At 43.1% G+C, this 72,089-nt stretch overlaps 1 protein-coding gene across 1 annotated transcript; it reads right to left on the reverse strand.

Annotated features, from left to right (window-relative positions):
- Window positions 1-42,244: 42,244 nt before the first annotated feature.
- On the reverse strand, window positions 42,245-58,699 carry PERP (p53 apoptosis effector related to PMP22). Its single transcript, XM_058735421.1, has 3 exons — window positions 58,335-58,699; window positions 47,884-48,024; window positions 42,245-43,731 (listed from the first exon to the last, which is right to left on the reverse strand). The coding sequence occupies exons 1-3, from the start codon at window positions 58,546-58,548 to the stop codon at window positions 43,505-43,507; spliced, it is 582 nt and encodes a 193-aa protein (XP_058591404.1). The 5' UTR covers window positions 58,549-58,699; the 3' UTR covers window positions 42,245-43,504.
- Between the last annotated feature and the right edge of the window lie 13,390 nt (window positions 58,700-72,089).

Raw genomic sequence — 72,089 nt, forward strand, 5'->3', positions numbered from 1 at the left:
TATTTTTTCTAAAATTGGCATTGCAAATATATTCACTCGTCGGAACTTCCATGAGTTCCATGTTGCTGCCGTAACAAATTACTTCAAATTTAGCAACAGAGAACAGCACAACTATATTATCGTGCAGTTCTGTAGGTCAAATGTCTGATATGCGTCTCACTGGGCTAAAATTAAGGTGTTGGCAGGACTGCATTCCTATCTGGAGGACCTAGGAGGGGATCCATTTCCTTGCCTCTTCCAGCTGCCAGAGGCTGTATACCAGCTGTGTGTTGGCTGGTGGGTCCTTCCTCCATTTTCAACTCCAGCGATGGTGAGTTGAGTTTCTTCATACTGAAGTTTCTTCAGGCATCACTCTGAGTTCTTCTTTTTGCCTCCCTTTTTCACTTTAAAGGGCCCTTGTGATTACATTAGACCCACGCAGAGAATCCAGGATAATCTCCCTATTTAAGGTCAGCTGATTAGCAACCTAATTCCAACTACAACCTTCATTCTCGTTTGCCACGTAATGGAATATATTCACAGGTTCTGGGGTTTAGGACATGGACCTCTGTGGAGGCCATTATTACTATATTATATATTTTGACTTCAGAGCCATTTCATACTTCTAGACTCATCATGATACAAATTCAATTTATGACTTCCAAGTCTGTTCTAGTATTTTATATAATATACATACAATTTTGTTCCTTTGTTCAGAGTCCTTACTCTATAGTACTCAGAGTATGGTATATCACAAGCCAGATAAGAGTGGGGGTATCGAGGGGCGCCTGGGTGGCTTGGTCGGTTGAGCGTCCGACTTCGGCTCAGGTCACGATCTCACGGTCCGTGGGTTCGAGCCCCGCGTCAGGCTCTGTGCTGACAGCTCAGAGCCTGGAGCCTGTTTCAGATTCTGTGGCTCCCTCTCTCTGTGACCTCCCCCGTTCGTGCTCTGTCTCTCTCTGTCTCAAAAATAAATAAACGTTAAAAAAAAAATTTTTTTTTTTTAAAAATAAAAGAGTGGGGGTATCGATAGCTCATAGTTCAACATAGAGGAATAATATTTACTTAAGGATGTGAGTATATTGGGGCGCTTGGGTGGCTCAGTCAGTTGAGCATCTGACTTCAACTCAGGTCATGATCTCCCAGTTCGTGAGTTCGAGCCCCGCGTCGGGCTCTGTGCTGACAGCTCGGAGCCTGGAGCCTGTTTCAGATTCTGTGTCTCCCTCTCTCTCTGCCCCTCCCCTGTTTGTGCTCTCTCTCTTTTTCTCTCTCTCAAAAGTAAATAAACGTTAAGGAATTATGTTTAAAACACAAGTATCAGCAAATTGCAAAAAGTCCTTTCCATTGTTATAAAAGTCCAGAAGTTTCTTAATCGCACCACTTTACTTCTATTTTGCTCTATTTATGAGACTGGTATTTGTTTGCTAGGATTGCAGTAACAAAGTGGTATAGACAGAGTGCCTTAAACAACAGAATTTTATTTTCTCACAGTTCCAGAGGCTGGAGGTCTGAGACCAAGGTGTCTGTGGAGTTTGTGTCTTCTGAGGCCATCAGGGAAGGCTCTATGCTAGGCCTCACTCCTTGGCTGAATAGATGCCTCTCTTATCTCTGTGTCTTCCCATCACCTTCCCTCTGTACATGTTTGTGTCCAAATTTACTCTGATGAGGACACCAGTCATGTTGGATTAGGGCGCACCCTACTGGCCTCGTTTTAATTTAACTGCCCCTTTAAAGACTCTATCTCCAAACACAGTTATATTCTGAGGTACACAGGATCAGGACTGCAACATATGACTTTTTGAGGGAGACACAATTCAGCCCATAATGTAATAGGGTAATTATGTTATCCTATAATAGGATAAACCTACTGCCAAATGAATCTCATGTGCCACTTGTGATGGTGGGTGGCTGCCTCGGGGCATCTTTTGGGAAGGATTCCGAGGGCATACCTGGGCTTGCCTGGAAAGAAAAATGGGATCAACTAGCAAACTAGCCATGACTGCCGTGGACACTGGCTGGCAGAGTGGCAAGCAGCATGTCGTGGATGTGCAAACCTTGTCATTGATTCCATTACCATGGAGAGGATGGGAGATTCCTTTGCTAAGTACAGAGTCGACCACCATCCAGGAAGAATAATGTTGGATGCCAAATGTACTGACCCATCAGTTGCATTATAGCTTGGAATTTATTGTCCCGCCTCCGCCAGAAGTTTGGAATATCATCATGTGTACCCTATGGTCCCAGACCGACCGGTGTCTAAGTACGTAAGTGACAATTAGCAAAACTGCCTGAAGAATCCGTGTCATTGACAAGCTGTTAATGTGAATTACCCATTTGTGAAGTATGCCTTTTTATGGGAAAATGAGTCATTAGAGAAGGTAGCCATTGCAGATTTTGACTCCACTGTGTATGCATGAATCCATTTAACAATAATACATCGTGTCGATGTTGTTGACAAAAAAAGATGTTGTTGACAAAAAGAGTTGACAAAAAAAGAGTTAGAAAACTCTGTCTGGGACCTGATTTGTTTTCACTGAAAATGACAGGACATCATTATTCAAGGATTAATACGACTTTTATAAAATTAGCCCCAGCGAAAAAATTGGTTGGGCTCTGTTCCCCAGAATGTTTCGACGTGCTTCTAGATTGTCAAAACTCTGTCATAAAAACCAAGGTCTGAAGCAGTCGATGACAAGGCGCGCTGCCTGGTCCTGCCATGTCTTGGAATGAGCCCACAGCCTCACTCAAGTTTAAGAAAATTTGCATTAGAGCCTTACCCAAATCATCCCAGGCACGTGTCTTTATTCTCATGCAACCAGTCAGCCTGAAAAGGTGGTGCAGGTAGATAGAACTGTTCCAAAAGAGACGGCCGCAGGCGGGTAGCTGAGGCTGGGCATTATTCGACAACAGGAGTCGCTTCTGGTGGGATTACTGGTGTTTCAAAATTTGCATCAACAGGATCCCAGAGATTTTACAAGATAAGCTAGGATGTATGGCGGATGTGCTCTGTACCTTGTTTATTGTTACCACAACCGTGAGCCTTCGCTGCGGAGTAGGGAGTGACACCAAGCTGGCTTGCTGCCCCTCGACTTAAGATCGCAGGCACAGTGTCACGCGAGGCTGGAGCACAAGAGAACCAGTGTGACACTGCCAGGTTGACGAACATCAAAGCCTCCCTCCCTCCCAAAGTGACCTGACAAGAGCAGACCAGCACTTACTGGAGTTACCGGGAAACAACACAAGTCCTCACTCCTCCCTGTGCCTGAACAATGAGACAAGGTCACCTGGCAGCGCTCATGACCATTTTAAACGCACAGGTGTTATATGCACATGAATAGTTATAAAAAACACGTAAATCGTTTTTTTTCAAATGTCAGTGCACAAACCATAAACAATACGCAAGTATAAAAAAAATCCTCCTTTCAATTGTCATGGTGTGTGATAATAATTTAATCCTTGTTTACGTTGCTTGCCGTGTAGACAGCTCCCAATTCTCTGATACTGAAAGTGCCGCTGTAGATAGACTTCCCTTCCTATGTCTTAATTCCGACAACTAGGCGTTTTCTCTGTGACAGATTCGAGAAAGCAAAGGTTGCAGAGAGTATATGTGATTTCGATTTTGATGAATACGGACACCTTGTCCCTCCCAAGTCACGTTTCTATTAAATTATCGGTAGCAGTAGCGGAGAGCCTTTTCCCCGAGTGCTTTCCTAACATTTCATAACTGCCAGTCGGTTTAATGTTTTTCACGCATGGCCCCCCAAATGGTATGGCGCTGCTGTTTTCATTTGTATGTCTTTCCTCTAGTGTTTACGCACCTGCTACTATAGAACAGAAATGGAGAGGGGATCAAAGGAGGGAGGAAGGCATGTGAGGTTTAGAGGCCAGGTGTGAAAGTGCTACCTCATATTCGTTCATCTACATTTCTTGGCCAGAAGTCAGTTGCAAAGCCCCATTATCTATATGGGGGCTGGGAAAGATAGTCATTCCATGTGTCCCGAAACACAAATGGCGGTGAGCACAAGATCACTGTCAGGACACGAAAAACTCTTCAGCTTTTCCTGGAATGCTTACCAGTGCTAAATCCACGGAGAAAAAAAATGCACAGAAGCTCAGTTAAGTTTACTACCACCACCCTACAATTTTAGATATGAAAGGAAGAGGGAGAGAGACAGAGAGGAAGGAAGGAAGGAAGGAAGGAAGGATGGGGGGAGGGAGGAAAGGAGGGAAGAAGGAGTGGGAGAAAGAAATGCAGGGATATTGAGATAAAAAGTTGGTTAGTGATCGAGTTGCAACAGTGACCCAAATCTCTTGATTCTTAGTTCAGAGTTCTTTCCATCATACCATATGTCTTCATCAAAGTTACAGTACTGACATGTGGTACAGAGATTAATTTAACATGGTGTAACTGAGAAGGCAAAGTGAGAATGAAGCCAAAGAGAAATGGGTTATGCTCAATCAATAATATATAGTCAGTCCAGGAGGGAATGGACTGCCTAGTGAAATAATGAATTTACCATCAATGGAATATTAAGTAGAAGCTTCATGGCTAGTTCTTGGAATGTTGTTGAGGAAAACAGTTCTTTTCAATTGTAAAAACTATAACGAAAATATCTATTTTCGATTTTTTTGTGGTCAGAAATGTAAATATTTTATGGTTGTCTCTGTAGGAAAAATGTTCAACCTAACTAATAAAACATATGACACTTCAAAACACAAAAACATCTTGAGATATCTGAATTCAGTAAAAGAATGTCAAGTAAGGAGGGAGAGGTATCTCAACTTTTTGAAGCATATTTCATCAATGAAAAGGGGGAAACAATATTGTCTTCCTCCCAGGGTTGTAAGAGATGAAAGGCTGTAAGAAAGTTTGCAAGAAATGAAAAAGTATTTATGCAAGTGTTTTATAAAATAATATTACTTACCTATTATATTATAACTTTGGCCTTATTGCAGTTTTATGCATTTTTTACTGAGAACAGGATGAGACAAAAGCAATTTTTACTTCACTAGACAAGTATAATCTGCTATTGTCTTTCTATTTATTAATATACAAACAAATAGCAAAGCTAGCTATGATATGATAGCTTGATCTTTGAGAGTGATTAGAAGAATTTTTTTTTAAATTTCATTTATTTTGAGAGAGAGAAAGCATGCACCTACAAGGGAGGAGCAGAGAGAAAGGGGGAGAGAGAGGATCCCTAGCAGGCTCCAAGCTGTCAGCACAGAGCCCAACAAAGGGCCTGAACCCACCAACTGCGAGATCGTGACCTGAGCTGAAACCGAGAGTCAGACTTTTAACCAACTGAGCCACGCAGGCACCCCCTAGAAGAAATTTTTATTAGAAAACATGATTGAGCTTTTTGCCTGGAAATTATAAAAGAGAGAAAAGCTTTTTATCCAGCAACTACGCACGTCAGTTATGGAAACCTGTGAAACTGCTTTCTGGAAAGTGACCCTTTAGAGTTAGTGGACTAAGAAGCATAGCAGTGTATGAGCATCTGCCTTGTGTCATTCAGTGTACTTGGCGTTAGGGGCATAAAGATGGGAGAAGCAGTCTTGAAACGAGAAAGACACACAATCCTAAAATAATATGCTTTGTCTGCAGATTCCAGGTATACCCCTACCGTTCTTGCTCTTTCTGGGCTCTCTCTCTATCCCAGGATCTGGAGGCCTGAAAACTACATTTGCACTCTCTCTTGTTGGCAAGGTTCCAGTCTGGCTTCTGCCATTGAGAGACACTGCATAACATCTTGGAGGCAGGAGAGAAAAGAGGCCATTATCACTCTAGAAGCAGTGTGAGGCATGTCTCTTTGACAAATGGCAGACGAGAAGTTTTGCAGCTTCTCCAAGTGTCTTCCTGCAAATCACTTTGGTGCTGCAGGCACCTGAGATGATCCGTGGTGATTGCCCACAATTCCTGGAATGTTTGGTTTCCTAAAAGCTATCTGTGGCTGCCCCCCCCTCCCCCGCCTCCGCCCAACCCTTCACAATGTTTTCTTGGAATTGAGGTTCCTGTATTATATCCCCTTGTACTTGAAATAGCCTTGAGTGGCTTTTGTTTCCTTGACTGATGCATGTTGTAAATGGCAACACAGAAATATAGAGAGAGGTGCTATGGGATTATAGCTTTTGGTTGTCAAAAGTGGCTGAAAGTAAGTATACTTAAACTCGTGGATACGGGGGAAATTGCTTGACTTCGAAGGTGTCAGGTGCTCAGCTGAGCTGGGAGAGAGAGCTGAGCTACAAGGTGTGGGAGTAACCAACTAAAGCAACAAACCACAAAGGATAAAGAGAGGTATGAAAGATTTAAGCCCTTAATCACTTACTATGATAGTAAAGGAAAAGTCTAAAACTGGAAAAAGTGCCAATTCCCCCATCTCATTCCATCCCCCCCCCCATTGATTTGGTGGGCTTGTTGAGGTTTAGGTGGATCAGCACAGATGTGGGGGTCTGCTCTCTGTTGAGGGAGACCTGCTAGGAAAAGCCTTTGTAACTACCTATGGTCAGGCCTGAAAAGATTAGCAGTTCAGCAAAAGGGTATATATAGAGATGGACATAGGTGAGTGGGCACAGTCCACAGGGATCTTTGCATTTCACATTAATACCCAAAGGGTATAGCGACTGAAGAGTGGCACATAACCATCAAGCAGAGAAGATCACTTGTGCTATGGAGGTCAGCCTCCTCTCTCCATCATGGTGGCAAAATGGGCCCATGAATAGAGACTCTGCATTGACCCATACTCGGGTCACAGAGCTTGATCTAACCACTGCTATGGATGAACGCCTAACCTTGCAGCAGTCATAGACACTGAGCCCTCGGTATGGACCCATTCCTTAGGGAAGCCAGAAAGCCACTTGGTGGCAACCTGATTACATTTGTCCTTCTCTCTTGGAGGAAGCAGGGATTTGTCCTCGTTAGGACAGACGATGTGCCATAGGCCCTGAGCATTTCTGCACATTTTTTCTGGGTGTGCCAAGAATCCAAGGCCCTCGTAGCTCTTCCCCAGGTCATTTCTCAGGGTTGTGTTTACAGCAATCAACCTTGAGGGATGAGATCACATCTCCTTCCAGGACAAACAGAGGCTAGTTTATTGCTTGCTTTAAAACAACAGGTTCCCAAACTGAGTATTCCTCAGTTGTAATGCAAATCTACTGCATCTATCTGGTCCTTCCATCACACCTCTGAGAGCCTTGGAGTTTGGAGGAAATGGCCTACATCATGCTACTTGTGCCGGGAGTAAAAAGTCTGTGTCTCTGATCTCAGAGTCTTCTGTCTTCTGCCAGCATCCATAAAATAGTAACAGGTTGACTTATTCGCTTAAAAGTAGGCTAAAATCAATTCCCAAACCTGACAGTTTTTATCAGAATTGATAGCAATTTCAGGTAGGTATTTGCCTTCTCTACTTTTAGTACCCCTATCAGCATCATAAACCAAGAGCTTAGAGAATATCTCAATTGTCAACTTAAAACCCTGTATGACATTGCCTGAGATCAAAGAATCCTTAATAGTAAGGGAAGTACAAAAATATAGGCACACAAACACAGTACGCCCTGTTTTTATCATGTGCCCCATCCGTCATTCAGAGGCATTTGGCTTAACAAAATGGTAATCTGCTGAAGATTCAGATAAGGGACCACCTTAGGGTCAAAGCTGCATGGTTTTAGATACTTGTCTCTAGAGGGCACCTGGGTGTCTCAGTCAGTTAAGCATCTGACTTTGGCTCAGGTCATGATCTCACGGTTCATGAGTCTGAGTCCTACATAGGGTGAGCTGGAGCCCCACTTCAGATGAACACGAGCCCTGCTTCAGGTGAGCCCTTCTTCCCTCTCTTCTCTCTCTCTCTCTCTCTCTCTCTCTCTCTCTCTGTCAGCACAGTGTCCAACATAGGGCTTGAACCCACAAACTGTGAGACCATGACCTGAGCTCGTTCTGTCTCTCTTTGTACTGTCCCTCATGAGATTCTCTCTCTCTCTTCCTCTCTCTCTGCCCCTCCCTCACTTCTTCCCCCTCTCTCTTTCTCAAAAGAAAAAAAAAAAAAAAGATACTTGTCTCTAGAATGTCACAAACACACTCAACCAAAGATTGATATAGACTGCTATATCCCCAGGAGCCAAAATACATGAGTCCTGAAACCCAGTAGTACAAGTAGAACTGTACCTTCTCACCATCTCTCCCAGTATCCCATGTATAGAATCTATGATTTTCTTCCTACAGCCTTTGGCTCTGCTAGGTTAGAAGCCTTAGTTCTTTGAGAGAAACCATCAGCCAGAGGACACGATACAACCTGGAGCTGTAACTACCACCAGATCACCCAGCAGTGAACCACTAGCCATATAAAGGAGTTATACTGCCATGGAAACAACCAGCCATGATTGAGATGAAGTTCTAGGGTTTCTTCTACACGATGGATCAGGGAAGAGTATGTTTAGAATCCAAGAGATATGTGCAGCATCTCTTGGTGATTCCATGCCCAGTGAGAATGACAAATGGACAATTGCAGGCATCGTAACCCAAATAAAAGCAAGGTAAGCTAAGGGCTCATGTCTCGTGAGGAAAAGATCTGGGTCAACCACCAGGCAAATCATCCAGGTCAGTTCAGTAATGGTTGAGTAAAGAGGCACTCTAGAATGGATGGTGATGGTGAAGCGAGAAGATGATGAAAATCAATTCGGGCCACAGGAGCAGCTACTGCTTTAGGGACGATAGTCTATTTCCCTAAGCCTCTTGCTTTTGATCTTCTCAGAGCCATAACTGGCTTCCACCTTGAAACAGATTCTATGACTGATTGAACTTAGACTTCCTCTTTTGTGGAATAAGTGAGAAAATTTTGTTCTCGCAAAAATGTAGTCTCCAAACCTTAGCTATGGGTGTTGGACGTATAGAGAGCACAACCGAGCCTAGGGAGTACAAGGCATGGGGTATATCAGACACTTCTTAGGCACCATGTCAGATCCTTCTGTCCTCACGCATGTCTGAGGTCTTTGGCCACATTTTCCACATCTTTGTGCCCCAAACAACTTCAGGCAGCCACTACCCAATAAGATTTGTCTAACGCACTAAGTTTTGCCCCCTGCCCTGGCTTTCCCATTGATACAGAGGCATGAAGCACCAAGAGAACATCTCAGGGGCTCATGCAGGCACAACTGAAAACTTCAGGAGAGTTAATGTACCTTGGGAACAATACATTACTGATAAGAAAGGGAACTCAATGAATGAATTCGTCTCCATCTATCTCCCATTTCCGCCACCCCCACAATTGATACTGATAATGCCACTCATCTGAGGAGAAATCCTGGATCACCTCCCTGCCACCACCGTCACCACCCTACAACGGCCTCAGTGGTTTGTCTCTGTCTTTGAGCCCCAGATAATTGCAGCAATTACAGCAGAACACAATCGTACTTGACATCCACCCAACAAAGCCCCTTAGGCAAGGCAGCATCAGGCAAAAGGATTTACTCTCCCAAATCCTTTACGGTGTCAGAGAGTGTCTAACAGACTCTCCCTGCAGACGGCCATCTAAATCTTCCCTGAATCCCCTACAGTATGGGAAGCATTCTCTTTCTTCCAGCTTGGGCTTTGCTTGCTTGGTCTTATTTCAGGTTTTCTCATGGTAGACTTGGTGCTGATAGATATAGAGCTTTAGCGAGTGCCCCGGGCTCCCCGAGCCATCAGACAGGTAAATCCTGTAGCCCAGCTATGGGCGCTTCCCAGCATTGGGGCAGGTGACCCAATCCCAACCAGTGGGTCCCACCCATCAAATGACGCTGCCCAGGTCCCACTCACTAGGGGCCACTCCTTGTTTCATCTGGAATGAGTGCCAGGCACTTTTACTCCTCCTTATTTATTTCACGTGGGCAACGTGAGTGCAATTCCGGACTCCACGCTGCTGAAATGGTTACTTGGTCTCCACATTTTTCATCAGCTTAACTGCCTATGTGAGCCCTAGGGGAACCCATGCCCCCTCCCCCCCACTTCTTTGTTTCCCAGAATGAGAAACACTGCAAAGTGCAGTTCAGTGAAAATGTTGGTTTTAGGGAAGGTGAGATTGAAATAACTTTTTTTTTTTTTTTTTTTTTTTTTTTTTAAACAAACACAGCAGGCATCACAATGGTTTGCCAATGTTGTCAGTTACCGGCTGGGCTCAGGGTCCAATAGAATGGTCAACTTTAAGATTTCCTCCTCAAAAGTCTGGTTGGCAACCATGTCTATGGTAGTGATTTCCGTGCTAGTGAATGTTCAAAGCCAAAACAAAACTTGAGGAATTAACAGGGTGCTATTTTATCAAGTATCATACTTATAAACAAATAAACAGAGGACCCTGTCATTTATTCTCATCGTTGTTTCTTAAAAGACATTTTAACATCTAAAGATGAGGAAAGCAGAATTGGAATAAAGGAGAGCCTTGAAATTAATTAAGTGAATCCCAAGAAAAAGAAATCACTACTTTATCCTTTTCCTCATTTTACTCCAGATAAATGTCAATTGTTCAATCAGATCTGCAGGAGTCCACGGGTAAGCCTTGGGAACCACTCCTCTATGGCGTGACTCAACAGAGAATTTGCAGAGAGCTTCTCATGCAGTTAGAAACCACCATGGTGGGTACCAGGATATTCTTTACTAGCTTCTCCAAGGCCTCTACTAGAGAGCTGCTCCAGCCCTCTGATGAGCAGCAACAAAAAATCATCTCTCGCTCAGGACAGAGACTACAGATACGTAGAACCTAAACACAGTCATGCTGTGTAATTGACGCCATCAGCTTGGGATCGAGAGAAATTCCTATTGCTAGTCTAAGTAAAGGGGCTCCTTTTTTATTCTCCCTTAAGCAATCCACATTTTAATTACATTGTTTAAAATCTATCAGACAATGTGGCAAGAAGAAAGACAAATATGACAGAAGTAGTATTACCTTATCGTAATGCGGTTTTAATAACATAAGCCATGGAATTACTAAGAAAGTTTAGCATCAAGGGAGACTATCAGAATTGGAAGCATCCAATTCTCAAAGTCATCATGCCCAACTCTCTAGTCGGATCTGGGGTCCCTTCCACACCCAGCAGCCATCACTCTGGGCCACATGGCTTACCTGGACCCCAAGCTCTCTGAGTCTGGCTATTACCCCTTGCTAGAATCTGAAACTTCACACGAGAAAAGCACTACCAGTTTTGCTCCAACTCAGAATTGGAGAAAAAGCAAACCTCCAACAAAACCTCATCTCCCCAAATCTTCTTCCTCCACCCTGAGTTAAAAATGCAACCTCACATGTATATCTCATCGACAGTAGATATGGGGGAGAAGGTGAGGGAGCAGAAAGGGAAGAAGGTTCCTAGCTCAGCCACCAAAACTCCCCGTCGCATATGGGATTCTATATATTATATTTCTGTAGGGGATCTCCAGGAGCTACCTCCGTGAGAAAATTAATTTCAGACTATGAAAGAAAAGGGAAAAAAAAAGAAGAGCAAAGTTAGGGTTCTGAGTGCAAAGGGTGTGGACATTGCAAATGGAAATTTATCGATGACTGACAAGTCTTCCCCTCATGCAGAGTTATTTGGAAACATGGCGCCATTCCAGAATTTCTGCCATCATTAGCCAGTAGTATACTTATTCTAGAGGACAAGTCTGAGACCACTTGTCTATTCTTTCCATAATGTCACGAAGCAGTGTTTTTCTTAGAACCGATCATTTCCTCCAGAATTCATTAGCTCCTTTACATACCTGGTTGTCCTGCAATATATTCACTCACCAACGTGCAACCCAGAAGTCTGAGAAAATGGGTTTTTAAAATAGCCCTTCCTGTGGATTTCTTGTTGAGGGAGGAAAATCAAGCTGGAAAGTACCTCCTAAAACCCCACTCTGTATGTGGTCTGATATTTGTGAAACTATTAGAATGTAAGCTTTGCTCACAGCGCACTAATTTTGAATACCTGAGTGATGCAGACAGATACTGTGGAGCAAGACCGGGCAGGTTCATACATACCATTTACCAGTAGGAGCAGAAAGTTCCCAGGAGAAGGAAGACACTATTGAGAAAGAACAGCTAGAGCAGTGCTCTTTTAAGAAGGGAGAGGAAAAAAGTCTCTGAACAGCTATCTAAATTTTTGCAGTCTCTATGCTGTTTAGGCTTTGGGCTGTACTAGCTAACACTGGGGTACACATTAGCTAAACCAGAACATGCTATAAGAAAGGGAAACAAAAGTCTTCTTGATTCTCTGCCAAGTTTACCAAGGGCTGCAGAAAGGACTTTGCACAGCTACAAGAGGACCTGAGACCACATTCAGGTGACCTGAAGAAGGACAATTTCCAGGATAGAAACTTTGCATGTATTTTGAGACACTGATTTGAGTAACCTTGAGCAAACCACATCCTCAGGGTTTCTTCACATTTCTACTGAGCTACATGACGTGGAGTGAACTGAGAAGTGACTGAATGAAGCTTTCAAGAGAAGATGTGTTTCAGTATAAAATTGTTCCTCTAAGCCATCTGTGGCTCTGAGTAAGTCCAGTGAAAAGGGCCACCACAATGCAATAGGCCACACACTGGCTTCCCAGCATGCCCTAGTTCTCAGACCCACACCATTTCCCAAACTCTCCACTGTCTCTCGTCTTCGCTGTATCTTTTCAATGTGGCTTCTTCTTTTGCTTCACATAAGAGGTTTTGTTGGAGATTGCTTTATGCCCACTTGGTGCCAACCCCTCAATGGCAGTTGTGCCTCAACGTCATCAGGCAGAACTGGAGACTGCTCAAGCGACTCAGCTTTACTCAAGACATTAAGCTTAATGTCCAAATAGCCCCGACCTACATCCCAGTTCCTCTAAGTCAATAACCTTCTTGGCTTCTGCCAGTCTCTTCTTTCCCTCCCAGGGTGAGAGCTTTACTCTTAAAACCCCATTTTTGGGTTATATTCTGTTAGCTTCTGCAAGATCTTCTGCTTGACCAAATCTCAAACAAGTTTTCTTCACTCGGCACCTAGATGCCCACATGCTGCTCCCCTGCCAGTACTCTAGCCTGCCTGGCTAGACCTCCCTGATGCTGTCCCTTGCCTGGACTGCCACCTGGCAGTCTTCCCATCCTTTTCACACTCATGCCTCACCTTCCCAGACCTCCCACTGCTTCCAGTTGTGTTTTCCCAGAGCATCTGCCCTGTCCCACTGCGATGGGTGTGCCCAGTCTCCAGATTTGCTCTTCCGGTCTCTCTGGGGCAACTACCTCTTGAGAGTTGAGAGTTCAGCTATGACACTGCTTAAAACGAAAACTTGACGAAAGCTTGAGGTCAGCAAAACTGCCTGTCTGCTGCCCACCCTACATAGGGCTGTGTCACTGCCTCATAGCTGTGAAGGTTTTCCTGAGTCCCCTAGTACCTTGGTTAGATCTCTACAAGGAGAGCTATCATAATGACATTTATTTTTAATATATATAACGATAAGAGTAGATGAATATTCTCTTTCTTAGTAGCAGGCATGAGATTTCTCTTAGGACAAGAACCACTTTCGTTGGGAAATACTTTCTTAAAAACATTTTTTTAATTTTTTTTTTTTAATTTTTGAGAGAGAGAGAGAGAGAGCACGAGTGGGGGAGGGACACAGATAGAGGGAGACACAGAATCCAAAGCAGGCTCCAGGCTCCGAACTGTCAGCACAGAGCCTGATGTGGGGCTCAAACCCACGAACCATGAGATCATGACCTGAGCCGAAGCCTGATGCTCAACCGACTGAGCCACCCAGGCACCCTGGGAAATATTATCTTAACATTGTTTAGATTTAGTGAGTCTCTGGCCAGAAATATCTGGTGTTAAGGCCTCAGAGAAGAGGTCAAGATTACGTCAGACAAGGAGAGGACTTCACTCGATCCTCAGAGCAGGTGGGGAGAATAAAGGAAGAAGAAACATGGACATGGAGAGAAAGAGTATAGCTAACAAGATACAAAAGGCCACACGCTTTACAATGAGACCCTTCGCCCTGGAAAAGCCGAACAACTGTATAATAAGTAGATTGTTGTTCGGAGCAACGAGTTTGGGTTTGTCATTTTGGTGTCTCTGAAAGGAATCAGAAGTAACATGTATAGACATGGACCCAGAGACAGAGGAATCACGAGATTGCAAGGAAACTTTTGAAATTAGTTGGATATATAGATATATCTTCTTATATCTATATGTCAACAGACAGATGATAGATAGATAGATAGATAGATAGATAGATAGATAGATAGATAGATAGACAGATAATCTTGGGGAGATCTAAGGCTCCCCAACCATGAGTTGAAGGTCAAGGCACTCCTACCAAATGTCAGAAATGTGTGGGAAGTAGGCAGTTGACATCTGAGTAACGCGTGCCTCCTCTATGAGGCATAGAACCCTTTGACAGCAAAGACCACATCTTATCCATCTTTGTTCAGCCTTTATTTAACACAGTGCTGGTCTCACACGCGGAAGGAGCTCAGCAAATAGTTGTGAATTGGTAAATCACTGCATCTATTCTGAAAGCACGTCTGCCTTGCAAAGTTTATGCAAGATGTCCTTGTATTTTTTTTCCTACCCCTGAGAGACGGCAAACTACCACCTGAATAATACCCATCGCAGCTTGGGAGAAATCACAAGAGAGTTACCAAGCCAGTGAGTTATGTTTTGCTGCCTTGCTTGTTTGGGCAGAGGACACAGAGCCCTGGGCAGAGGGGCCGCCATCCTCCCAAGCCTCCAGAGAGGGCTGAGGCCGGCTTTCCTGAGTCACCTCAAGGGTGTGGCCCATGTGGAGGGCCCCAGGTGAAGGGCCGGAATACTCTCAAAAGCTGGGTGGGGAAGGGCGAGGTAGGGTGGGGAGGGGCCGTTGCAGCTTCCGTAAGTGCCTGTGGACTTGGTTCTCACAAGCAGTGTCCTAGACCAGAGGCGGGAGTGGGAGCTATGTACTACGTGAGAAGCTTCAGAGGGGGCACAGAGCTAGAGTGCTTCAGGACTACCAGACCAACCTAAAAACTTACTCTTAGTCCCCTCTCGTGCATCCCGTCCCTTTACCTGGCATTTGAGGCCCTCCTCAATCTGGCCCAATCTACTCAGCCAACTGATTTCCCAATTTCAAAGAGAGGCCTTCAGAAGTTGACCTCACTTGCTAATTTGGAGGCTATGTAGGTTGATCACAAGTAATAAAATCCCCACAGAAGTCCTGAGAGCAGGGACTCTGAGAGACAAAATCTTGGTCTTAGAATTGAATGAGCCACCCCTTTGTTGCAGGGGTTGTCAGTCATTCTGTGTTCTAACCAAAGGACGAGGTAGCTTCTATTTAAAGAGCCAGTTCATCTGATTTCTCATCAGCTGATTTCTGCGTGCAGTTCACACAAGTGAGTATTCATGTACTTTCGAGATTGTGTCACCGTCGTGTAAGAAACTCAAGCAATAGTTATACATCTTAGATACTAGAACACATTATTTTCCTGGAAACAATTATAATAAATGCTACTTACTCGCTCTAATGAAAACATTCCAGCCTATGTATCACTCAAGAGGGATGACGAGGAGGTCTTAAAAATGCCCTGAGGGAGGCTCTGTGACTCCGGCCACACTGCCTCTTCATAATCAACTGAGTTTCAAGAAAGAGTAAACGGTCACTCACTTTGGGTTTTCCTTTAGCCAGAGGCTGATGTCATGGCTCTTGAGGCTGCAGAGGGTAACATTCAAGTAATAATAACTGGAGTCATAAAAGGAACATTTATACTCTATAGCCTGAGGAAAACACCTATGTTAAGGAAGTACGTAGGTTTCTCCCAGTCCTACTGTAGGTCTCTCAAGACTGGACACTGCCTTGTCAACCCAACCCCCACTACCACCACCAGTTAGTAATCACTTGGATCCTTGAGCACTTTTCATAGGCGCTGCCTCTGGGGCCCCCAGGTATTGACTCACTTAATCCTCACAGCCTAATGACACAGGCACACTTAACCACCCTCTCTTGACAAACCAACCTGAGACTTGTACAGATGAAGTAATTTGTCTAAGAGCATAGTGGATGTGTTGTAGAACCCGGATTTGAACTTGGGAAGCCTGACTCCAAGACCTGTGGGCCTAAATGATCTGCTTCTCCAAAACTGGAGAACAAGGAAATGGAAGGAGAAGGATGGTATATAAATGGAGCATAGAACCAACATAAGCAAAACCATCTGAACTGGAAAAACAGAACCCAAAAAAAACAGAGAAGAAACATTTGCCTTTCATTAACTCTGTAGTTTCATCCATTTCAGTTGGACTGCACAGCCATGGAGACATGGAGGCCAAGTTAAAATACAAGGGAAAATCAAAGTTGGCTTCTCGGTTTCCCTGTTTGGATAATGTGAAGAATTTTCAAGGATAATTTGATTATCCAGTATTTTTCCTTGCACGTTGAGCTTAGGCCCCAACTCCCTAAAAATATCTGACTCCATTTTGTTGACGTGACTGATTTTGAGCCAATCTTGAAACATTTCTTTTATCACTGAATCATAGTCAAGAGGCATCATAAGAAATACCAACTGTGCTGGGTTGGCATTCAGAGCCCTGCCTTCTTTCTATCATACTAGCAAGGACCCTCCTCCAACACAAGTCACTGGGCCCAGTAGGTCCTGATATAGAGCTCACGAAATTATTGAGCTCTATATCGATATAGATACCGATATATCTATCGATATATAGTGCTCTATCACGATATAGAGCTAACTAAAAACAACACAGATCTATAGTCATACATTGGTCAAACTCCATTAAGCATTTCTCCATCGTACGCAAATCACCCAGTTACCAGAACTGCTTCATTCGGAGCCTATCATTATTTTCATTCAACTATACAACAAAACATCTGCCCATAAATACCCAATAGTAATTTTTCTTCCACATTGAAAGTTATTTTTACTGGGCAAGGTCCCGAGTGTCATTCAGTGAAGACATTTTGCCAAAACATGTTGGGTCCTGTTTCTGAGGATAGTATTAGTCATTATCTTTGCCTCTGGTTTTAGAAGCTTCTCATAAATAGTATCATTCAAACTATCTTTGCCCTAGATAGCTCATTTGACATCAGTCTTCAGGTAGAGAGCACCAGAAAGGAAGCTGAAACTAAGAACACTGTGTTTTGAAGCTAAAGGAGGGTCTGTCTTTTGGGTTACACCAGTAGTTAATCACTACACTTCAAAATTACCAGAAGAGCTAAAAAATAAGGGCACCTGGGTCCAACACATGATCTCAGCTCAGGTCTTGATCTTGAGGTCATGAATTCAAACCCCACCTTGGTCTCTGTACTGGGCATGAAGTCTACTTTAAAAAGCGGGGGTAGGGGCACCTGCGTGGCTCAGTCGGTTGAGCGTCCGACTTCCACTCAGGTCATGATCTCATGGTTTGTGACTTCAAGCCCCACACGGGTCTCGCTGCTGTCAGTGCAGAGGCTGATTCAGATCCTCTGTCACCCTGTAGGGGCACGTAGGTGGTGTAGTCAGTTAAGCGTCCGACTTTAGCTCAGGTCATAATCTCACGGTTTGTGAGTTGGAGCCCTGCGTAGGGCTCTGTGCTGACAGCTCGGAGCCTAGAGCCTGCTTTGGATTCTGTGTCTCCCTCTCTCTCTGCCCCTCCCCAGCTCATGCTCTGTCTCTCTCTGTCTCTCAAAAATAAATAAATGTTAAAAAATGTTAAAAAAAAAAAAAAAAGCAAAAAAAAGATTCTCTGTCACCCTGTCTCTGACCCTTCCCCACTTGTGTTCTCTCAAAGCAAATAAATAAATAAACATTAAAAAAAAAAAACTTAAAACAAAATAAAATAATTCCTGAGCCCCACCCGTAAAGTTCTGATTCTCTCAATCAGGAATGTAGATACCTGGGAACTTTTCAAAAGTCTTGAATGATCAGCAGAGACCAAAGCTTGATTGTAAAAGTAATACGTTCTAGAAAGCACTCTGTACTGTAGTTCAGGCTCTTGCTCTCACACCAAAAAAAAAAAAAAAAAAAAAAAAAAAAAGAATTGTATCACTTAGTGTTTCTCATCAGTGGTTTTCAGTCCTCAGGAGATTATAGCACATTTTAAGAAATCTTTTGTTTTTAATTATAGAGAAATCCATACATATACCGTTCAGTAGTGTTGAGTAGATTCACATTGTTGTGCAAGAGATCTCCAGAACTTTATCATCCTGTGAAAGTATAACTGTACCCATTAAATAACTCCCTATTTCCCCATCCCTTCATCCCCTGGAAACCACCATTCTATCTTCTGTTTCTACAAATTTGCCTACATTAGATACCTCATATAAGTGGAATTATACAGTGCTTGTGTTTATCCGCCTGGCTATTTCACTTAGCATAAAAGGTTCACTCATGTTGTAGCATGTGACAGGATTTTCCTCCTTTTTAAGGAATAGTATTCCGTTTTAAGTATATAGTGCCACACTTTTGTTTCTCCAGTCATCCCCCAGTGGACACGAGGGTTGCTTCTGCCTCTGGACTGCTGTGGATAACGCAGCTGTGAACATAAGGGTGCAAACACCTCTCCAGGATCCTGCTTCCAATTCTTTGAGGTATATACGCAGAAGCGGAACCACTGGATCATACAGGGATTTTATTTTGAGTTTTTTGAGGAACTACCACACCGTTTTCCATAGTGGCTGTCCCCACCTTACACTCCTTCTAACAGTGTATGAATGTTCCAGTTTCTCCACATTCTTGCCTACACTTTTTATTTACTGGGTGTTTTTTTTGTTTGTTTGTTTTTGTTTTTTGTTTTTTTTGTAGTAACTATCGTAATGGTCATTGTGGTTACCAGTTGCATTTTCTTGATGCTTAGTGAGGCTTGAATACCTTTCCACATGCTTGTTGGTCCCTTGTATATCATCTTAGGAGAAACGTCTGTCATGTTCTTTGTCCACGTTTTGATTGGTTTATTTGTTGTGGTTCTTTCTGTTGTTACTGACCTGTAGGAGTTCTTTACGTATTCGGGATATTAACTCCTTATCAGATATGTGAATTGCAAATATTTTCTACCATTCTGTAGGCTGCCTTTTCACTCCGTTGACTGTGTCCTTTGACCCATACAAGTTTTTAAGTTTGATGTAGCCCCATTTATCTAGTTTTACTTTGGTTTCCCATGCTTTTGGTGTCATATCCGGGAATCATTGACCATTTCAACATCATGAAACTTTCCCCCTATGTTTTCTTCTAAAAATTTTATAGTTTTAAGTCTTACGTTTAGGTTTTGAATCCATTTTGAGTTAATTGTTGCATGTGGCATAAGGTCAGTGTCAAATTTCATTCTTTTGCCTGTGGATATCCAGTTTTTTTTCAACATCATATGTTGAAGAGAGTCTCGTTTCCCCGATGAATGGTCTTGGCACCCTTGTTGACAGTTCCCACAGGGCACCTGGATGGTTCAGTCTGTTGAGCATCTGACTCCTGATTTCAGCTCAGGTCATGAGTCCAGGATCGTGGGATCGAGCCCCATGTTGGGCTCTGTGCTGAGCATGGAGCCTCCTTGGGATCCTCTCTCTCTCTCTCTCTCTCTCTCTCTCTCTCTCTCTCTCTCCCCCCCCCCCCACTCATGTTGTCTCCCTCTCTCTCTCTCAAAATATAATTAAAAAAATAGTCAAATTTCTTTTCCCTGTAGATAACAGATTACAATTAACTTTAAAAAAAAAGAAAGCGCTCACTGCTCTCAGCTAGATTGCCTTAAAAACATGATTAAAGCTCATGCATGTTTTAGTAACAGTGAGATATTTCTCTAACATTTGACTGGTGTATTTCACTTAGCATAATGTCTTTAAGGTTCATTCATGTTGGAGCGTGTCATAGGATTTGCTTTCCTTTTAAGGCTGGGTCATATTCCAGAGTCTGCTGTTCCTTTACCTCTTGGATATACATTTCGATGCCATTCATTACAGCAAAAACAATGCCAACTTGTGCACCAACCAAAATTTGGTTGGAAGCCAATGACAGGACTGTGATGCACCAGGGTGCCTGCATATGTCAGGTGCACACCACGGTGCTACAGTGTAGTGTTTCATGGAGAGTATTGGAACCCTAAGAATATTTGGACTATCCTTAGTAAGCTGAATAATTATATGAATTTAACTTCTGACCTCTGTGGAAGGTGTCACCATTTTAAAGCAAAGTACGTGAATAAAACCAAAATGGCTGCCATTTGATTCATCAACGAGTAGGAAGAATGTTTCTCAGAGACATCTTAATAGATTTAGCTGGAGTCTGAGCCACTTCATCTTGGGTCCTTCTGTGCTAAAGAGAATTGATTGAGTCACGAGTAATTGGGAATTAAGAAGCTTGATGGGGAGCCTGGGTGGCTCAGTCAGCTAAGCGTCCGACTCTTGGTTTCGGCTCAGGTCATGACATCACAGTTCGTGGGTTCGAGCCCCTCATCGGACTCTGTGCTGACAGCATGGAGCCTGCTTGGGATCCTCTCTCTCTGTCTCTCTCTCTCTGACCCTCCCCCTCCACCACTTGAGTGCTCGCTCTCTCTCTCTCTCTCTCAAAATACATACATACATACATACATACATACATACATACATACATAATTTTTAAAAAAAGAATCTTGGTGTCATGATGTATGATCTTATGGTCCAGGATGCATTATAGATAAGAAGAGAATCAATAGCACTATCTCCAAAATGGACAGGGCCTTATAAATAGAGGTGAAGTGTGTGTCCTCTGTACACGGCGCTGCTTTTGTGACTGTCCAAAGGCAACCCAAAGGAAAATAGCAACTCTCCATTTATATACCAATCATTGGCTCATCCACATAGCCTCAAGGTATCTTTACTTTTATAGAGGAGTACATTTTAGGTCCAAGAGATGAAATGCTTGGCCAGAGGACGTAGAATAAATGATAAAGCATGGCATTCAAATTCAGATTACTCGACTAGTAACTGGCTTTCATGACTTTGTTGTTTCCTTGATTTAGAAAAAAATGTTCCCTAAAAATTCCACATTAGAATTTGCTACACAGCCTTTAAACATACTAAATACAAACATTATTTAGGTATGTTTTTCACATCTGACTTCAATTTAAAAAAATTGGCTCTCATGACACTGCTCGCCTAGTTTTCCTCCTTCCTCACTAGTTGCCCCTTCTCAACCTCCTCTATACCTCTAGATGTTGATCGACTCCAAAGTCTTGTCCTTGTCTTTTTTTTTTTCTTCCTATAGAATCTAATTCAGACCCATGGCTTTAAATAAAATCTTTATGCTGATGAGACCTGTCCTCACTTCTGAACTTCAGGAAGATCTCCTCAATTGTTCACTCTTTACTTGGATGTCTAGCGGGCTGTTCAAATGGAATATATCTGAAGAGAATTTTTAGTTTCCTCCCCCAGATCTGCTTCTTAGACTTTCAATCTCACCAGTGTCCAGTTGCTTAAGCCAAAAATGGAGGCATCATCCTTTATTATCCAGTTTCCCTCATTACTCACCTCATCCCACCAGCCATAACTACATCCAAGCAAGTATAGTCAGCTCTACCTCTGAAATATCTCTGGATTCCAATCACTCCTCTTCCCCACCACCACCACTGCCTTAGTCCACGCCTCCATCCTCTCTGTCCTGGACTACTGAAGCACTCTCTTCACTGGTCCCTCTGCCTCCAATTTATCCCAAGCACACTTCTCAGGTCCTGGTCTATTCTCCAGTTAGCAGACAGATGATAAGCTAAAAGTATAAATTAGATAACATCATTCCCCAGCACCCTCCATTGCTTCCCACTGCAAGGAGAATGAAATCTAAAATCGATATGATTTGGCTTTCGACTATCTTGCTAAACTCATATCCTACCCCTTTCTCCTTATTCATTATATCCTAGCTACACTGGCATTCTGTCTGTTCCTCATACATGCCAAGTTCATTTCCATCTTGCTGTTTCCTCTGCCAGGAACACCTTTCCCTGAAATTTTTTCTGGGCTTTTCTACTCCTCAACATTCTTTTCTCACCTTCTCAGAGAAGCCTTCTCTGAGCTACAAGAAGTCACCACAGTCCCAACATCCTCTCCCTCATTGCTCAAATTGTTTGGTTTTCGTTGTTGTTGTCAAAGTTTATTTATTTTGAGAGAGAGGGAGAGAAAGAAAGAATGTTGGAAGGGGAGGGGCAGAGAGGGAGGGAGGGAGGGAGGGAGAGAGATAGAGAGAGAGAGAATTCCAAGCAGGCTCTGTGCTGTTGGCACGAAATCTGACTTGGGGCTTGAACTCATGGACCATGAGATGGTGATCTGAGCCAAAACCAAGAGTCAGCTGCTCAGCTGACTGAGTCACCCAGGTGCTCCTCAAAATTGTTTTTTAATATCACTTGTCCCTATCTAAAATCAACATATTTGATTTGTTTGCTGTCCCCACACATCAGAATGCCAGTGTTTTTTGTTTGTTTCTTTGTTTTTAGGTAGAAGACACAGCTTTTTAATGAAAGCAAGTCAGTGCACACGCTCTTAGGAGCCAGAATGCCAGTCCTACAAGGGTAGGAGCTTGGCTTATCTTGTTTCCCTCTGGATCTCCAGTGCCTGGAGATCTGTCACAAAGTACGTATGTAACAAATATATGTGCCGAGGAAACGAATGGCAAAATGAACAGATCATCAAAAAATATTTTTAACCTTATTATCCAGAAGTAGTTCCTCTTTATATATTTTCAGGCTTGTTCTTCTAACCTCTCTATTGTCTCTCTCTCTCTCCCTTGCCTCTCTCATTCCCTGGTTGTATGTGAGTATCTACATAATAAAATATGTATCTCGTACATACTATTCTATAGCCTGCTTTTATCACCTGGAAAGAACTATTAAATCTATACCATAACAATAGTAATTGTTATGAAGTTTGAATGTGCCTGTTTAAAAGATTTAAAAGGAAATCATGAAAGTCATACCCCACTCAACCCAGAATTAATGGAATTAACAGCTGTTAAGATTGGTATGCATTATTCCATGGTTCTTTCTTTGTCTATTAAACATACACACCAACACACACACACATATATGTTATATAAGATATCATATGTATGTATATATGCGTGTCCATATATGTGTATGTATATTAATATAAAGAGAAATAAGGTCACAGAAATCAAACTTGCCTTTTTTTTTTAAGTTTATTTTTGAGAGAGAGAGAGGGAGAGAGAGAACCCAGGCAGGCTCAGTACCCTCAGCACAGAGCCTAACTGAGGGTTCGATGTCACAAACCATGAGATCATGACCTGAGCTGAAATCAAGAGTTGGAAGCTTAAGCAACTGAGCCTCCCAGGTGCCCCAAAGTTGCCTTTTGTATTTCATGATATATTAAGATCTTCCCATGTCAGCACATGCTGAAATTTTTAAGGGCTTTTTAATCTTTAAAATGGCTGCAGGGTGGGGAGAGAGGTAAGCCAACAAGAGACAAGCTGATTCCTGCTTCAGAGAGGTTCAGGAATTAAAGACAAATGCTATCTGTGAAGGAGTCGGGGTGAAGGTGAACATAGGAGGATCGATTCAAAGTTTTTACAGGAAGCGTATTGCAGCCCAGTTTCCCTTCCCCACCACATAGTTGACACTCTCAGCCTTGGCAGAAGACTAGAAATGTGCCCAGAGAGGATTGAGGACAAATCTTAGCTGAGGGCGAAATAAGGCAAATGTCGAACACAGGTGGGTTAAAGTCTATATACTCAATGGTGAATGTTCCAGCTCATTCTCCCACTGGCTCCTAGAATAACAACAACCAGCCTGCCTTCTGGGCCAGTAGGAAAATTCTGCTCCAAGAAAACTGATCTGCCCAAGAAACAAGAGTTACATATACTGGATGTTTGGAGTCCTTCAGACCAGATTCACCCCCTTAACCAATGGTGTATCCCACTAGTTGAGCTCAATCAACACACACAGAGCTTCCAAACTAAACATTTTTTTGTGTGTCCTACTCTGAGGTATATATGAATAACCAAGGATCGTCAGACATCCAAGCAAAGCCTCAAAATTGAAAAACAGACACCGAATCATAAATACAGGCAATTGAAAATGGAGCTAAAAAGAGACAGGGATGGGACCAGAAATAAACTTCAAAAACTTATAAATATGGGAAAGGAGAGACTTTGCTTCTACAAGATAAGTCAGGATAATTATTTTTAGAAAAGGAATAATTAGGGAATAAGAAGAAGCTCTTGGAAGTTAAATATATGATCAAAGAAAACTTTTCAGTATCCAGGAAGACTGAAAGATTAATATTGAGAAAATCCCTACAAAGGAAGCACAAAAAGACAAAGAGATGGAAAATAGAAGAGAAAGTAAAACAAAAAGAAAAGAGATGGGGGCGCCTGGGTGGCTTAGTCAGTTAAACATCTGACTTCAGCTCAGGTCATGATCTCATGGTTCGTGAGTTCGAGCCCCGTGTTGGGCTCTGTGCTGACAGCTCAGAGCCTGGAGCCTGCTTCGGATTCTGTGTCCCCCTCCCCCACTCAAGCTTTGTCTCTCTCTGTCTCAGATATAAAAATAAAACGTAAAAAAAAAAAAAAAGAGAGAGAGAGAGATGGAACAATGAAAAAGATAGAAAATTAGAAGATGGAACATATACAGGTCCAAGAGAGGACTGCTAGGAGTTACAGAAAGTGAGAACAGAGACGTGAAACACTACAAGTGGATGAAAACCAACCCTAAGGCACAGCATACATTACAGAACATGGAAGGAAAGAGAAAATACTAAACTCCGGCAGAGATGAAAACGTGAGTTACAAGCAAAGGAAATCAGAAAGGCATTTGCCTTCTCAAGAACAAGATGGAATCTAGAAGAAATGCCTTCAAATCCTGAGAGAAATTTCCAACCTAAAATTCTCAGCAAGTGAAAAAATGAGCCAAGAATTCATTCCAATAAAAGCGAAAATTTGGATGAGGACATGAAATCATTCACTATGAGACTCAGCTGAGAACTATGCTTACAGAACCATGATGATAAAATATGAACATGATGTAACCAAAACTAGTGACATAACATCACTGGGAACTTGGGAAGAGAAGTGTCTGTACATCTGCATGCGTGTGTGTGTGCGTGTGTGTGTGTGTGTGTGTGTGTGTGTGTGCATATGTGCACATATACCTGCATGTGTAGGAGTGAGTGGGATGGATATAAAATATGGATGGACATATCTTTCTCTTCCATGGTAAGAGGTCAGTATAAAATAAAAAACTCAAGGGAATAAAGGACATTATTTGAAGGATGGAGGTAGGTATCAGAAGAGACTAGTAAGACAGTTTTCCATGGTTATTAATAGCTTTTAGAAGCCTGGACACAAAAAGCAAGCAGAAACTGGGTAGGGCCCATGTTTTCATTCATAAGGTTTTTGAATTGTATGACTTTCTTTTTGTTAATGTTTATTTATTTTAGAGAGAGAGAAAGAGAGCAAGCAGCGGAGGGGCAGAGAGAGAGGGAGACACAGAATCCAAAGCAGGCTCCAGGCTCCGAGCTGTCAGCACAGAGCCCAACATGGGGCTCGAACTCACAGATAGTAAGATCATGACCTGAGCCAAAGTTGGACACTTAACCAACTAAGTGACCCAGGTGCCCCTGAATTGTATGACTTTTAAATTCAGCTATGTATCATTTTGACTTGTTTTTTTGAAGGACACAAGAACTTGTGAAAATATTTGCAGGGTTTCTAAATAGGATAAGTGTTGCTTTTTCCCCTTCCTTCCTTCCTTCCTTTCATTGAAGATTTTATCTTTAAGTAATGTCTATACCTAACATGGGGCTTGAATTTACAAACCCTAAGATCAAGAGTGCCATGCTCTACCAACTGAGACAGCCAGGTTCCTCTATAAGTGTTTGTTTGTTTGTTTCTTTTTCTTTCTTTCTTTCTTTCTTTCTTTCTTTCTTTCTTTCTTTCTTTCTTTCTTTCTTTCTTTCTTTCTTTCTTCCTTCCTTCCTTCCTTCCTTCCTTCCTTCCTTCCTTCCTTCCTTCCTTCCTTCCTTCCTTTCTTTCTTTCTTTCTTTCTTTCTTTCTTTCTTTCTTTCTTTAATTTTTAAGTTTATTTTACTTATTTGGAGAAAGAGAGAAAGAAAGAGAGAGAGTGAGAGAGAGAATGAGCATGGGAGGAGGAGAGAGAATCCCAAGCAGGTTCTGCACTGTCAGCACAGAGCCCTATGTGGGGCTCGAACTTACGAACCATGAGATCATGACCTGAGCCAAAATCAAGAATCAGTCCCTTAGCCAACTGAGCCACCCAGCGCCCCTATAAGTGTCTCTTAATAGGCATTGTTTCACAGATAAACGATACTAATGTGTGTGCATTTACAGAGCTGTCATGGAAAGACTTTGACAATTTTTGAGGGGTGAGAGTGATTGTAAACTATAAAAAATTTCAGTTTTGTCTATTATAGAAACTCATTTTTTATTTGGAAACATTTTAACTAAAGAAATATAAAGAATGCAATACATATATTTCTGTTTTCCAGCCACAGGTAAGAAAAAAAAAAACAATCTAACATTTTGTCATTTTTGCTTCAGGATTTTTTGTAAATAAGACAATGTTACAGATAAATCTGAAACCTCTTTTATTCTTGTCCTCAGTCTCGCTCCCTTTTACCTTTCCTAGATATAATCATACCATAAATTTGATGCATATTTTTATGCATCAGCCCATGTTTTATATACAATATTATATACAATAATATCCATATACAATGAAGAATATACATATGCTTGATGGGTTTTTAATCTTGTGTAAATATTTTCTTACTGTGTGAATTAATCTGTGACAGCGTTTTCTACATAAAACTCCTTAAGTTTATGTATGTTGATACAGATTTAGTTCATTAGTTTCAACTGTTATATAGTATTCCTTTGCTTAAGATTGATTTATCTAAAATGTATTTATCTATTCCCCTATTGATGGACATTTAGGTTGTTTCCAATTTTTTTAATAAAAAAATTTTTTTAAATGTTTATTCATTATTTTTGAGAGAGAGAGAGACAGAGACAGAGAGACAGAGTGTGAGCAGGGGAGGGGTAGAGAGAGAGGAAGACACAGAATTTAGAGCAGGCTCCAGGCTCTGAGCTGTCAACACAGAACCCGATGCGGGGCTTGAATTCATGGACTGTGAGATCATGACCTGCCTGAGCCGAAGTCGGACACTTAACCGACCGAACCATCCAGGAGCCCCTCCAATATTTCAATATCACAAAAACTGTATCAATGGAAGTATCTGGATGTGTCTCCTGATAGGCATAGCTGAGAGTTTTTCTGCGGTTTAAACCCAGAAGTGGAAATTCTGGTTACAGAATATGCACGTCTTCAACTTTTGCAGTATTACAAAAATTGTCAGTGTTACAAAATTGTTCTTCCAAGGCACTGAGGCAATTTGCACTCACAGCAGCAGTTTATGAGTGGTCTAAGTAAGCCTGTGGAGTTACTTAAGTATTGTCAAGGTTTCTGATCTTACCAGTCTAGTGGTAAGTGAAATAGTATATCATTGTTTTAATTGCCATTTATCTGAAAATTAGTGAAGTTAACCATCTTATGTTTCTTGGCCGTTCAGGTTCTCGATTTCTGAATTACCTATTAATACTCTTTGCCTATTTTTCTCTGGGGTTACTTTCTTTTTCTAATTCGTTTGTAGAAATCTTTAAAAATATATTCTGCATAATACTAATAATATTTATGTACATTTATGTAATCTTTTGGTTTTTTAATGACTGCATGACAAAGAAATGTTAATAATTCCTAGAACAGGTGGCACCATAAGGCCTTGGAAAGCAATATAGCCATATATCTCAGAAACTGTAAGTATTTACTGAGTCTTTATTACATGGCAGGTGCTGGAATATCTCATTTAATCGTTTTAGTAGATCTATGAGGTTGGAATATCTTTCATTTTGCATATAAACAAACTAAAGGTCAGTAAGTCAAACCAATTGCTTGGGCCATGCCAATAACTAGTGAAAAGGGTAGGATTCTATCTGATAACAAAGTCTATACTTTTTCACAGCCCTGCCAGGGGTGCCTGGGTGGCTCAGTTGGTTAAGCGTCTGACTTCAGCTCAGGTCATGATGTCACAATCCGTGGGTTCAAGCCCCGCGATGGGCTCTGTGCTGACAACTCAGAGCCTGGAGCCTGCTTCAAATTCTGTGTCTCCCTCTCTCTCTGTCCCTCCCCCACTCGTGCTCATGCTCTCTCTCTCTCTCTCTCTCTCTCTCAAGAAAAACATTAAAAAAAAGATACAATCCACTCCTAACAGTCTATTCCCAAAGGAATAAATCTAGTAGATAAATACTAGAAACAAAAACACGTATTGCAACATTTATTGATAATGGCAAAAACACGTATTGCAACATTTATTGATAATGGCAAAAACATTATAAAAACCTAGGCTCCAGTATAAGGGAATAATTTACAAAGACACCCCTCATGGTGCAGGCAACTGGGAGAAACTAACAATCAGTGCCCTCTCAAGTTGATTCCCTGCTAGAGCTGTTGCTGCGTAACAAACTAGTTCTTTAGTGAATGAAAACAATCCACGGTGATGGTAGTTGACTAACGCAACAAGAAGTTGATTAAAGTAACTTTCTGTGGGCCCAAGAGGCACATGCTGTAAGGGATTCATTCGTTCATTCATTTATTCATTCACTCACTCATTTGTTCGGGAGGCTCTAATGAGCACCTTTATGCACCCTGTCTTATGTTCTGTGCCAGCAATAAAAAGAAGCGTGCTCTCTGCCTTTAGGGAGAATGCAGGTTAGCATGATGAAATTGAAGTCTAGGCGCAGAAAGGAGGAGATATGCTGGGGGGCCCTACAAAACAAAACGTAGCTCTTCTGTTTTCCACAACTGATCCCAGTTTGCTCCTTGCTGATGGCGGGGGATGGGAGCGGGTAGCCGTGCACTCGAAGTTGCCAGTGAAAGGAAACTTAGCTTGTTCTGAGTTCAAGTCTGGTTTTGGTGACCTTAATTCCTTTAGAGTAAATGCTTAGCTGTCCAAAGTTCACACTCTTGTCTCAGCCATTCCCCAAACATCTTCCATCCATTCCATCCATCTCCTCCTCCGGAGGAAGACAACAGGGAGTGTTTACCTCTTTGTGGGAACGCATGAACTTCATAATGCATTAATCCTAATCTTCTCCCATTGAGTCGGACTGGCCTCTGTCTCCACTGGCAGAGGCTCATCCCTGGAGTGATGAATGGTCTGTTTCCTTTGCTCTAGCAAGGCACAGAGGCCATTTCTCAGGGACCTTGGCTAGCAACTGCTGCTGACATGACCCCTCCTTGGCCTCAGAGGGTGCTGAGGACACTGTAGCCCTTAAGTGGTGATGTGACAGAGAAGCTACAAGTATAGGATGTCTTGCCAGATGGCCTGAGGTTCAGTCCCAGTCCAACTAATTACTAGCTTTGTGATGTTAGTCAAACTTCTTAAGTTCACTATGCCTTGGTTTCTTCATCTGTAAAAATGGGGCTAGGAGAAAAAAAACAACATTATCTATCTTGTTGGGTGATCAGAAAGAAGAAATAAATCCTATAGAGGCACAAAGAACAGGATCTGGGGCTCTGGGACTGTTCCAGCCCTGCTTTCTTTTGTCAGGCTCATGCGTCAGCTCTCATCAGCAATGAGGGGCTGGAAACTCTGGATCGGGGCCAGAATATTTCGGAGCAGAGTGAAATAGTGGTGCTCTCTGAGGCTTTCAAACAAAATGATGGCCCCTTAAAGACATTCTGGTTGGAGACAGATGACTCTAGTGTGGAAATCCAGAAGTTCTTAAAGCGTATGAAAGACGGAAATCCAAACTTGACAGTTGACCATCATGATCCCGAACAACCAGATCCTCGTGTCGTCTCTTCCTTTCCTCGACATGCTGAGCTCATTCTCTGGTAATTACGTGTCTCAAAAGGGGCGATCTGATATCTCTAAGACACCTCACTAATGAAGACCAGATGGCCAAACGTTAATCATCGGGTCAAAAGGTAGAAGTTAGACCTGGCTCTCACTCCCTGGTTTCAGGTAAATTCTGTACAAGTCACACACCCACTTGATGTCAAAATGTCTGTTGTCTCTCACAGAGATACAAGGATAAAGAAAGGCAAGCACTTTGGGAAAAAAACCCCAAACTCAACAAATGTGAGCCATTTTTCTAGCCTCTGACCTCCTCAGATAATCACATAGCTCCTTCATCCACTCTTGGCACTGACTGGCGCATAGTGGGGTGTGGGGTGGGGAGGATTTGGATCACTCCCATACCTGGCAGGCGGAGAGAGATGGCTTCTTTCTAAAGTTTTCAGTGGGAAGCTGGGCACACGACACCACACACGTGCCTGCACGTGCTAGCTTTCCTCTCTACTTCTCTGTGACTTCTACCCCTCTTTGACTCCTCGTTTTAACCCAGAGTTTTATCCTAAGATGAGAAGTAGGATGTTTAAGCCACCCTCTGCTTGCACCCACAATTCCTCTTTTGTGGCAGGAGGTTTTCTTGTTCCCCCTGTTTAGTGGGAACTTAACATAAATCACATCCTGAGTTCTATCTAAGGTTGAGAATGAAACTTTGCAATCAGACCTCCCCACTTTGCTCTTCCTACGTAAGGGAAGGTTTAGAATATAGAAATTCCTTTTCTCTTTCAGTTAGGCTGATTTCACAACTGAGGAGACTCAAGAAGTTCAGCCTGGAGATTTCAAGCTGGCGAACTTGCTTCCTTACTTTAGTGTTTCCTATCCTCTCTCTAAAGGAGTGAATGGCACACCCACCCCTGAACGTTATTAGCTTCACTGTTTTTCTTTGATTATTACCCCTCCTTGATTCCTATTCTCACCCCAAGGAGAGCCCCAGCAAAACAAGGTTGATGGGGAGCAAGCAATGTTAGAAAGCATTCCAAAAACTCATCTCCATATACACACAAATAACATCAGCTCCAATGTCTTAAATACTCAGTGTGTCAAGCATGGTGCTGGGCACTTTTCATATAGTCTTTCAATTAATTCTCACAGCAACTATAATTATCCCCTTTTAATAGATTAGTAAACAGAATCTTAAAGATATTAAATATTTGTTGAATGTCACATAGCTAGTAATGAGCAAAGATGTCATTAGTAGACACCAGAGTCTACTCACAATCCCTGTATTATTTTGCTTTGTAAATATGCAGTGGTATGACATAGGAATGTTTTGGCGAGCCTGGATGGGCCAGACCTTGGCGGCTATAGCTAGCACCAGGACTTGAGAGAAAGGGAGACACAACTCTAGATAAAATAAAATAAAATAAAATAAAATAAAATAAAATAAAGAACTTAGATCTTTGGGGAGAATCCAAAAGTGAGAGGGTAGGGAAGGATAAAGACAGTGGTTGAAAGAGGAATTTCTTTCAAGATATCTACCTTTCAAGATGAAAAAGCAGACAGAGCCAGATCATGGAGGGTGTTGAAGGCCATGCTGTTGAGTTGCAATGTAATCCTACGGGATATGAGAAGCAATGGAAGTGTGTGGGGTAAATAATCCAGAGGGTGTTTCTCCCAGCCAGACTTCTGCTGAATGACGATAGGGCTGCGTGGCTGGTGCTATTGACGTCCACTCTGAAAGCTGCTCAGTGCCCCCCACAGCTGTGGCGGATGGTCCCCACCCACATCCCAAGCAGCCGTGGTGTCTCTCTGCCTCTTTGCCCGAGGGATTTGACCAGTTTGCTCAGCCCCAGCACGGGACTCCTCTGAAGTACCGAAGAGTTAATCCTCAACCATTAAGGGACGGAGGTCAGTTGATAAAGACTCCAGGTTCTGCCTCTCCCCATGGTACAGTTCTGCGTGGTTGCTCAGAGGGTCTAGAGCAGGATCCAGTCCCCGTTCCCTCCGGTAGTAACCAGGAGTAGTAACATTAACATCCGCTTTACTGGTTTTTCTCCCTTCTCTATATTACTTTCCTCCCTTCCCCACTTGAGATTCCTGGGATCACCTCCCTAAATACGAATCCTTGTGTCACATTCTAGTTTTGTGAAAAACCGATCTACGACAAGTGGTTCTGGGAGGGGCCTCAGGACAGAGCCGGCCATTGGCTCACTCCAGTCAGAGGATGGCAGCCAGGATGGCACTGTTGGTGGCATGGGCAGCTGTAGGAACAACTCCTGACAGCCTGGAGCTTCCCGATTACTGAAATGCTCTCTGTGATAGTTAGGTAGAAGAGGAAGCACTGACTTGTGTGCTCTCTGTTGCCCTTGAAAGACATGGGGGCTGATAGTGATGATAAGAGTGGTGGGATTCTTAACCGGAGAGCGGGAGCAAAACTCTTGGGTCCACCAAGCATCAACTCGCTGTGGCACAGCGTGAAAGCCAGAGGTCCCCCGCGGAAGCATGTTAAAGAGGTCCTTGCCTCCTGTATCTAGAAGGCAAGCTGTGTTGACAGTCCAACCTAGGATCTGATACAAGGATGATAAACATACGAAGGAGACTGAAAACAGTTCTAGGAGGTCTTCCATGTTAAAAATCAGGCGCTGATAGGGAATGAGCTGGACTCTAAGACCTGGGGTGGGGGCATGGGGTGGAAAGCGCCATACTGTCTGAATGGTTCCCTACCCCTTAGCAGAGAAAAGCTACCTCCCATTGCCTGGAACCACATAAAGTTCCTTGCTTGAAGCAGGTGCCTCACAAAGTGATAGTGTCCTTATCATGGCTCCTTCCCTCAGTGCTTCTAGACCAATCACTAGGGTGAGGGCTTAGGATATCCTGACTGGGCCAGTGAAGTTCATGCCATGGGAAGAAATGGTCTGTCCACCAAAATAACTGCAGAGCCTGGTTGGTCTATCCAGTGGGCACTGAGGGAACACACGTGGGAATGGATCTTGAGGATGTCAGATTGAGAGACAGTTGTTGGAATGAACCACCCCTCAAAAACTTAAAGCACTTAGAAACATCAGACCCTTCCATCCCGGAAGGGGTAGTAATTCATCCTACCAGGGCTGATGTTTATTTCTGGTTCCCTTCCCTGCCTACAATGCCCCTTCGAGCCCCATTATCCAAGGGCTTATGGAGCTGTTGAGTTATTGACATGAGATCCTGTATAATATTTCCTTAAACTAAGGGAGCCAAGGTGTGACAATGGGCACATGACCATGAGGTCTTTCCATATACTATACTCTCTCAGAAGCTGCCAGACTGATAAAATATTAAAACAGCCTTTTACAGTCCCAGCTAAGATACCAGCTCACAGATGTTTCAGGGCTGGGATCAGCCCCTGGAACCTTTACTCCCAGTATCTTAACTGTGGGAAATTGCCCCGCCTCTACTAGAAAATTTTGGCTCTGCAGAACTAGAGGTCTAGGTCTCCAAAAGGTGGGAGGAGTTTCAACCAGGGGATATAATAAGGGTTCCGCCGAGCCTAAAGTTACGGACACTGGTCATTTTGGGTCCCTCGTGCAGGTAGACCAGTAGGCCAATAATCAGAGTTAATATACTGGTGTTCATTGATTGACCTTGATCACCACATGGGGATATAGTTGATGTTATGAAATATCTGAAAACCTTGGCCGCAGCTGCAGTTATGAGGACTGTAATGTATTTTATTAATCCTCCCATTTTTTTAAGTTTATCTATTTTGAGAGAGGGTGTGAATGGGGAAGGGGCAGAGAGAGGAAGGAGAGATTATCCCAAGCAGCCTCCATGCTGTCTGTGTGGAGCCCTACAAACTACAAGATCATGACCTGAGCCAAAATCAAGAGTGGGACGCTTAACCTACTGAGCCACCCAGGTGTCCCACTCATCCCCCCATTTTTAGATTCTGCTTAGAGACTATGGCCCATAACTACCTTGAAGCATGAATTCCAGAGTCTACCCAAAGCAGAGCAGGATGATCGAAGCAAAGCCAGGAGTGAGGGACTATGGCAGACAATGTAGATGTCCACCCATGTCTCCCGAACTCCTCCCCGATTTAACCTGCAGCCACGGCGGACAGTTGCCTTACACACTGACTGCTTCCCACCCAAATATCTCTCCTTCTTCCTGTTGGCCTGAGCACTTTACCTGGCAAGTCTGGAGCACGCTCAGCCTGCAGACAGGTCAGCCCAGACATGCCAGGAGCAAATCTCAACAATGAAAGACAAAGTCCTTAGATAAATAGCCCAGCCTCCTTGTCCTTCAGTAGGACTACTTTGAGGTATATTCTCCATGGCTCTTCGGCAATATTGAGCCTCGGCGGCAGTGATCTGACCACACGCACACACTGACCTGTCTTTTTTCCTCAGCTGTTTCACTCTCCTCATCCCTTCATTTGTACTTCCTGGGATCACCTCCCAAATAAACTCCATATCCCCAAGTCCTTGTCTCAGGAATCCAAATGTGGCAGTGTGCCATGAAAAAAAAAGGAAGTGTTCTGATTTCAAAACCTCTTGATGACTTAGAATTCATTTTAGCACATTAACGGTCCTGAAATCTGTATAATAATAATTTTAAAAAGCAGACAACAAAACAAAATTCTTTAAACTGTATTTACCTCTGTATTTCCCAAACATATTTGTGTATGGTTAAGAGAAGGAGCTTTGGAATCAAATGCACCTGGCTTGAATGATGGTTCCATTATTCCCTCCCTAAACCTCAGTGTCCCAAACTCTGACATGGACGTGATAATGTATCTCCCAAACGGGAGTGTCACTATGGTCATCAAATAAAAGCCTGGCACACAGTAAGAAGGTGACACAAGGTGGATATTATTGCTATTACCTGACTGTAGAATCCTATTTAGTAACAGCTGCTAATATCGGGAACACGAAGTTTTTGGAACTTTCTGTATGCATTTCTCTTGTGAAAATCTGACCTCTCATCTTGTGCAGAGAATATTAGGTCAATTCTACATGATGACTTCTCTTTTACAAAAATCTTAAATACGTTTGTAAAACTCAAAAGAAAAAAAGCATTCCCAGCGGTGAATCCCTACAAATGAGAAACTATGTTAACATATCAGCTTGGCACAGAATATAAACCTTATGATGCCTCTCTGAGGATTTCATTTTGCCTGGTTTTTTTTTCCTCCAAACTTCCTTTTTCACTGGAAAAGGTGTTTCAAGAGAAAGTTGTGCTTTAGTATGTAGAAGTTGTCTCCTCTTTTCTGCCAGTCCTAACTCATGCTGTGATGACTCATTCACCCCCAGGTGGAAGGACAGATTGGGCTGCTCTGTCACCAAAACAAACATACGTCCCCAAACTGCTTTCCTCATTGCAGACCTGCTAAGAGAAAGACCACAGAAACAGGCTGCCTGTGTTTAATATTCCGTCACTCTTCATTTATTTCCCAAGGCAGCCCCAGGATTGCACAGCCATCGATTCTCACCTCTTTTCTCACCTCTTCTTAGAACAAAAAACCGTCGTGTAAAAGAATGTGAACAACAACTAGCCATGTTTTATCCAGAAGCCGCTCAGTACCAGGCCAGCTAAACTGAGGGGACTCAGGTGGCAGGTCAGAAGCTGGCTCTGCCATTTGAAATGGCTTTTCCTTCAACCGTTCGGCTTTCCCGTGGTTCCAGGTCAGCGCCCCTGTGCATGTGTGAGACAGTTCATCCAGTGATCCCCAGAGAGCCCGCTAGGACAATTAGGCTAAAATTCAGCCAATGGTAGGAGGTTCAGTCAGTCAAGCATCTGACTCTTGATTTCAGCTCAGGTCATGATCTCAGGGTCGTGGGATCGAGCCCGCTTGAGATCTCTCTCTCTCCCTCTGCCCCTCTCCCCCACTCTTGCTGTCTCTCTCAATCAATCAATCAATCAATCAATCAATCAGTATTCAGCCAGTTGTCCCTGGGAGCTTCTGGTTAGTCTGCTCAGTCAGGAAGCACACAAGTGGCCTTCTGAGCTGAGGAACTTCAATGAGGTATTTCTTACTTTTTGATATGTAGTTTCCCATAAGGCCTGTGTATTTGCAGCATGTGTGAACAGAAAATGACAAGCATCACCTGACTCAGCTTCCACTTTAATCAGTGATGTGTCCGAAGGTTGAATTTACCTTTTAAAGACATAAATGGAGAACGGGGAGTGTGCTCACATTGGCCCTAAGTCCTGGATGTTGATGGTGAAAGCTGCCTCTGTTTCAGAGCCACATAGAAGAGAATCTCGGCGGGGAGGGGGGGGGGGCATGTAGGGGTGAGGTGTGCAGGGAGGCATGGAAGAAGTCTTGGCTAACTTCTCAAAACCATCCTGGTGGCAATTTTCATCCCTCCTGGGGCTCCACCTTGGAGTGATGTCCGGATGCCCAGATCCCAGGGCTGCTCAGTGGGGCCGTGCAGCTGCACCCTGCACAAGGGCACCCAGCCTACGTGCTCCTGGCGGAAGGCTGCATCAGCCCTTCTCCTGAGGTACAGCGCCCTCCCCACAGAGAACCCCCCACAGAGGGCGGGCATTTCTATTTCTTTGCCATCTGCCAAGAACTCATCTTTTCATGATGCCGTCTCTAGTCTTGATGAATCCACCTTCTGACCACCTAGACGTGCTCCGAAGAGGCAACTAATTATTCCACTGGTAAACTCTATCAATGTGACCGTAATCGTGGCCAAGGACAGCCTCCTATCCGTACTTCAGTTTTTCAGTCTTCTGTCTGGACTGAGATCAGTCTTTCTTTTTGTTTTTTGTTTTGCTTCGTTTGAAAAAAAAAAAAATGTTTAGGCGATGTGGTGTTACTTGACTAGGAATTGGGTGGGGTGGCATTCCGGAATATGAATTGTCCCTGAAGCACTGCAGTTGAAGAATGTCCATGGAGTAATCAGAACAGAAAGCTTAGAACAGAGGAACAGAAGATTTGCATATGGAACTCGCTTTCAAAGTCTCACTAAATTGACTTTTAGTGATTTAATTCAGTCTCCATTCTAAATCTAAGTGTTCCGTCCCAAGAGTAACTAATTCAAAAGCAGTTGATAATAGCAGGTTAATTACCTTGAATCTTTGTACTGGAAAAACAGGCCGGGCAAACCATTATGCTATTATGATTATTTCGTGGCTCATTATCACTAAGACAATCTTACACCAGTTAAATCAGCAGGGTTCCATTTCTTCACCAGAGAACTATCTCCACACACCACACCAGATACATACACACACACACACACACACACACACTTCTGAATTTTCCTTTATTTCCACAACTAAAGAGAGTAAGTTCTTGAGATCAACAATGTAGCACAGAATACTACAAGTGGAACATTTTTTAACATGACAGGATCTGAACCTCTTTTAATTTTCTTTTTGGGTTGTCTTTTCCCACACCTCACTTCTGTCACACCCAGAACATACACCCAGCTATTTAGCAGAATTGTGAAATCCAGGAATAACAAACTGTACGTGTGACAAGGCAAGCCCGGCTCCCCGAAAAATTACCTCACACAACAAAAGACGCTGAACATTGGCTGACAGGTCCCCATCCCAGTCTGTCCCCAGGCATTTTAAAACCTGAAACTGCATCCACAGAGGTGACATAAAGCAATCTTTTGACTTCAGTAGACCTGTTTTTAAGTACCTGTTTTGGAAAGAGCGAGGCAAAGGGGGGAGTTCAAAAGAAGGAGCTGGAATTCAGTGTCTTCGTCCAAGAGCAATCTGCTCTCACCCCTGACAGAGGTGTTTGCCTCCTCACTGCATAATTCTATGAAATATTCTTGTTCAGGGTCACCCTTTTTTCACAGCAACTTCGATTTCAAAATTGTTGGGATTTCGGTTATGGTGTTCCTGGTAACATTTGAATTTCTTTCTACAGAAGGGAATTGAGTATGTGAGACTATTAAAAACGTGTACTTGTGTCTTCCACCTAAATTAAAGTCAAGGTATCAGAATTCAGACAATTGTTTCTAAGGAGACGATGACTTCCGCAAATATGTCGAGCTTTGTTCATATCTGCTCCACTTGGTTTGAAGATTTGTGGGATGGGAGGTGGAGGGTTAAGTAACTGTAATTTAAAATGTGTTATATTACAATGAGCATAGCTATATTTTAGATGAAACAGTTGTGTATAAAGTAAGGTAAAACTGGGACCTGTGCATTCACCTTCTTCTGTTTAGACTCCTTGGGTGAGAACGATTTAGACACAGTGATGTAGGAGAGTGAAAAGGAGCCCTTTTTTCTATTTGTTTCTGTTTCTGATGAGGAATATTCTATAGCATAACAAAAGCCAAAAGGATGAGATATGGTATATCTATATCTGTGTATTCTTTTTTAAATTTTTTTTTAATGTTTATTTTTGAGAGAGGGGGAGAGAAACAGAGCATGAGCAGGGGAGGGGCAGAGAGGGAGACACAGAATGCAAAGCAGGCTCCAGGCTCTGAGCTCTCAGCACAGAGCCCAACGTGGGGCTAGAACTCAGGAACCATGAGATCATGACCTGAGCTGAAGTCAGACGTTTAACCAACTGAGCCACCCAGGTGCCCCTATATCTGTGTATTCTATATTTTAGGAGAACACCACGTGTTCACCATGTGGTTTTTCTTTGTAATATATATTTATTTTTTCTTTTTTTTTTTAATTTTTAATGTTTATTTTATTTTTGAGAGAGAGAACGAGAAAGAGAAAGAGAGAGTATGAGTGGGGGAGGAACAGAGAGAGAGGGACACACAGAATCCGAAGCAGGCTCCAGGCTCTGAGCCAGCAGCACAGAGCCCGACATGGGGCTTGAACTCACAAACCATGAGATCATGACTTGAGCTGAAGTCAGACGCTTAACCAACTGAGCCACCCAGGCGCCCCTGTAATATATATTTCAAAGTAGTCTATAAGCAACAGTTAAGACTCACAACGTCTTATAGTGTATGGATGATTCTAATGTCAAAAAAAAAAAAAAGTTAAGGCCAGTAATCTGTACTATCAAAAGTGGTACATTTTCTGAAGACTGAAAATCAGTGCTTCAGAAAGATGCTATTGGGTTTTTATCTACAAGGCCCTCTCCATCAAGGCACCAAATCAAGACTGGACCCTCTCATTTCATTCAGACCCCTGTGATAATTTGGACAGTGGCTTATACCTGCAACACTTAGGAAGGAACGACTCACATGGTCCCATCATAGAGAAGTGATCCAGAAGAGAGTATGGTCATGAAAACTCAAAACAGTGTGAACTGGGTTTCTTAAACTCCATGCAGTGAGATAGATAGATCCTAGAAACTGATGTTTAAATCCTGTCTTTTCCTCTCCCATTTATGCCCTTTAGCTCCCCCCACCCAGGTCTAGCCCTTCATGCTTCTGCCCCTCCACCTTTTCCTTTGCTCTACACTTCTGCATTATACAATACCCGCCTACCAGCATACTGGGAAGACTCAACCTTCCCTGGAGCTTGGAGAAGCGGAAGATGTTGAGGGACCCACACCAACATAATGGCAGGAGGGGCAAGCCCAGAGAATACTTGCATGGTAATTTGACTCACTGTACTGTTCCCTACTGCACCAAATACCGTTACGCTGTATTTTGCACTTATTATTATTGCTATTTACTAGCTATCTGATCCTGAGAAAGTTATTTCATGTTCCTGTTTCCATTCTTTCTTTGAACCGTTAAGAATAATTAAACCCATATCAGAGGGTCTAGATGAGGTTTGTATGGGTTAGCACACGGGAAGCACTTAGAGCATACTGTTTAATAAGCACGATCGTCATCTCTGGGTTCTGCCTATAGGTAAGCACTTTAGGTCAACTGCTCCCCTCCCTAAGGGGTAGGAATCTGATGGGAGGAAGGGGAGGCCAGGCCAGGCCAGGCCAACTGGCGAATCTTCATGGGGCAGACCAATTCCCCTGATCTTTACCCTCCTCCTTTCCCAGTAGTACTGGGAACTCCAGTTTACTCTGCCAACTCCAAGACTGGCACCCCTTCGCCCCTTATCAAGCAGCACAGCTGTTAATTTCCCAACAGCCAGCTTGAGTTTATTCTGGGTGGTAGCTTCACTCCACTGTTGACGATGTCAACATTTTTCAACTTCTCAAATTTGGCAAAGCCTCTGGTCAGCTGATGGACACCTCCCTTGTTATGGATTTAATCCCTCTGGTACTTGTTTATTACTCTACAATTTTTCTCTATATTGGTCAGAAGTGATGGATTTAATGGAGTCCACTCTACCACCTTGAATCAGAAGCTCCCTAGAATACAAATAAAGCTTTTCTTCTAAGCTTTAGGCTGACTTATGTTTATGATAGAGTTTATATTCACTTATTTAGTGGTTCTTCCAACTAAAGGAATCTTCTTTCATTTTCAACTAAAGAAAAAAAAAATCCATCACCGTATTAGGATTTTAATCATTGTCTCTAGCTATGAGAGTCAACTTGGGGGAAAAAAAAAAAAGCACACAAAAAATAGGATCACTTTATCTTATTTTCTTTTACCCAAGAATATTTAAGTAAATCGACAAATGAGCAGATACACATACAAACACACAGAAGCAAAGAATTTGGAAACAAAAAGGATAATTTGCAATCATTTTATGAATGAGGTTATGAGGCCAGTGGAGAGGTAAACTGCCCAAGCCTACACAGCCAACAAGAGCCGAAGTTGGATGCGCTTCAAATATGGCCTTTTTGGATACGCCTGGGAAAACAGAATAAGTTGATCCCGCATTTATGTTTATTATATTAATAGGGCTGTCTTTCAGCAGGAGTTGGTAGCAAAAGTCAACATAATCAAGATATTATGGCTATATTCTCCCATTGTTTTCATTTTCTTAGAAAAGGAAAGCCTATCAAACTTTATTGTCAGTCCTGTCATATATGGTTTTGAAACTAAAATAATTACACTCCATAGTTAACCTTGTGTGACAATTGAAGGACCTTGACGTATTACTTCTTTGTGGCATTCAACAGTAAGTGGCACCCGGCATATCTGACTACTTACAGTGTGAGCGTGAGAAAGTGTTTGGGGACCTACAACTGCTTATTTAAAGGGTGGGGACTCAATATAATTAGAGAGCCAAAAGCCACTCAGCTTTACTAGGGAAAATATCATGCAATGCACTGTTAGTCTTTAGATGGCTTCTTAGTCAACTTCTTCATTACTCTCTAGAACTCTCTGGAATTCTGCCCCTTTTATGACGTAAAGGTATCTGTCCTGGTGAATATGAACCAACAAGGAACAGAGGATCTGTGCTTGAACAGGGCTGAAAGAAGTAGAACATGTTAGCCAAGATAACACTTAGTATGTCTTTGTTAGAAACATTTCGGATTGAAATGTTTCCGTTAATACAGACCATAGGTCCCAGGAAGCCATATTTTTCCTACATGTGCACCATTAGACTATAGTATGTAATTTATTAAGGAGGGAAAGGCGAGAGTTGGACAGGGAAAATCCAAGACAGGAGTGCTTGCTTTAGAGAACCGTGTATCTGAGAGTCGTTTTCAGGTACACAAGTTGTTTTCGTAATCTCTAGCTACCCATTATCTTCTTGAGTTACCTGTGCTATTATTTCAGAAGATGACATTTTTAACATTAATTATGACCTCAACTCCTCTACCTGTCACAGAAGTTTTTAAAATTTGTGGTGTGGATAATCACCCAGACTACATTCTTCTAAATTTATGATGAGAAATGTTCAGCTCATATGTTGAAAAACAGAAAAAAATTGCCTGCCAAGAACCAACCGGCCAACAGAAGCACCGAGAAGTATCTCCAATATCCCACCATGCCACTCTGCAACCCGTCTTCCCATCTACACACACCATAGGAGAATTAACCTACAATCCATGGTGGAGAACTGGGGGAAGGTGGAAAAGGGGAAAACAAGTAAAGAAACTCCTTGCTGTCCCACTACCTGAATGGAAGACGATCGTATCTCAAGCAGGAAGATGAGAGAAGGATGAACCTTCAGCTAAACCACACAAATGTTCCCTGGCATCTGGAGCTATGGGAAATCTCTCAGTCCATTTCCCTCTGGTGGCAGCAATGGATAGATACCTGTGTACCGGGTGCTAGTCATTAAAGAGGTCCGGGGAGGAGACTAATAGAATCCATTAAAGTTCATTCAAAAATTGTTATTGGAAACCTCAAATGAGCAAGACCCTTAAAACTAAGAAAAAGCTACTTTTCATTTTATCCAACACTCTTTATTATTTTGCCCCACTCAAAGCATTTTTTAAAAATTCCCTTCTCCTGGCACCTGGGTGGCTTAGTCAGTTGAGCGTCTGACTCTCGATTTTGTCTCTGGTCATGATCTCATGGTTTGTGGGTTCAAGCCCCATGTCAGGCTCCGAGCTGACAATGTGGAGCCTGCTTGGGATTCCCTCTCTCCCTCGCTCCCTGCCCCTCCCCCACCTGTGTGGGTGTTCTCTCTTTCCAAATAAGTAAACTTAAAAAAAATATTCCCTTCCCCAGAGTTGAAAAAAGAAAAAAGCAAAGCCAAAAACTACAAACTAGAAACAAGATTAGAACACCTGGTTTATTGGGGAAAATTCATAATGAAAACAGCAATGGTTTATTCTGCAACTTACAAAATAATAATTTGGTATATAAAATGAATTGGTTTTCATTATGTAAGAACAAATGGTAAAAAAAATAATAATAGTCAACGCGATATATCATATATTTGCCATTCAGAGAAACCTCACATCCCTGATTTTTCCCATTGTATGTTCTATATCAGATATTTTAAATCTCTTTTCCAAGGAAGACCAGGTTTGTAACTACATTTAAGGTGTTGTTTACAATTGCCATCTATCAGAAGCTGTGTCTATATGATTAGAGCCCAGTCAAACCTGAGATGAAGAATTCAAGCCATTTCTTCTCCTGACGCTGTCTTCATGCTACTTTGTGATAGGAATAGCCCTCCTGATGCTTCAATAAACAACCAAATCACACCTGTCAGCCGCGATGAGTTAGACTCAGCCCAGCTTTCAATCAGATCTACTGTGTTCCCGAACATATAGACACAAAAGAGTACAGATTTATGAATTCAGCACTTTCCCACACCCCAACCCTACAAGCCACTTCAAAAGAGAAAATTTCGTCTTAACATTTCACTACGTAAGGAGGCCTGACTACGGCAGCAGGCTTTGGCTATGAAAGAAAACGTTCCTAGATGCCATATCAAGTTAACACGAAGTTTTGCAAAAAAAAAAAAAAAAAAAAAAGAAAAATCATGATAGAAATTCTCACAAATGGTATGCATTTAGGAAACTATTTTGCTTCTTTAAATAGGTGAAGGCTTGAAAAATATATATTTTTTGTATTTCTTGTAGAATAGTTGGTCACTGACAATTTTTACTAATACCGCTCTCTTCTCGTTGGCTTTTAATAGACCCAGTCCATTCCACCTGAGAAAAACAGAAACCTGATCAGGTCACACCAATCTTTGAAGCCTTCTCATTTTTTACAGTATAAAGGGGTTACGTTTCATATTCATATTCTTTTACAAATGCAGTATAAATGGTATGGGTACAAATAAGGAGATACGGGCATATTACAGGTAATTAAAAGAAGTAAGTTTTGTTTACAAACATACATAAAAGGTGAATATGAAACTGTACCGCCATTTAAGAAATATTTTCTCCCAAGTTATTTAGCATTGACTAATTTAATGATATGCACACTGCCCACCAAATGGGTTCGAAGGACGCTGAGGAAGACAGTTTCTTGCTCTGGGATCCATCTTGGCAGCATCGAGTTTCTTCTGCTCACTCCCCACCTTAGGCGGATGTGTAGAAGTACCTGGGCTTAGCATTGCCCAAAAGGTCATCTTCATAGTTGGGAAGGCAACAGAAGAAGAAGGCACAGCCGATCAGGATAATCGTGGCCGCCCACCCAAAACCATAGGCCCAATTATAGATGTAAGTGACGGCAGGGTTGGCATGAAGGTCGAAGGTCTGGGTGTACTTCACGGGGTAAATTACCAAGGAGATGATCTGGAAGACAGCTGAAGGGAAGAAAAACATCCCAAAGAGTGAATATGGATGCATGGATGAATGCGTGGTAACAACAGATTAACTCCCTCTTCCACGATGTCTTTGCCTTTACATAACCGTTAAATCCACTTCGTTCTAATGAAAGGGACTGGGGGAATGCGGCTAATCATGAGCCAACACAGGTTATTGAGTGTTGTATGTCAGAGATACCTGGCACTGAGCAGAACACTGAATATACGAAATACAGACAGAGAACAATTAGGGACTCTCTCGGTAGTATCTGTGTACGCATTATGTTTACTAAAGTAAAAGGTGCAAAACTATAGTACAGAGTAGAAAGCAGGGTGGTACCGAAGAGTATTTTTTCATCTTGGTAATTCCTATGCCAAACACAGTTCATATTTTCCGTGTTAGCAACAGTAATATGTACGCATATACACACATGTGTGCACACAACACATACGTGAGACAATGTTGATAATACTACACCACTGGAATAGTCATTTAATAAACGAGTGACTAAGTGGCAGGCACAGCAAGCCAATGATGTGAATGACCAATGTAGGGAAGCACCAGAAAAGCCTGCAGAGGAGGCAGGAATCTGAAGAATAAATAGAAATGGAGAGATGGAGGTCGGAGGCAAGAATGTTCCAGGATGGCGGGACGGGAATTCAAGAGGGGAAGAGTCAGTGCCTTGGGGAAGTGGAAGGAAGATATAAGAAAGAATGCACAGACCCAGAAGATTTCTAAGCTCTTTGGTAGAAGAGTCACCTTATTACAGTTATTATTCATCATATTGGCATTTTAAGCAAATTAAAAAAAAATACAAACTTGATTAAATCTATTTTTGTCTTATTTCCCAATGAACATGCATAACTCTACAAAGCTGTAATGAGCCTCCACACGCTATGCTGCGTTCTTGCATTCTCTCACGCCATAGTTCACCCGTGCATTGTTACGTCATTGGGCATGAACGCATTTTCAATCTGTGACACTGAGACACCAGTCTGCACCCAGAGGGGCCAGCTGGCTGTGCTCTGGAGAGCAGAGAGTCCTCAGTCCTCCTCCTTTCACTGAAATGCTTTCTGCCAGCTCCACAAATGCATCCTCAAAGTCATCTTCTTTTCCTTTTTTGTTTTTTTATTGCTAGAAAGGCCGTCAGTGTTTCCACATCACGGTTTGTTCCTTCCGTTTTTCAACTCGAAATGTTCCCCTTCTCTGGCAATTTAAGAAAAACGATCTCGGTGCAGATCTTAACATTTCTCTGTTTCTTATATGCTTTAAATGGCAAATTCTTGTTAAGTTTATTATTTACTGCAAAATATTGCATAAGACATAAAAGCAACCCTTGCCTATATATTATCTTCAAATTCCCCTGGTCATAAATGTTAAATATCGTTCACTACCTGTTTCAGTTCATCATATGTAAAGTTCTTACGATGATTTGGATCCATTTCTGCACAATCTTTATTGTATCGGTACTCAATTTTTCAGATAGTAACCCCAAGACATACATAAAATTAAAAATAGGGGCGCCTGGGTGGCGCAGTCGGTTGAGCGTCCGACTTCAGCCAGGTCACGATCTCGCGGTCTGTGAGTTCGAGCCCCGCGTCAGGCTCTGGGCTGATGGCTCGGAGCCTGGAGCCTGTTTCCGATTCTGTGTCTCCCTCTCTCTCTGCCCCTCCCCCATTCATGCTCTGTCTCTCTCTGTCCCAGAAATAAATAAAAAAACGTTGAAAAAATAAAAAATAAAAAATAATTGTTGCTGCGAAATATTTCTTAGAAGTCGAGTAGGCCCTAACTGAACGTTGCTAACCACTAAAAGTACACTGAAGATTCCTAGGCCTTTCCCTCTTCTATAAACATGCCCCGTTCTACTTATCACACTCTCAAGGCAAAAATGAGGATTCAGTCTTAAGGTGAGAAGGCAGAATTAAGCAGGACCGTATGCAGTGAAGCTGTGGGAGTTTGCCAGAATTAGTTTTCCTTACAACAGAAACTCCTGCAACCCTGTCGGCTCGAGCTGGCCCTTCCCAGATCATAATGTTTTTAACGCTAATATGGAGGGAAGAGTTTAATTGGGATTTTTTTTAAATGATGGCAAATTCCATACAACATCATGTTTATCATGTAACCACTGGTTACGTGTACCATTCGCTGGCACTAAATACGTTCCCAAAGTTGTGCAATCATCACCACTATCTCTACCTAAAACTTTTTCAACATCCCCAACCTAAACTCTGCTTACCCCTCCCTCTCTCAGCCCCTGGTGAGCTTGGATCTACTTTCCGTCGCATAAGTGAAATCATCAAATACCTGCCCTCTGTGTCTACCTTGTTTCTCTTAGCATAGGATTTTCAAGGTCCATCCACACTGTAGCATATATCAGAGCTTTATTCCTTTTGATGGCTGAATAATACTCCATCGTACATGATATACCACATTTTCATTTAACATTTCCTGCAACACTTGGGTTGTTTCCACCTTTTGGCTGTTGTGAATAATACTGCTATGACCATGGGTGGACAATCATGTCCAAGACCCTGCTTGTTCAAGTCCCTGCTTTCAGTTCCTTGGGATACATACGGAGAAGAGGCATTGCCGGGTCATATGGTACCAACTAGGGTTTTTCAATGAACATGAATGTCCCAGTGTTATTTCTAATGGTGATTAAAATAGGCGCCCATCTAGTCTTCTAAGGCATGTGAAAGGAAGACACATCGCGTGTGTCGGTTTGATAAAGTCTTATAAATTTAACTACAAAAGCCAAATAGAAGCGGAAATAGGATTCAACAAGATTCTTCATGTTTTGTGATTCCAAACCACTTCTGGTTTTAAAATAGTATTCGAAAGCAAACTTTGAGACATAGGGAACATTGGAGTAAACCTTATGTTTCTTTTTTTTTTTTTTTTTTTTTTTTTTTTAAATTTTTTTTCAACGTTTATTTATTTTTGGGACAGAGAGAGACACAGCATGAACGGGGCAGGGGCAGAGAGAGAGGGAGACACAGAATCAGAAACAGGCTCCAGGCTCCGAGCCATCAGCCCAGAGCCTGACGCGGGGCTCGAACTCACGGACCGCGAGATCGTGACCTGGCTGAAGTCGGACGCCCAACCGACTGCGCCACCCAGGCGCCCCCCTTATGTTTCAATCAAGGGAAATTCTCCAAGGTAAAGGTGAGGGCCGGACCTGTACAGGCTGGTTCTCTGATGCCACCTCCTTCTTCTCAGCCAGGACCCTTTTCACCCCCAGCTTGTTCTGCCCAGGCTCTGCGAGCACCCTCCCTAAGCTCAGGGAACCCAGAACGGGGCGGTCTCCCTCCGGGCTCACGCTTGATCTTATGCACCTCTTCTAATCACAAGGCTTCTGACTTGTTCCAAGACCATCTGCTCACTCTGTACTTGTACTCCAGGTCTGTAGCTGGATTTCTGCTTTGGTCCCTCGAGCCTAAGTTGGTACCTTGAGAAAAGACCTGTGGATTTTCTCTTCCTCAGAAAATCCAGTGTTGCATCTAAATTCAGTTCTGCGGCTGAGGTCCCTAGTGCCAGGATCCCACCTAAAATTTCAAATAAATCTTGCTCCTAGACTCCTAGTTCTTGCATTCCATTAATAAATGTTCACTCTGACCGCACTCACCTACATAACTAAATTCCCATCCCCCAGAACTGGCTCTGTGATACAAAATGGCAATCCCAGTCCGGGCGCCTCCTAGAGTCTCCCGTCCCACCACAGAAACCCTTTCTATGCCCCACTATATCATAAGCTTGTAACGTCCTTCAATAAGTAAAATGGCTCCGGGACATTCCAGCCCCCTCAGCAAGGGGATCAAGGAGGCCAGCACTGGGATCGCTATGGAAACACGACACTTCCAGGGCTGACTCAGCCCTGGTCCCTCAAGGTAGGGGTGTCGCTGGACATGGGGTCATCTATAAGCGAGAGCAGCACGCAGAGTGACAGCCTTCCTCCCTTGGATGGAGGACACGTAATACCGTCTGAGCCACAGGAGGAAGGGGACCTAGATCTTAAGACAAGTGACTGTTCCTTCTGCCCTTGGTGACACATTTTCTGCAAACAGATCAGGAAGAGTAATTGTCAAGGGTCACAGGAGAGACAGTACGATAGTGATGCCTACTGAAGGTATGAATTGCTGACGTAGTCTTACCAGCCAGGGCCAGGAGGCCTCCAATCACTCTCAGAAAGACAAGCATCTGGGGTCCACAGAGGGCAAAGAAGGAGAGGATGAAGCAGATCACCAGGATGATAAAGCCACAGAAGAGCATGGCAGCGGCTGCCCGTCCCCACGCTGTAAGAGAAAAGAAACGGTAATTAATAAGACACACACGCCAAAGTTAAAACTCACTTGTCGAAGCATCAGTAGGAGTTTTTTGCTCTCTGCTCATTATACCTGCGTGCAAGGACAGCTTTTCTGACAGCACTAAAGCGTCCCCGTATCTCAAGGGAAGAAGAGGCAATTCGTGCGGAGGGTGCCCTATACGTTGCTACACAATAATGCCTTCTCCCCTCAGCGTTCGAATGTCTAGATCTCTGAAATGAAAGTTCAAACTCATCACACTGTTTCTCACGTAATAAAAAGGCCACATAAACAGGTATCTTTAAAAGGTTCACTCAAGTTCTAGCACAACGCAACTATAGTAAACATTTTTTATGTTGAGCAATTAAATTAGAATCCCATGTTAGGAAATGGTTCAAATACCTTGACAAAACATCGTTGTTTCGTCTTAATGTTTGGTTCTGTGCCAAAATAATCATTGAAATCATCTGCCTCATGACTAGGCAGAGATGTGAAATAGAACAATTTAATTATGAAGAAGCTGTGACTTCATAACAAGTTTAGGTACAAATATATCCAGTTGCTAGTCTATATTTTAACGTCTTGAACTATTCAGGATGTATTTGCACAAGAGCTCTTAGTTATTGATATTGGCCCTCAAAGGCCTCAGGATGAAGTGACAATTGATTTCTGGGTTTGAAAATCTGCACGGGACCTCCAGTCCCGTGTTGTTCTACCTTGAGCCTGTGGAAATATGGAGAGCCATGATACCCTGGCCAACAATCCCAGCCAATAATTCCCACCGCACAACCTGCACGGATTCCTCAAATCTCTTCACATACAACCTCTCTAGAGGGCCTAACACTGATGGTGTAATCGCTCTGTGCCAGGCTCTGTGCTAAGAACCTGACATGCCTTAGTTCACAGAATCTTCACAATGTTCTTAAGGTTCATATTATCATCACTTCTTTAGCGGGGTGCCTGGCTGGCTCAGTCGGTAGAGCATGGGACTCTTGATCTCAGGGTCATGAGTTTGAGCCCCACCTTGGGTGCAGAGTTTACTTAAAAATCAAAGATCTTTATCATCATTTCTTTAGAAATGAGTATATACAAAGGCTTTGAAAGTTCAAATAACCTGTCATGTAGCCACACGGCTGATAAGTGCTTCAGGCAAGTTCGATTTCCAGCCTGTCTAAATCCGAAGCATGATTCTTTTTAGATCTATAATTTACATACCATAAAATTCACTCTTTCAAAGTATGCTCCTGCTATATTCACAGGGTTGTGTAACCATCACCGCTTACGATTCCAAAATTTTCATCCCCCCAAAAGAAGCTCCATACGTGCCACCCCCGCCCCTTTCCTCCAGCTTCTGGCAACCATTAATCTGGTTTCTGTCACTAACAATTTTCCTGTTCTGGACATTTCATATACACGGAATCCATACTGCATGGCCTTTTGTGACTGTCTTCTTTCACCTATTATGTGACCAGTCTGCATTTTATTTATCCATCCATTCACTGATAGACGAACATGCACTCTTGATCTATTTACTTTTTTACTGCACTCAAAAAAGCGAGTCATGTGTTCATCTGCCCTGGTTTCACTCCTCCTTGAGCACCGCTCGGCTGACAAATTCATCCTCCCTTAATTCTAGGTCATTTGGTCACAGTGGAAGACACAGGGGGCAAAAACAACAGGGGCTCGGAAGCCAGCCAGACTTCATGTGCGCCCTGCCTCTGTCACCGATTAGCCACCATCAGCCTGCACATCTGCTAACCTGGGCTAAAAATGCCTTCTTTCAACATTATTGTGAGGAGGACAGCCCTTGTGTGAAAAGTCAGGGAGCTAGGAAGGCTCCAGCCTTTACCACTCGAAAAGTTCCTTGCGTATTATTCCTCTGACTTTTCTCCAGTACCTCACCTTTCTCCATTTTCTTTCTGTATTTCTTTACTTCTGCACTTCTTTCCATTCGTTCTCGTTCCTCAGTTACCCACTGCATGTTTACATCATCATCTGTTATAGACAAACTTTCTCCAACCCCCATGCTCTTTCCAGATCATCCTCTAGGTTTAGGAATGACTGGGTCGTAATAGGTTATTAAGAAGAGAACACATTTTTATATGTCTCAGAAATACTATGTTTTCCCACAAACTATCCCTTAGTGGCCTGCAAGATGAGGCAGAGACAGAGCATGAGTGGGCCTATTTTATATTTATAAAAATTTTTTATAATTTTATATATTTTTAATTTATATTTTATATATATATTTTTTATTTATATTTATAATTTTCATTACTTTCCTCCAGACCTTTTTTGCTCTTTCCGGAGATCGATCGGAGGTCTTAGGGGCAAGATAAAATAGAAATGTTTTATTTTAAATCAGAAATGAATAAAGCCAGAATGTGAAATGTTCTCACTTTTTCCTCGTCCTTCAAGTAAGGTAACTTGCAAGAGAAGTGGGATTGTGCTATGGAAAGAATAGTAATCAGACCATGTCAAGGTCGAGCCCATAGATCACGGTGTCAAAATCATCAGTGGTGCTTATTAAAAATACAGATTCCCTTGGGGCGCCTGGGTGGCGCAGTCGGTTAAGCGTCCGACTTCAGCCAGGTCACGATCTCGCGGTCCGTGAGTTCGAGCCCCGCGTCGGGCTCTGGGCTGACGGCTCGGAGCCTGGAGCCTGTTTCCGATTCTGTGTCTCCCTCTCTCTCTGCCCCTCCCCCGTTCATGCTCTGTCTCTCTCTGTCCCAAAAATTAATAAAAAACGTTGAAAAAAAAAAAAATTTAAAAAAAAAAATACAGATTCCCGTGACTCCCTCCAAGCCCAACGGATCATAACTCAAGAGGTAGTACCCAGGAATCTGCACCTTACTGGCATCTCATATCCATACTAAAGTTTGAGAAGAACTAAGAGAGATGATTAATCTCCTTATAAAAACAGAGCACTGCCAAAAAAAAACATGTAACTTTCGGTATATGACCCACTGTCGATTACAGTCTCATTTCTACGGATTTTTATGGCTACTGTCAATCATTAAATCCAATTATCCAATTACCTAATTCAAAGCTAAATCCAATTATCAAATTCAAAGAAGCAGACACTGATTTTGCCTTTTAAGTTGAGTTCACAGGTTAGAAACTGCCATGAAAGGCAACCAATCTGTATAAGCATATGGAGGAGAGCAAACATAATGAAAACTTGCGTAGCAGAATGTGAGTCTTCAATAATAACAACAAAAAAACCTTCCTAACAAGGAACATATTTTGCTGACCAAACTCTGACAGTCACAGATTAAGGTTTGAAAAGTATAGCTAACTAAATGATGAGGGATGTAGCTACGACGAGTAGTATTAATAATTATTCCTGTTTATTTGGGGAAGATTAACACAGATTATCCCCATTCCCACTCCCTCTAACATGATAGCTGAAGCGTAATTTACACTTTGTTTCACGTACTTGAAAGGAATTTGGAAAATAGTGAGCCCCTTCGCCTACCCTGAAGCCAACAGGTGAACACAAATATGAACACAGCCCATTTTAAGAACTTTGCCTAAGCTGTGTGAAATAATCCAGTAGTGTCTTGTTTACTTTAAACGCTGAGTCTGAGAAAATCAAAATGGCAAAGTGGCCTTTTGTCTTGAGAAAGGCTTCCCTGGAAGCAGAACATGTGATAACCTGCTCCTGCAGCATGGAAACACCCACACTGAATCATTTAATTATCACAGAAGACAGAAACCTTGGCACAGTTTTGAAGACCTGGCTGATGAGCGATGAGTAAGGCAATCTGCCCTCTCCAATCAATGACTGTTTTGCTGTAAAATGATGAGATGGACCCTACCTGGTCTGATCAAGGTCATCCCAGCCCAACATTCCTCCCGAGAAGGGGGCCGACAGCCATGCAGACTTATAACATGGCAAATCTCCCCGACACACATTGTGAAAAGTTAAGTCTGCACCCCGAGTACTTTTGGTTTCACTTAATTACCCAGAATGAGCCTAATACCTACAAATGTATCCAACCCTTTTAGGAAGGATTTCTATGTTTATATTATACCATGGTCTAAATTATACCGTATTTACCAACCCCAAGAGGAAAACATCTTAAAGCTATTTCTTCCATGAATGTACAGATGGATGGTCCTTGGCTCTTCGAAGGCAGACTGTCCATCTTTATTCTGAAGACAAGTCTGTTCTCCATTATTATTTTGTACACAAAATGTTATTGTCTTTCCTAATTGTGGTTTGCGACAGACAGCAGGGAGGATTCTCACTGTCAATTAGCCCTCGCCGAACAGAGACCACAAATCACGCAGTACTACAGGTACACGGATGCTATGTTTCCGTGCAGGAATGTTTTTTGTTTGTTCTGTCTCCTTAAGGGAAGACCAATTTGGTGTTGTATATAACCTATTACATCCTAAATTTATTTTCTAAGTGCCACTTGGAGAAGTTCATATTATTAAAGAGACCAGCCGCTTTATAAACCCACTTTTAAATAAGATTCATTAAAGGCCCATTTGGATAAAGAATAGCCTACCTAATTTTGCTCTCACTTGCAAAGATTCAACATCAGATCGACACCAATGGTCACTAATGTAATTCTGAGTTTTTCCTAGGAAATGCTTTTAAGTTTTTTGTACGAGAAAAATGCTATTATCTTTTTTCCAGGGATGACATTTGAAAATGCAATGTTACAAGACAAATACAGCTAGGAAAAGACCAGTAAGGTCAATGGATAAGAAAGGAGCGAGAAAAAAAAAAAAAAAAAAAAAAGAGGAAAAATAAATACCTTGAATGCCACACTGGAAACCATAAATCAAACTGAAGTTTGTGAAAAGGAAAAAAAAAAAAGAAAAAACAACTTATAGAGGAGAGTACTACTAATATTTTTAGCATTGTGGGTAATATTTTAGAGACGGTCACTAATTGTTCCTCCAAAGTTAATTTTTCTTTTAGTGGATTTGCTGCATTCTTCAGTAGTTTTACATGTGGGCACCCAACACTGACCATGACAGTCTGGTCTAGCTAGCCCCTTACTCAGTACCTTGCAGATGCCCACCTGTCGCCCAATTAAAGTAGAATCCCTTTCCAGAACAAAAGATCCATCTATTAATAGGGAAGGGCCTACCTAATAAATCTGAGCTTTGATCAGATCTCATACTATTTGTATAGAGTTCTTTAGGTCAGATAGACTCTTTATGTCATAGACTGAAAACTGGATAAAACCATGATTACAAATTACACAGTTCCTGTCTACAAATAAGTATACACATAGATGGAATATATATTCAAAAAGCCTGGTGCATGCCCAATGAGGAGGTAATCTGCAGGAATATGGACCAGTGCTTCTGAAACTATACAGTGCTCACGTGTCACCTGGGGACCTTGTTAAAATGCAGATTCTTGGTTCAGAAAGTGGGGCCTGAGATACTGAGTGCCCAGTAACCTTCCAGATAATGCTGATGCGGCTGGTCTGGACACTTTGAGTAGCAAAAATCTTGCGGGCAACTCATAACAGACCTCCAAAAAAAATTACATAGGAAGAAGTGATTTTGCAGAAGCTTTAGAAGACAAGCAAAGCAACGTCAGGGGCACGTGCGACAGCATCCAGTTGGCGTGAGATTCTTTACGTGCTCTACATTTTCTCCTGAAACTGAGCCAGATGATAACTACTTACCGCTGTGTTTTTACAGAACGATGATACTTTGCCCCGTTATGGTCTTCTTTGAAAGTCTCCGTGGGGAAACCATCCATCCCATACGGGAAGATGTGAAAACGGAGAATTGCTCCCTCAACTTGGACAAGATGACTAGCAGGGAACTGGGGATCAACGGTCACATATTTGAAAGTCTGTCAGATGAAGAAGGCTGGGAAGGAGAATTTACACGGAAGCACATTTGAGCTCCATCGGCGTAAGACAAGTACTTTTAAACAAAGAGCAGCGTCCAGGGAACTGAATTAAGTTGCGAACAAAGGGAAGAGGGCTCCGCTCACCGTGGGTGGTGTTGATGAGCACAGGCTTGGATGAAAGTGTGAACAGGTGCACTCTTACGCCCTTCTAATTCTCATAGCCTGTGAGTCTGTGCCCGCTTACACGGAGAAAACAAGTTAGGTCACTAAAAAGGGAGTGAGGCTCTCGGGCGATTACTGCTAAGTGCAGCAAATGGCTAGGTCACCAGTTCCCACACGTCTGGATTTTATAAATGAACACACATATCTATGCTTTAATTCGGAAAATCAATGGAGTGGCCAACCTTTATTTTTCTGTGTAAAGACATGAACACACACCCACAAACAGTAACCTACCTACTAATGCCTAATTTCATAAAACAATAACATATCTCACCCTACCTCTCTGCAAAAAGGCCTCAAGAGCATAGTCTCAAAATGAACTCTTCTATGTTCAATTTCGCCTAATGTAAACCTATTCACTTTGTACTTACGTTTCTCATTTCCTGTACATTTTAAGAACCATAGGGCTAAATGATCTGAAAATATTCACATAATAAATACTCTGATTCTTGGACTTATCCAAGACTGAGTTCATGTAAAAAAAAAAAAAAAAATACCATTCAATGCATTCTGTGGTAGTCAAAGGGCGTCTGGTAAAATGAAGCTCTGAACTTGTGAGTTCAGATCTAAAGCAAGCACTCTTGGACTTGGCTGTACTGACTCCCCACTGCCATTCTTGGTGCATAAACTCATCGCCATTATCCCGGTGCATAAATCCAACTCCATTAGTCTCCACCCTGACAAGCCAGAGCTTGCTTGGGCTTTAGAATCTGTATCACTGACACTTAAAATATCTTCCTGATGTATTTTTTTTCTTAAAAACGGGGAATAAAAGGTGCGGACGGTACAAAAACAGTCTGCATGAACATGCATTCCAATTTAATTTTGCATTTTATTTACATGTGAGATTCTAACAATTATTTCAATGTTCTTTTCCTGTTTGGAGAAATATAAATGTGAGGTTCTTTCTATGCTCTACACGCTCATGATGTTTTAAAAAATTAAACAAGTATCTGTTAAGCTGGGTATCTATTTAGTTGTTAATACCATGTAAAAACAAATATCCAGCTTATAATTTGGTTGCTTTATAAGGAAAAATGAGGTGATGTGGCAATCTGAAATTCTCTAAAAATCTGTCAATAACCATGAGGAATATAATATTCTGCATTTTACATAGTTCTAAGGAACTATCTCCCTTTATAAAAACATCTATGTTATTAGTATTATTGCCAATACTTGAAGAATAATCTGTGTTTTTAATATCAAAATGAGCATATTAATGTTATGAATATTAATACGAAGAGATGGTCAAGCGCTTTGTAATAAAAAGGTATATTTTCTTAAAAGTTACGATGGTAGTTACATGTGTGGCTTAAAGTTACCTGGGTGTTCAGTAGGTTAAACATCCGACTTCGGCTCAGGTCATGATCTTGAGGTTCATGAGTTCGGGTCCCGCATCAGGCTCTGTGCTGACAGCTCAGACCCTTGAGCCTGTTTTGGATTCTGTGTCTCCCTTTCCCTCTGACCCTCCCCTGCTCATTCTCTGTCTCTCTCTCTTTCTCTTAAAAATAAATGAAACAATAAAAAAAATTGTTTTAAGTTACAATGATAAGTCATGTTGATGTTCTAGTACATTTCAAGAAGTTTTTTAAAAGTGGGTGTACAAAAGTCAATCCTCTGTATTGAGATATTTTAATTAGAGCCATCCACCTTATTCTTTGTTGTGTTTATACGTACGTGGGAGTGTGTGTAAACTGCTCACTACATTTTAGATAAACCTCCCATAAACACGTTGTTTTCCACAAAGCCTTACTGGGGTTATCCGAAAATCTCCAGGGTTCAGAGATGCCTAGATAATCGCCCTATAGTGTAGGAATACACAATTTTTACACCTGTTAAGGAAGCCAACATCCATGGCAGAAAATGAAGTGAAAGTGTAATAAACACTCCAGCTCATCTCTGACCAGAATAGCCTGAAATGGACCTCTCTTTGAGAGTTCACATCAGTATTCTTCTTCCCACGGTTGCCTAATGACCATGACCGTGGATCCTGGATTCATGATTTGATTCCAGGTCTAGAGCAAAAGCTGCATCGAACACGTTATTGGCACTTACTTCTCTTTGCAAACGTCACAGGAATAACTGAACTGAGATGTTAATACCACTGCCCCCTTATGGAAATCAGCCTTGCCGCATCATACAGGTAACAGATTTTTCAAGACCCACTTGGAAAACTGAACTTTACCAAAAACCAGTTTCTTTTTTTCTTTTAAGTTTAAGTATTTTGAGAGAAAGAGAGAGAACGTGAGTGGGGGAGGGGCAGAGGGAGAGCGAACCCCAAGCAGGCTCCACACTGTCAGCGCAGAGCCTGATTTGGGGGCTCAAACCCAAGAAGGGTGAGATCATGACCTAAGCCCACATCAAGAGTCAGAAGCTCAACGGACTGAGTCACCCAGGCGCCCCACCAAAAACCAATTTCTATATCAAATTGAAACATAGTTTATGGACTGGATCAGTGTTGTCTTTACAATTAAAAAAAGTTAATGCTTTAGCCTTCTAATTAAAAATTGCACCAACAAAACCTGCTTATTCCCTTCCACATATAAAGCACTGTATCATTCTGAGGCTGGAGGAGCCATGCCCTGGGAAGGTGAGCTCATCCTCCAAGTCCAGAAAAAATAAGAACTGCATTGTGTGAGTTTCACAAGAGGGCTGTAGCCACAGCCAGGGAGAGCCGTGCAGGCTAGATCATGTCCCAGCAGCAGTGCTGATGGCCGTTCTGGCAGCACCTCTCTTCCAGCCTAACCTTCACATGCGGAGGACTGCAGAGTACTCTCTGGGTCTGTATTAGTCTCTGTTCTGACGTCTGATCATCAAGTCCGTTTAAAAGAACACATCTGTATAAGCAGTCTTCGTAAGTCCCCCGGAGAGACTGAGTTCCAAAGCATTTTGGCTAAAAGATACAGATGTATGACTTCAAAGAAATTAATTCCCTTTAAAACCCTAAAAGATCTGAGATACTAGAAACCCCGTCAGGCGTTCTGTTTGTTTTAAGAGAGGAAAAACACAGACATTAAGGCAAGCAGGAATTCCTTGCGGTCTTTACATTTTATTACCTGCTAATGAGGACCATGCCTCCCTTTGTGGGGCAAGCTCATGGTGAGAACTTCCAAACAATTCCGCAGTAGATAAGATACAGCACCAGGCTCTGGATACGGGCCCCCAGAACCAGAAATAAACTGGGTACTTCAAAGTCCTAGGCCACTTCAGAGTAAAGAATCAAGTCAATCGCCCTAGCAGGGAATGGAGAAAGGCAGGGCAGGCTTCTTCCTCGGTTTTGAACTCAGTTGCTAAAGCCCCATTCTAGAGCACTTGGCTTTCAGTTGGGAATTAGGCTCGTACTTAAACCCTCCTCTCCAGCACCCCAGGCACACACGGCTAATCACAATAGATCCCAGCCATTTTTGGCAACTACCCTTCGTGGGGGGTGGCAGCGGGCAAGAATGTGCCCCTTTCCAGTGGCGCCGGATTAAGTAAAACACCCAGGCTGCTCCATGCTGGAAAAATAAAGTAACTCCAACTGCAGTATATTAAATTTGTCAACGCTGCTTCATTTTGCTGGTGTAGAAGATGTGTTTGCTGTGTAGATTTCAAATCAGATGAAAATAACTGAGTTTTCTCAACAGCAATGCCGTACTTAAGTCAAAAAGACACCCCCTAAAAACAAAAAAAGAACGAGAACTAGCCTGCTCCTTAAAAGAACCGCAATACCCATTGAAATCATAACTGCTAACACTTTCGCCAGAAAGGCCTTTTTTTTTAATCGAGTAAGAGTTGCTTTCACTTAGTTCAAGCCAAAGGAATATACCGACCTTGGGGAAGGCGCGTATATTTTCATCTTACAAGGAATCAGAGGAGGCGGTGGCATAATGGCAAGAGAGTTCACTAGGTCTCAAGAAAATAGACTTTGTTCATTGTATTTACTCATCTAAACCTCTTTGATGGCTGAAAAATCACCTTTTGCATGTCACCGACAAACCCTACAAAAAAATAGTTTGAACCAGGACCATTTTCGCCCCGCTTTGAGCCTGGTTTTGGCCACTCAAAGCTGCTACTGCTTTCTTTTGCTCGGGTCGGATGCCTAACCTAAGCTCTAAATAGATTTTTTTTTTTTTTTTTTTTTTTTTTAAATCACTCACTACCTCTGCCCCGGTTCACTCCTTTCGCCTAGGGCGGCCTCCGAAGGCCGGAGGCCGCGCACGCCCAGCCGCAGCCCAGAGGGCTTCCCGGAGGCGGTGGCACTCACCGTACTCCATGAGGCTCTGGCAGCCATCCTCGTAGGACCCGCTGCCGCCGCCCTCGTGGAAGCATCGCCACCACAGGGAGGACGTCTGGATGTGTTCGCTCGACTGCAGCCAGCCGCGGCCGGCCAGCGCGATGATGTCGAAGGCGATGGCGCTGAGCAGCAGCAGGGGCAGGATCCACCTGCAGCGCTCGCAGGCCAGGCCGCAGCGCAGCATCTCGACGGTGGCGGCGCGGAGGAGAGGAGCGCGCGGGGCTCGGTCGCCGGCGGAGAGTGGCCCGCGAGCGCAGGCAGCGCGACAAAAGGGAAGAGGCCGCGGGGAGGCGGCTCCCGGAGGACGCGGCTCGGGGCGCCGGGGCCCCACCTAGATTCCGGTGACTCACGGCGCGCCGCCCCGACCTGCCCGGCCGGCCGGGGTGCGCGCGGGGAGAGGCGGGGCCGGGCTCGGGTTACACCGGGCGTGGGTGAGCCTGACCCGCCCGCGCCGCCCTGGAGCCGCGGGGGGCCGGCGCCCGGCCAGGGAAGGGGGCCCGGGGGAGGGTGGGGGGTCCCGGCTGCAGCCCCGCGCGCCTCTGCGCCTCCCCACTGCCCCGTTCCCCGGCCTCCTTGAGCCTCTCACGCCAAATGTGGTTCTTCTCCGTGCCTCGCCGGGTGCACGTTTTCATCCGAGCCAACCAGCTAAATATTTCATCCCCGAGGCCGGATGATGGTCTGATTTTCAACAATCCTGCCTTCAGGTTTCAGGCGGTTTGACATGGGTGTCCACGTTGTACCTGTGGGTCAGTGCCGCACTCCGGTTGAACGCGTGCGCAACCCAGGAGCCGGTCCCTGACCCTCCTAAGCAGAGGTGGGCACTTCCTCTTGCTTTCCACCTTTGTACCTTGTACCGTGGCTCGCTTTTATCTGTTTATGTACTCGCCTTTCCTGCTGGGTCTGGAGCTCTTCGCCAGCAGAGGCCAGGTTTTATTCAACACAGTGGCTGGCGCTGTGTCTGGGTCTTAGGGGGAGCTCAAAGAAACATTTAATGTCTGAACGCACAGGATTTAACAGATGCCACCCCAGTCTTGGAAGCGCTTTGTCTTGGCTTCCCAGATAGGTTCAGGTTCCGATCTGCGGCAGTCCACTCTCCGCCACAAACCTGTCCCTATGGAAGCCCCACTTAATCTCCTCTTTTCCTTTACTATTTTGAGGTTTCTCCAAATGAAAGCCATAGGTCAGCATGCAGCCAGCGCCTAAAATCCCACCTCCAGTGTCCCGGCCCTGCTTCTGTCACCACCATGACTCGGGTGTGGTAGGGAGGGTGGGGTGGCAGCCGGGAGTGGCACTGAGGAGAAACAGATTCTCAGTGTCAGGCCCCACGGTGGCCTTGGGCAAATTATGAAAAACATCCCACGAGGGTCACATCTTACCTTTCACCTCCACAGATCTCCGCTGAATCCCACCCATTTGTTATAAAAGACTTCGCAATGTTTAAAATTTAGTCCTCTGTTTCACTTCGGTACTCTGGATAGAAACAGAGGACTATTTTGCCTTAAGCAGCTCTCTGACAATTGTTGAGGACTCATGAAATAAAAGTGCTGAGAAAGTTAGTGTTTGAAACCACATGAAAAAAAATTTCCCCAGCCTTAATTTTACATGAACCGAATTCACATATTTTCCTTAGAGGCCAATATTTTCACTTTGAAAGAAGAGCATGGGGGTGGGGGGAGGGCTTCTGCCAAGAGTTAACTGCCTACGGTGGAGATTGTGTAAAGAAAATAAGTTCTCAGGGTTTTCAAAAGTTAGGTAAATATTTGTTTGAGTAGCTGTATCTATAGTATATTTGTGAGGGAAGAAATCAGATTCTTATAAATCAAATAGAGTACTCATCAGGAGCAAAGTGGTTTTAGACAAAACGAGAGTTTCATTGGTCTTAATATCTCTAAATGATTTGGGACTAGATATACCTTCTTTCTCTTGTTCCAATAGATTTGAGGGAAAGAGAGTATTAATGAGGTGAAAGAGAGCAGAGTAGCTCTTCGGAATTTCTGGAAGAGACTAAACCCGCCCTGTCTGGATAATGTACCTAACATATGTCTCTCAGATTGTGGAACCAGATGGCTCAGGTTCAGATCCTTTCTGATACTAGCTGTGTGATACGGGGACACTTAGCTTCTTTGTGCCTCAGTTTCCTCATCTGTAAAGTGGATATGCTCACCCCATAGTGTTGTAATGAGTATTAAAAGAGCTAATATATGTAAAGTGTGCAGAATAGTGCCTGCACATCTTAAGCCACAATAAAAGGGTTGATGGTGATGATGTTCATAGGTTTCCCACTCTAATAAGATTAGAAAGGGGCCTTTGAATGCTTGTAAGGAACAAATTCTTTGTATGAATACCAACTGTAAATCGTTACGTTTTCGCAGACAATGCAATCATTCACCCAAATCATTATTAGTGAAATGATAGCTGATAGTGGATAATAGACAATTAAATAGTTCCCCCTGCTGGATAACACAGGGATCACAGAGCACTTGACAATGTAAAGTGTATCTGAAAAAGGTTTTTATTTTTATCAATTGGGGTTTTTATGGTTATAAAAGCAATAAATATCACAAACAAAACTGCGTGAATATATAATTTAAAAACAAAAACATGTAGTTGTTTTACTATCTTCTCTAATGGTCATAGCAGCTAACTAATATTTGCTGGGAGTCTACTATGTGCCAGAAAGGTATTCCACATCCCACCTGGTGAGGCATGTCCTCCCATCACCTTCATATAGACCAGAGGACTGGGGCACAAAGAAGTTAAGGAACTTGCTCAAGACCTCACAGTCCCCGAGTGGCAAACCCACACGTCGTCCTAAGCCGTTCGTCACCAGAGCCAGTGTTATTCACAATAACCATTTGTAAGAATTTGGAAAATATTTCTCCAAAAGTTTCCTTCTTTCGTCCCTCCTCTTTGCCCTTGTAAACATCCCACCCACTACCAATTCTTTCCTGAGCTGTAATGAAACGGTCCCAGAGAAGCTGCCATGACCTCGCTAGTAAACCAAAGTGATAACCGTGCAGGTGTCGAATGAGCAATGCACAGGAAACCAGGCATTCTGAAGTCCACTTCTTGCTGACTCTGTGTTTCACCTCTAATATTTGTCCCATCTCTCCCCTTCCCCTGTTCATGCAAACTCTTAATTGTCTCTCCACTCTCCCTTCCCATTCCTTCCTGTCTATTCTACCCAGTAGTGTGATCGTAAATGTTTAACAACCAACTTTCTGACCACCCCCCCCAATCCTCAACTCGTAGCATCTGCCAATTTCCATCATGTAAAACTCCCCCAAAGCTGATATCCAGCTACCGCCTTGATGTCACTGAACACAGAGTTTGGAAGAAATATACATAATCATCTCTCTCACGCTAGTAAAAGCACACCCCTGCGTCTACCCCCAATATCCTACTAAAACTCTTCCCGCAGAGGTCACCAGTAAGCTCATATTTGCCAAATCAGTGGCGATCATTAGCCTCTCTGTTCCACTAGATACTGTGATGTCTCCCTCTGTAAAACTGTCTGCTCTCTGGGCTTCTATAAAGATGTTAAAGCCCAGTGCCTACAGATCATCAGGAACACACCTATAGTCAAATGAAGTTAGATTTAGTAACTCTGCAGCAAAGGACACTGCACACCACGGGAAAATCTGGGAGTGTCTCAGAGGATGTTAGGAGAGCTCAGTCAAAAGATTTAGGCGTGGGGCGCCTGGGTGGCTCAGTCGGTTAAGCATCCGACCATTGGTTTCGGCTCAGGTCATGATCTCTCGGTTCTGTGAGTTCGAGCCCCACATCAAGCTCTGCACTGACAGTGTGGAGACTGCTTGGGATTGCCTCTCTGCCTCTCTCTCTGCCTCCCCCCTCCCTCTCAAAATACATAGATACACTTAAAAAAAAACGATTTAGGGTGATGCCAGGTGATTTTGGAGAGGGTTCAGGGATGTGGCTGTTTTGTTCCAAGATTTTTTTTTGTTTTTGTTTTGTTTTGTTTTGTTTTTCACTTTTTTTTTCAATATATGAAATTTATTGTCAAATTGGTTTCATGTTTTGTTCTAAGTTATGCTATATCCGGAAGAGTACTATCTTATTTTGTAGTTGCATAGTGTGTTTTTTTCCGTGTCCAGATGTGAACACGGAGCGGTCTTGTTTTTGTTTTGTTCTATCGTAATGATACAGTGACCTTGTCTGATGTTAACATTCTGTGAGATTACTTATGCTTGACATTGGATCGTCCTGGCCCAGCTCCTGGCTGCCAGAACAATCACCAACTGTCAGGGACTGGCTTTTTCTTTCTCTTTCCCCGGGTCACCATGAATCTCTCCCTCCGTCCCTTCCCCTTCTCCCTAATGTGCTTGTCCTCCTCTGACCCTTGCCCTCACCCAAGGCTGGATCCTCTGGGATTCTTTCCTGTGTCACCCTTCGGTTCATTCTAGACATTTTCTTTGTGTTACGTCGTCCACTTTGAGGATTTCAACCCCTATCTCTATATTACTCATGACTTGCAAATATACCCACTTCCTATCTACGCTTCTGAATTTTATATCCAACTTCCAGCAAGTGTCGCCACCTGGATTCTCAACCGCATTAATCAACCCGTACTCTTCTCCCTGTAGCCCCTGTACCACCTCTATCATTTTGGTCACCAAAATTAAACCTCCAAGATCATCCTGGACTCTTTCTTTTAGATCCCGTTCAAATGCAGTAACTTAAAAGTTTTGCCAGCCCCCAGACATTCTGCAGTGCAGACTCTCAGCTCCACCCCTCCTCCCCTCTCCCTGCCCTCACTGCCAGGGCTGTGCCCTCCTCCAGTTCTCAACACGCCCCTCTCCCTAGTCCGTCTTCCACAAGAAGACTAAAGTGATCCAGCTAAATGTGGGTCTGACTCTGACACGCTCCTTGATGCAGCCCTCACTGATTCCCCACCACCTCTGCCATCGGGAATGAGATTCCTAAAAGTAACACACAAATTCTTCTGTGGTCTGGCCCGTTTTGCCTCTCCAACCTCGTCTGTCCCCTTTACTCGCTTTCTTATCTTGTCAGTTCTCCTCGACCTGTCACTTCAGGGAAACCTATAACTCTAAAATGCTATGAAAGTATAGATAAATGAAAAAAAGTCTGACTCAAAATGGAAAGAATATGTATTTATGTGGAACAGTAGATGGCAGTGGAATACTATTCTTCAGCATAACATTTGCAAGACCTAAAATTGATCAAATACCCATAGAAAAACTAATAGCCAAATAGTAGTATGATTTTTAAAATGTCTCTAGATTTTAGTTAATAGCAATGCATCCATATTGGTTTCTTAATTAAAGCAAATGTGCTATGCTAATGGAAAATGTTAATATAAGGAACACTAGGTGCAGGGGTTTATGGGAACTCTACTATCACAAGTTTTCTATAAAACTGAACTATTCTAAATTATTATTTTTAAATGCTTCTATATTCTTAGTATATAATTTTTCTCATACAAAAAAATAAATATGAAAACCCAAATAACAGTCATTTCCTCATATAAAATTAAATACAAGGGCGCCTGGGTGGCTCGGTCGGTTAAGCATCCTACGTCAGCTCAGGTCATGATCTCACAGCTCGTCGGTTCGAGCCCCGCGTCGGGCTCTGTGCTGACAGCTCAGAGCCTGGAGCCCGCTTTGGATTCTGTGCCTCCCTCTCTCTCTGCCCCTCCCCCGCTCATGCTCTGTCTCTCTCTGTCTCTCTCAAAAATAAATAAACATTAAAAAAATTAAAATTAAATACAAAAAAACCCCAATCAATAATTAATCTTTAAGTTTTAAACGTAAGCGTCAGGTATTCAGAAATAAAAGCTATTCGGGGCGCCTGGGTGGCGCAGTCGGTTAAGCGTCCGACTTCAGCCAGGTCACGATCTCGCGGTCCGTGAGTTCGAGCCCCGCGTCAGGCTCTGGGCTGATGGCTCGGAGCCTGGAGCCTGTTTCCGATTCTGTGTCTCTCTCTCTCTCTGCCCCTCCCCCGTTCATGCTCTGTCTCTCTGTCCCAAAAATAAATTAAAAAAAAAAAAAAAAAAAAAGTTGAAAAAAAAAAAATTTAAAAAAAAAAGAAATAAAAGCTATTCATTTGGGGCGCCTGGGTGGCGCAGTCGGTTAAGCGTCCGACTTCAGCCAGGTCACGATCTCACGGCCTGTGAGTTCGAGCCCCGCGTCAGGCCCTGGGCTGATGGCTTGGAGCCTGTTTCCGATTCTGTGTCTCCCTCTCTCTCTGCCCCTCCCCCGTTCATGCTCTGTCTCTCTCTGTCCCAAAAAATAAATAAAAAGCGTTGAAAAAAAAAAAAATTAAAAAAAAAAAAAAAAAAAAAAAGCTATTCATTTAACATTTTACTGTCCTGTTGTGATTAGGAATGCATTGTTTTAGAAAATCTGAAGAAGACGGGAAATATAAAGAATACATCACCCACGGACGATTGCTTCTTTCTTTTCAACCACAGTCAATGGCTGCTAATATTTCGACCTTTTGTTTTAGACTTTTTCTCCCCTGGCTCCTAGCAGCCCACATTCTTCTGGTTTCCTCCCACCCTGCTTCAGGCTTCTTCCCTAGCATCTGTATCAAACCAGTGGGGTTCATCAGGATTTGATCCAGGCACCTTCTTCAACCTCTGCATTGTCTCTTTAGATGACCGCCACTATTCCTGTGGCTTAGATGCTATGCTGGAAACTTCCAAGTTTATTTCTGGCCCAGACATCTCTTCTAAGCTTCAAATTGAATCTCTCACAGATAATATCAGACATAAAACAGCCCAAATTGAGCACTTTCATCCCCAAAATGTATTCTACCCCCTTCTTTGTCTTATCCATATTAATAAATGGTACCAGCATCTTCTAGCTTCTTAGAAGCCATCCTCAAGCCACTTGTCCCATATCCAACCCATCAGAAAATCATTAGCTGCCACCTGTAAAGGTGTATCTCAGGTCCATGCAGCTTTTGCAAGTTCATTATCACTGCCCTACTCCAAGCCACCAGACTGTAATAGACTACTGTAATAGCTTCCTAATTGATTTTCTAATGTCCATTCTTATCCCCTTAGAGCAGCCAGGGAGATGTTTAAAGGTACACATCACTTTCCTAGTTAAGGTTTTAACAAAACAGCAATGCCCACGACACTTGGGTTAAAATTTGCCCGGTCAGCAGCTGGCTGGCCCCTGCCCACCCCTGTTAAAGAATTGATGTGCCTTCGTCTCCTGATAGAACTCTGATACAATTTTTAATTATCGAAAACATAAGAAAGAAAACGTTAAATCCTCATAGTGCTGTCACCTATTCAGAGATAAGCACAGTTAATGTTTTTATGTATTTCTTTCTACTTCTACTCTTTCTTTCTACATGGACACACTCCTGCATCTATATGTATGGACAGTATATTATATATATGTCTGTTTTTAGAAGATTAGGATTACACTCTATAATTTTGTAGCCTGGGTTTTTTTTTTTTTCACTTGATAGGTAAAATATGAATATTTTGAAGTGTTAATACACATTGCCCTTTACTTTGCCACCAATAAGCACTGACCTGTCCGGCCTTGTCTACCTTTGATGATGTCCCCTGTTTGGATCGTTGTTTTTTTTTTTTTTTTTTTTTTTTTTTTTGGTTTTTAAAGTTTTTCTGTATTTATTTTGAGAGAGACAGAGAGAGTGTGAGTGGGGGTGGGGTAGAGGAAGAGGGAGAATCTCAAGCAGGCTCCACGCCGTCAGCGCAGAGCCCGGCGTGGGACTCGGACTCATGAACCATGAGATCGTGACCTGAGCCGAAATCAAGAATTGGTCGCTTAACCAACTGAACCACTCAGGGTCTGGGGAAGATGTTGCCACCAAGTGGTGCTGATGTCACTGCAGTGCACTGTGCTAGTGCAGGGCTGTGCCTGGGCCTGTGGGAACAGAGAGGAGGGGGCGTCACTCGTGGCCCTGGAGCAGTTGGCACGTCCATTAAGAGTGGGAGACGAGGGCTCGTTTCAAGCCCAGGGATTCTCGGTGACCCAGTGCTACCTAAATCCCAATTCCACACCCCTCCCTCGGACCAACGTAACAACTTGCCAAAAGGGACGCGTTGGTGGCCTTCCGGTGGGTAGGGGCCACGACTATCTGTTTGAAATGCTGGGTCCGAAGGCCTCCACCGCGTTCCAAGCATCCTCCCTTTGAATTCTCACGACCCTCTGCAAGTTAAATTCTGTTAGGCCCATTTTACAGATGAAGAAAACTGAAATCGAGCTATTGAGTAAATCATTCTCGCCGCTTTTCTCACGGCTTAGACGCTATGCTGGAAACTTTCAAATGTATTTCTTGTCCAGACTTCTTGAGTAAATAAGGGGGTTCGAGCCCCTATCTACTTGCGCCGTGTCCATACCATGTCCCCTCCACCATAAGTGGTTTCTGAGGGAAGCACAGCATTCTGAACAAACAAGGGAACGGTGTTCATGACAGGTTACCGTGGACACGCACTCTGTATAGAAAGAGGTTCAACCTCAACATCATTTCCGAGTTTTGAATGTCATTGAATAACCAGAGAATGAAATAGGGAGCTCGAATCATGTCATCTGGAGCCCAAAATTTAATCGGAAATAATAAATGCCTGCATTTGTTGGCGTCTCAAGGTATGTGGCCCTTTTATTTGTACATGATAGGCATTAGCTAGTATATTCTCAGAACAATCCTATGAGGTAGGTACAATGGTCGCATCCACTCTGGAGATACAGATGCCGAAACAGATGGTTTGAATTACTCGTTTAAGATCGCCCAGCAAGTTGGGCTTAGCTGGGATTAAAGCCCAGACCAGCTTTCTCCGTCTAAGGTCTCAGCACCTAACCACCACGAGAATAATAATATTAGCACTTGGGGCGCCCGGGTGGCTCAGTCCGTTAAGCATCCGACTCTTGGTTTCGGCTCAGATCACGATCTCACGGTTTGTGGGTTGGAGCCTCGCATCAGGCTCTGTGCTGATGGCACAGAACCTGCTTGGGATTCTGTCCCTCTCTCTCTCTGCTCCTCTCCTGCTCTCTCTCAAAAATAAATAAATAAACGTTAAAAAAATATACTAGCACTTACCACGTGCCAGTGCCTTCTTCAAGCACACATCAATTTGTCTTATCCTCACAGTATTATGAGCAATGTACAACGACTGCTTCTACATAACAGATGAGGAAACTGAGGCACAGAGAAGCTAAATGACTTTTCCTGGATATCTCAGCTAGTAAGTGGCAGAGCTGGGCTCAAACCCAGACATTTTACTGCGGAGTCTGCCCCGTTAACTCCTAAAATTCAATTTTAGTGTGCAAATTCTTCAATCTATTGTGATGCAGTTAAAATTTGTAGAGCGTATCCAGTCGTTGGTATATATTCTAAGACTACTTATCTTTCCAGGGCGCCTGGGTGGCTCAGTCGGTTAAGTGTCTGACTTCGGCTCAGGTCACGATCTCACAGTTTGTGAGTTCAAGCCCCGCGTCGGGCTCTGTGCTGACAGCTCAGAACCTGGAGCCTCCTTCGGATTCTGTGTCTCCCTCGTTCTCTGCCCCTTCCCCGCTCACGCTCTCTCTCTCAAAAATAAATAAACATTAAAAAAAAAAAAAAAGACTACTTATCTTTCCAAGCCAGTGCCCCAGTGTGCTCTGTCTCTCCCTCTCCCCACCCCCACGCTAGTACAAACATGGTTTTTGTGCCCCAGGATGATCACTATATTCTCGGGTTATTTCATCCTGGAAAATTTCCAGTAAATATCCAGCTAAGACCTCAATGTGTCAGACATGCTCTTAAAATACACTTAAAAAAAAATATACCCACAATATAGAGAAAGGGATGAAAAGCACGGTCGCAGGCTGTGCAGAAAGGGATGAAAAGCAGGCCCCAGGTTATACTGGGGCATCTGAGCGGCTCCATTGGTTAAGCGGTAGACTCTTGATTTCATCTCAGGTCATGATCTTGTGGTTTGAGATCTAGCCCCCCATCAGGCTCCACGCTGTCAGTGTGCAGAGCCTGCCTCTGATTCTCTCTCCCTCTCTCTCTCTCTCTCCCTCTCTGCTCCTCTCTCACTCACGCTCACTCTCTCTCAAAATAAATAAACTTAAAAAATTTTTTAAACATAAAGAAATTTTAAAAGTTACACAGACTTTTTTCTTTAGTGAATTGAAGGAACCATCAGTGTTTGGGAGACTTCTTCTATTTAAAAATTCACACACTTCAGTCTGTTTCTGATACGGACATTTTGTTCTATTTGAAGTTTTCTGTGAGTTTTTCCCTGTTTACAACTGATCTGTTAGGTGAGGCCACCTCAGCCCAGCCCCTAATGGCTTCTGAGAGACCACTTGGCCTTGTCTCCTCTCCACACGGGCCTCCGCCTTTATCTCTCGAACTGAACTTAAAAACCACCAGAGGAAGTTTTGCACTTCTGTAGCCTTTTAGCATCTATGGAATCTGCCAGGCTCCATATCTCTTGATTTCTGGAAATATAAATGCCAAGTAATAAATTGAGTTGCCTTAAAGATAGAGATTAGAAAGAAAAATATATTCTTAAAAACATGAATCTTTGGTACTATTTCATATCTCTGTCGAGGACAAAACAGTCATTCCTCAACTCCCAGAATCTGCGTCTGAGTCAGCTGGCGTTGCCATGCAGAGAGTGAGGTGACTGAGCAGCAGTCCAGAGGGCTATTAATTTATTGTTCAATTAGAGAGTGTTGAAAGAACTGTGTTGGCTCTTAGAGCCCACGTAGAATATTAAATAGAATACAAGGATATCTTCAAATCATTTTGACAAATTTGCAGATGGATTTTTCCAAAGATGAAATTAGCAGAATGACATTACTTGTCCATTACTGGATCCTTGTCACTGTTTCCATTCACTGGACTCACATGAAGACTTCCCTAAGTAAAGCAAAATCTATTCATCCTTTTTCTAATCCTAGTGCCTTGTACACACAACTATGCAACACACAAGGTGTATGAAATAGAAATGCTTTGTTTTGGTAAACCAGTGATGGATTTCTGGTTTGAGAAATTTAATAAATTGGTGATTATGTCATTCATGAAATTTATAGAAATCTTCATTTATCCCATATGATCTTGGCATTTAGCTGGAGAATCCTAGAGGTCTTTAAAAAAAAAATCACTGAAGGGCGTGTGGGTGGCTCAGTTGGCTGAGCATCTGATTCTTGATTTCTGCTGAGGTCATGATCCCAGAGTCATGGGAATGAGCCCTGCATCAGGCTCCATACTGAGCATAGAGCTTGCTTAAGAGTCTCTGTCTCTCCCTCTGCCCCTCCCCCCCATTCTCTCTCTCCCTAAAATAAAAATTGAAAGAAATCATTGAAATTGCAAATGGTAAACAATAATTATGGGCTTTTTGGATTTTATTTTTTGGTGTTTCCAAACCACTTTATGAGTCACAAAATAGTTTATAATCGATGCAGCAATTTGTAGTTTAATTATTTTCTTTTAAGAGGGTCGCTCTTTTACTTTTCCAAAGATTTAAAGCAGTGTTTCTTTTAAAAACAGCCATGAGTTCATCAAGCACTTTATCGGGTGGATTTGTGGCAACTAGAAAGAAATATAGACCCCACCTCTGTTCCCTTGGAGTTTACAATTTAATTTGGAGGACAGCTTATACTGGAATATACATGAAAACAAGTAGCATTAAAAAGTATTTATGAGTAAGTGCTCGGTGGAGATATATTGAGTAGATGTTCCGAGGAGAGCTGGAAAGAGAATTATGGGTAGGCAGGTATATTAGTTTTCTGCTGCTCTGTACCAAATTACCGCAAACTTAGTGACTTCAAACAACACCCAGTTGTGAGCTCACAGATGTGTGACTCTGAAGTCCAGGTGGGAACATACTACTATTCAGACCGTTCTCTACTTAGGGTCTCCCAAGGCGAAATCTGGTCGGATGAAGCTCATATGACAGAGCTCCAGACAAAAGTGTGCGGCCACGCGCATTCACGGGGTGGGCACAACTCAGTGCTCGGGGACCGCAGCTCTGAGGTTGTCAGGCGGGCCCTCACTATTCCTCAGCCTCGTCCATCTTCAAAGTCGTCCTTCAGAGCAACAGTGCCTTGGCACCTGCTCAGACCTCAATCTCTCTGACTTTTCGTCTGCTGCCAGCTGGAGAAAACTCTGCTTCCAACGGGCTTGGAAGCTGATTAGATCACCCCCCCCCCCCAGATTATCTCTCCTTTGCCATATAAGGCGACACGATCACAGATCACAGGTTCCACCCCACACTCACTGGGGAGGATTATCCAAAAATGAAGGTTATTGGGAGCCACTCTTAGAATTTAGGGAACAGTTCACGCAGAAGGAAGGACCAGAATGCACCTTAAAGGAGGGATACGTTCTGGGTAAATAAATGTACTAAGACGTTTAGTCCAGAGAGAAGAGCCATTTATTCATCCAACAGATATTTATATAATATATTGATATCCGATTACTGGGATTAAAATGATGAGCAGAGAAGACGTGATTCCTGGCCCGATGAAGTTTACAGAAGAGCGTGACCACAGACAGATTTGCATGAGCTGTGCTCAGGGACGACGAGCAGTCCACAGTTTGGGGGACAGAAAACATTCCTTTAAAAAGAGAAAGTGTGGGGCACCTGAGTGGCTCAGTCGGTCAAGCATCCGACTTCGGCTCAGGTCATGATCTTGCGGTCTGTGAGTTCGAGCCCCACGTCGGGCTCTGTGCTGACAGCTCAGAGCCTGGAACCTGCTTCGGATTCTGTGTTTCCCTCTCTTTCTGCCCCTCCCCTGCTCGCTCTTTCTCCCTCTCTCTCAAGTAAATGAACATTAAAAATTTTTTTAAAAAAGAGAGTGTGGAGTTATGTGGTATGTTTGTAAGACAAGGCACAGCTGTGGACACTTGAAGGTTTTAGGGTGAAGCATGGGATTTTGCGTAAGCAGCCCAGTGGCTTCTGAAAGGAAAAACTAGAGACACTTAACCTTTCTTCTAGAGACCTAAAGCTGCTAAAACCTGCCCAGATGAGCTGGACACCCCCATCCTAAGCCACTGTCAGGTCAGGGAAGGTCAACAAAACCCTGAATTTTAAAACACTGCCAAGACAAGAAAGATGGCCCATTGGGCTGGTCCCCACACTGAATCGCACAGTCAGGGAGATCGGTGGCTCTGCACACATGTGGTGGTGGCACCCAGATCACATCCCACCCAGCCTCCTGCTTGGCAAGCAGGCACCCTGGGACAAGCTGATGTGAACAGGCAGTGTGGGAGCCGGCTACATTTACATTTGGTGTGGAGCACACGTGACTGAGCTTAGCACGGAGGGAGAAAATGGCCCTTGACGAACCTCTGTGGCAAGGATGGAGGTCTGCGGAAACAGGTGGAGAAGGTCTCAGCAGGAACGTCCATCCCGCTGCAGTAACTGCATGCAGAGAATGTCCTAAGACTGTCACGGTCCGGCAATGTGTTCTGGTAAATAATGACACTTCTCTAGCCTCAAAGGAATACAGGTCGTAGGCAAATACGCTCAGCATTTGTTTCAGATTTTCCCTGGAAATACAATGAGGTGATGAGCTAATAAGAAGTATCATTTCATGAATGTCCATGGTGAGTCAAGGGCTGTGAAAAGCAATTCCCTACATGCTCTGCACGCCTTCCTTCTCCGAACCCTAAGACACCATGACTCCCATATTGCAGGTAAGGACACTGAGCCTCAGAGAGGTTAAGTAGCACGTCCAAGGTCTCACAGAGAAGAACTGGTAGCCAGGA

This window comes from Neofelis nebulosa, chromosome 6 (genome assembly GCF_028018385.1).
Source record: "Neofelis nebulosa isolate mNeoNeb1 chromosome 6, mNeoNeb1.pri, whole genome shotgun sequence".
Taxonomy (NCBI): domain Eukaryota; kingdom Metazoa; phylum Chordata; class Mammalia; order Carnivora; family Felidae; genus Neofelis; species Neofelis nebulosa.

Bases quoted from the DNA above. Each gene is read 5' to 3' on its own strand.
- PERP (XM_058735421.1), bottom strand. From the start codon at position 58,548: ATGCTGCGCTGCGGCCTGGCCTGCGAGCGCTGCAGGTGGATCCTGCCC. The intron at 48,025-58,334 runs GTGAGTGCCACC...TTTCTCTTACAG, and splicing joins CCAGAGCCTCATGGAGTACG to CGTGGGGACGGGCAGCCGCT. The intron at 43,732-47,883 runs GTAAGACTACGT...TCTTCCCTTCAG, and splicing joins AGGCCTCCTGGCCCTGGCTG to CTGTCTTCCAGATCATCTCC.